The following is a 72,089-nucleotide window of genomic DNA, read 5'->3' as shown; positions in this document are numbered from 1 at the left end:
TCTTCAATTTCTTTTTCTTCTCTTATTGCTAAAGCTAACTTTTCTAGTATAATATTGAATAACAGTGGTGATAATGGACATCTTTTTTTCACCCCAAGTCTAACTGAAAATGCTTCTAGCCTGTCCCCATTACATATAATACTTGCTGATGGTTTTTGGTAGATGCTACTTATCATTTTAAGGAAGACTCTATTCCTGTGCTCTCTAATGTTTTTAATAGGAATGCGTATTGTGTTTTGTTCAAAGCTTTTTCTGCATCTATTGAGATAATCATATGATTTCTGTGAGTTTTGTCATTGATATGGTCAATTGTGCTGATAGTTTTCCTAATATTGAACCAACCTTGCATTTCTGGCTGGCAGCTGCTGTGGGGGTGAAAAAGCAACACAAGCCCAACAACAAGAACGCTGCAAGCTCAGGGTGTTTTGATCTGCTTTGCCAAGAAAAGCAATGTTAAGGGGTTAACAATCTTACATTAATCCAACATACAAATATCATTCACTCAGCTCAGGGGGAGAAGCCAGCACCCTGAGCTTCAGAGAAAATGCAAACAGAGCAAATAAACACCAATCAACAGATTTCTGTCTGACAAAATCACAATATACAGTTACCAAAGAAGCATCAACATCTGGGTTTTCTTCAAAGCCAGGGAGCTCATAACAACAGCTGGCCTAAAGTCACGCACCACTCCTGCTGCAGCTTAGAGCTCCAAGGGAGAAAGCCAACCTCTGGGTTTATATATCTTATTCAGGGTCAAAGGTGAATCACCCATGTGACTCACCGTGTGACCTAAAAGCATCACAAAAATGCGACTTAAACCCAAGTGGTCTAAAAGCCTCTGATGTCACAAACATGTCACTCAAATCCATGTAAACTAGGCTTTCCTTTGAGGCTAGGAGGTTATCAAGGACTCCTAATTTAATCAAGGAAACAAAGGCTAAAATCTTCGAAGGCACTTGATTGAATGAGTGCTAAAAACCCATCTCAATTGCCAATACAGGTGTTGGCAGTTAGATATTGTAGTAGTATGATAGTTTACCTGGTGCTGAGATGGAGGTGGTGTGTGCCTGGTGTTGGTGCTTGCTGGCTCCTCCACCCTGGGGCTCAGGGTCTCCCACTGGTCTGCTGAGGTGGGGCCTGCTGCTGGCTTGTTAAGAGACCTCCCATTCTGTACTGGTCCCTTTCAGCCACAGCAAGAGGAACCTTTCCCATTAATCCCCCTAGCCTCCAGAGCTAAAAGACTGCTGAACCAGTCTTTCTGCTGGCTCCACTATTCTAGGATTTTTCCTGGGACAATAGTCTCTGGGATTTTCAAGGTCAGCAAGGGAGGATGAGAGCAATTTACTGCCTACTCCACCATCTTGGCTCCCAGAAGTTTAAATAGATGACAGTCAAACCTTAAGTCTGTGGGCTGATAGCCCCAGGAGAAGCTGCCGCCCCTGCTACAGGCCCTGCGCAGGACTTCATCTCTCTCACCCAGTTCTGATAGACCCCCTCCCCTGCTCCTATTCTGAGAGGTCTGGGAATCGCCAATCATCATTGCTGCCAGAGATTCAGTGTGCTGCGGTCTGTTCCAGCCTTGCCACAGTTGAGACTGTGACGGAGCAGCCTGCATGCCAGACTGCACTCCTCTCCCAGCCTGGTGCAACTGATCCTTCCCATTGACCACCCTGCCCCAGGCTGTCTTGGGCTGGAAATCTGCCACTCTCTGTCTCTTTGTGGATTCTGCTGCTCTAGAAATCATTTAGATTCACTTTCTAGAGGTATCCAAAGGAGTTTGTGGGAGAGCTCAGGTGAGTCCCTGCTTTTATCTTGGCTCCACCCCCTGTGTAGCTTCTTAATGTATGGTTTGTTTCCATGTCGTCTTCCCCCATTAGACTGTGAGCTCCTGGAGAGCAAGAACTGTTGTAGGAGTTTTGTTGTCATTGTTTTGTTTGGCTTTGTTTCTCTAGCACTTAGCAGAACGCCTGGCACATAATAAATGCTAGTGAATTATGACTAAGTGATTAGAATAAACTGAGACAAGTGAAAAGCCTGAGAGACAGAGTTTCTGGGTAATTAATAATCAATTTATTAATTAAGGTAGCTGATAATCAGTAAATTGTTGGTCAGTGGTTTCTCTCTGTAACTAAAGACAAAACCATGGAGATCACCAAATGCTTAAATACCTTTGGAAAAACAGGTGCCCCTGGTGGAAATCAAATCTGATTGCTGAAAAATTAATGAGGGGGTAGACTTTCAAATGGGGATGTGGGCTGAAAGCCTTCAGCAATTCCCTCTGAGAACCTGGCTTGATCATGAGACTCAGCTGCCTCCAGCAACAGAACAAAGGAATCTCTACCTAGAACACCTTGGTTGATTTTCTCCTTCATAAGCTGGGTCACCCTAAACCTCAGTGGAGAGGTACAAATGATATGGGCTTATTTCCTAAGGGGAAGAATTCACCTAGATTAGATTCTATTTACACTCTAAACAGAAGTAAGCTTCTAATTGAGTGAGGTCCCGCCCAAGATCACAGAACATGTACCCAGAGGATTTGGGCAACCTCATCTATCAGCACTGTCTTGAAAGTGACTGACTGGCCTATAGGGACTGGTCCCTGAATTGAGGAAATAAGGGGAAAAAAATCTTAATCCTAATTTAATAATTGGTTATTAATATAATAGAAAAATAATTACTTCTCTCAAGACCAAACATAATTATATGACTCAATGAAAGAGCAAGTAATATTCCAACATAATCAAAAGACTGAAAAATTGAAAAAAAATGTAAGCTGATAGTTGGTTTTTATTTTTTTTAAACTCACCTGGAAAGTAGGTCAAGGAGAAATCATTTAACTTCCCTGAAAACCATGATTAAAAAATCCTTAACACTAAATTTAAAGAAATCATAAACTTCTCACATCTATTAGGGCAGCTAGGTGATACAGTGGATAGAGCGCTAGGTCTGGCGTCAGGACAATTCCTCTTCCTGAGTTCACATCCAGCCTCAGACATTTACTATCTGTGTGACCCTGGGCAAGTCACTTAACCCTATTTACCTCAGTTTCCTCATCTCTAAAATGAGAAGGAAATGGCAAACCGCTCCAATATCTTTGCCAAGAAAACCCCACAAGGGGTTAAGAAGAGTTGGACTTGACTGACAAATGACTGAAAAACAAACCAGAGGGCAATAAAAAGATAGAGAGAATCCCTTGATCCCCTCCAAAAAGAAGCCCTAAAAAGAAAATCCCAAGATTATCAGAGGCAACATCCAGAGCTTCCATGCCAAAGAGAAAATACTTCCACGGTCCAGAAGAAAGCAATTCGATTACGGCACAAAGGGACCACAGTCATGGTCACACAAGAGTTGGCAACTTCTACTTAATAAAAGGGAATTCTTGGACTACAATAACCCATAATAAAATAATACATAATACAGCCAGGAATAACCCTGCAAAGTTGAAAGCCATGTTTAAGTAAGGAGGATTTTGTTATCCTTTTTAGAGTTCTGTTTCTCAGGATCCATGGCCATGTCAATGTCTAGTTTCCAGGTGTTAGATAATAACTCCCAGAATAGCCCCAAGAGTCTTAGATAGTAAAGAATCATAGGGATAGGCAGCCCTACTGAGGCTACGCTGTGAGATATAGGGGTGACATAAGTAATATTTACTATGCTTGTGCCAAATGACAATATTGCTGAAGTTTACCTGTGAGGCTATTGTTGACAATATGCCTTCTTTGTCTGTTGCCCTATAAAGCAAGTGGGTACTATTCAGTGAGTGGGAAAACCACAGGGAATCCATAGGGGAATACATGAGGGAAACCATTTGGAATTTGGGTAATGCATAGAGGAATGCATGTATCTGCCTCAACTAGCCCTCATTGAGGCTTGAGGGAAGTGCACAAGCTGGAATGCTGTGCCCATCTCCACTGGCCCCATCGAGACGTAGGGTATAGTTGCCCCCGCTTCATGCTGGCCCCCATGAGAAAGGTTGATAGGGAATGTTGTAGGAGTTGGTGCTTCCATTATCAGCAACTCCCTTTGAGAAGACTAGACTAGAATAAAATAAGATTATTAACCCCTCCAAACTGTCTAACTGTCTGACCAGATCAAGAGTGAACCTGTTGAAGGCTTGGGTCCAGAAACTCCAGCACCTCCCACGTGTTATTTGTGAAACACCATATTACTATGTTATTGGGAATGGGGGGGGGAGTGGTTCAGGGGAAGGGGAGGGCAAAAGGAGTTTAGGGATATGAACTTTTATTGGAGAAGAATACTTTCAAGAATTTCTGATTAAAAGACCAGAGCTGAATAAGAACTTTGAAATGGAAACACAAGCCTGAAGAGAAACCTAGAAAGGGAAATGTATTTTAGTAATTGACAAGATATAAAATGACAATGACCTAACATTCTAATAAAGGAAAAGAAAACAAGTTTCCTTTAAAAACCTTAATATATTCAAAGGGTATTGAGAGAGTAAAATAAAAAAAAAACACCTGTGGATGGATTGTTTCTGTCCTGAGGTTTCAAGAAAGGAAGGTAAATTGAATGCAGTAATGCAGAAAGAAGGGAGAAGGGGGTCGAATTTGTTGTATCTCATGACTGGGGTGCATAAAAAGAAAAGCATCTAAATGTAGGAAGGGGTGGGAGGAGTGAGAATCCAATGAACCTCACTTTTATATGTAACAGTCACAGGATGATTGAATACACAGTTTATGTGGAAGTACATCAAACCCAACAAGAAAACAGGTGGGGATGGGGGATGGGGAGGATAATACCAAGGAGGGAATAATCACAAAGCAAAACAAATTTCACAGTCTTAAAGGGGAGAGTTGAAAAGAGAGGGAAAATTCCAAGTAAAGCAAAGAACTAGAATCTGAACAGATGTCCATCAACTGAGCAATCGCTGAACAAATATGTGAATATATGTGAATATAATGAAATATTATTGGATTGTAAAAAAAATGGCAAAATAGACAATTGTAGAAAATCTTGATTAGTATGAACAGGTACATCATTAAAAAAGCTTTGGAAGACTTAAGAAATATGATTTTTAAAATGACTAACCAGGTCTCCAGAGAACTTGTCATGAAAGATGTTATCTTTTGACAGAAGTTAATGGACATAAGCAGAAAGAAGCATGAATTTTTGGAACTGACTTCAGTGTGAATCCATTTTCTTGACTATACTTATTTGTTTCAACTGTTTATTAGTGTTATTAAGGGTTATAAATAGCTATACCAAAAAATAACAGGGCCATTCAAACATTTTTTAAATGATCAAAAAAACAGAAGTTCAGGAGCATGCACAAACAAATAGGACAGTTTTAAAAATAATGGTAGAATTTATGATATACTTTTTTATTAAAGAAAAAAGCAAGCTAAGTAGTATGAAAAGAAGATTTGTGGCATCATACACAATCCTATTTTTGTGTTCTGCTGTGTATATGAAAATACTCTTTTTATATTTAAGTTTAGAATAAAAAATGTTTTAAGCATAAAAACTCAGCTCAAATCTTACCTTCTTTAGCAGCCAGTCTCCTCCTTCCCCCTCTCCATTAGTCCCTTTCCTCCAAGATTACTTTCTATTTACTGTATCTCTTGTTATTACTCAGTTATTTGCACATTGTCTCCCCCACTAAATTGTGAGTATTTTGAGTATTGAGTAAATTGAGAGTAAGGGACCTTGTTTTTCCTTCCTTTGAATTCCTAGCACTTAGCTGGTACACTAAGTAATAAATGTTTGTTGAGTTACTGGCAGAATTTTGGTTTCTGGAAGTCTTAGACATGGTGTAGCTTTTTTGCTGGGTTGCTCAAAGTCATGAAATTGCTTGTCCCCATTGTTTCTGCTTTATCCTGGATTCATGCAGCCATTGCTTTTATTGCCTTCTGCTCTAAGGATGCTGTTATTATGCCAATGAAAAAAATCCAAATTTTCCAGCCTGCCAAAGTTCACAAAGTCTTCCTCTGGTCAAGGAAGCTGCAGGATGAGGTGGAAGAGACTAAGACAAAGGCAAATGCTGAGACTTTTCTCCTCCTCGATAGACATCTATTCAGATTCTAGTTCTTTGCTTTACTTGGAATTTTCCCTCTCTTTTGTAAAAACTCCACAGGATGTAACCTGTTCAAACAATCCAAATATATTCCATTTGCAATGTCATTCCATTTTATCCAGTATCTTCCAAGAACTTCTAAAATGATTCAAGGACTTTTTAAAGCCTTCCATTGATTGGTTGATTCACCTGCTTATTAATTTCAGTAGCATGGGGTGACTGGATGATTGATTTAATTGATTTCCACCCTTACATATAAAATGGAGATAATGACAGCACCTACCTCACAAAGTTGTTTTAAGGATGAAATGAAAACTTAAAAAAAATAACATCAGTTTCAATAGGTTCAATAGACTCTCCCAAAGAGAATATAAATATTGTTAGTGTATCTTCAAGAGGCAACTGCCTTGTTAACTGTCATTCTAGAAAACCTAATTAAGATGACTAAAAAGAGAGAATATTAGGAAAAGGTCTAAGAGAGCTTATTTCCTGAGGGTATTGGCTTTGACCTTTTAACTTGCTATAACTGGGTCTGAGGGGTGAGGATGGCCTCTCCCTCTCCACTAAAGTGCCCTTCTTAGATCTGGACCCAGACATGTAGACCCAGTTCAGTTCTGGGGGAGCCTGACCTCTAAAGAGGAGGACTTGACTGGTTTTTTTTTTTTGCACTCTTGATTCTTTACGCTCCAAACCAGGAGCTCTGGGGGAAATTACTTAAATCTTAGGTTTGGTTCACATCTAAAGTTGCTCCAACAATGGGGTAATAGAAAGCTACTTAATGTGTAATGTAAATCAAGTATAGGATAACTACTTATTTCCTCCACACATAAAAACACCAAAGATTAGCAAATGTACACTGTACATTTTGTACATTAATAAAAGTACGAATTTAAGCAGCAGTAACATAACCATTCTTCTTCTAAGCTATAACTATCATTGTATCACATCTATATCTATTATAGTCTTCCAGGACGATGATACTTTAAAAAGGTACTATTTAATATTTGAGCTATTTAGTTGTTGAAATTAACAGAAAATAAGTTCTTCTGTAAAAAAAAAATTATTAAATCAACTTGTGCAATGTAAAGTACTGCCTCTTTTATTTGATAACAACTTGGAGTCTGAAAGAAAAAGAACTGTGCACATGAAAAAATGTTAAAAATTCATGTGTAGATAAGCAGTTTTTACATTTAAATGTGAAAAGAGACATGGGAAGGATCAGAGGAAAGAGAAATGACAAGTTGCAGGGCATTGTGGGTTCCTAATCTTATTTGCACATGACTCTTTTTGGAACTTGAAAGGTTAAAACTTACAAAGTGGTCAATTAAACAATTGTTTGTTGTTTAATTAATTGTCCCAAACAACTGTTTGGGATAATTATTACTGAGGAAAAAATTGGATTTCATCAGATTTTCTTCCATAAGGAACCCAGATGGAGAAGTATTAAGAAGACAGAAGAAGCAGTCAGAGAGATTTCAGCTGTGGTACATACGAGGCTGCTGTTTGGAAGAGAAATAATGCTTTGTGGATTGGCTGAGGAAAGGCTGGAAGCCCACTAAGTGAAGAAGAGCTGAACTTTGTTACAGTCTCAGCTATTTACCTTCAGTGTCACCTACCATTTAAAAGAGATGAAACCTTCTAGAAGTGCCTGTTTCTCTCTCTGGTTTAAAGGGATGAGCAACTGAGGAAAGGCAAGTTTGTGTGAATACTATTTGCTGTAATAAGATGCAGAATCCTATTTATTAACGAGGTAAGCTTGTTTGTATTGTCCAGAACAGTGGTGTCAAACTAAAATGAAAACAAATTTCTCTGGAGGAGTTTGACACCTCTGGGCTCAGAAAGCTACCCTGAGTTTTTCTTTTCTGAGCTCTGTTTTTTGTTTTAGTTTTTCCTGGAACCGGATGTTATGACCTGATTGGATGTTGCAGAATCCAGCTGAGTAAAGAGTTGGCTGGAGTTGTGTTTATTGCCCAAAGTTATTGTTAACTTTGTAGTTCTCTGACTTAATAGAATTGCTTGTCATTCTAATAACTAACCTTTTTTCAGAGCACTTTTAAGTGTTTGTGACTTTAAAAGAGCTGACCATTTTTCATCAACTGGAGGACAGAGAAGCAGATTTGCCCCTGCAGGAGAGTAGTGAGGACTAGAAGCAGGAAAGTTAGCAGAGAAGCAACTTCTTGTGGGGAAGGTGGCTCCTAAATGGAAGAAGTACATCAAGCCCTGATGTCAAGGTTGTAAGTTGCTGTCAGTACATGGATTTTCTTCATTTCTGCCTCCCTACTAGGTTTCAATGTTTTTACTTTTTTCCACAGTTACTGCATGCATTGGTGAGAGAGTATGAACTAGTTTTATGAGTAGGTTGCTATATATTGATTATTCCTGTGTGTACTTTATATTGAATAACTATAATATAATGATTTATTATTGCTTTTTCTATATTGTTAAATGAATGTTGTATCTTTAAGAGTAAGAGGTGTTGTATGCTGAGAATATAATGGAAGAAGAAAGCATGGTTACAGGGGTCTTTTTGCTAGCACTGAGGCAGGACTCTGTTGCTTTGCTCATACTCTGATCCGGGCCCTGGATGGCAGTCCCACAGTGAGAAGGAGCACTAGCATAGCAGAGCTTGCAATCACAGCAGAGGGGGGACCCTCCTCACAGTTCCAGGGCAGAGAAGGGTGTTTATGGTCTCTCACAGACCAGAGCACAGGGCAAGAGAGTAGTGAACAGCTCTCCTTAGAATGTACCACCTTGGAAGAACTGAAAACTTAAGGGTCCCTAGAAGTATCTTTAAAACAGCTGCATAAACCCCCTGAAACCTGGGACAATGCATCCCTCCACCCAGGAAGCAGAATGCTACTTTAACAAAAGAGGAAATGATCAAACAACAGAAAACAAAACCTCTGGCTATTGAAATAATCAATGGTGACAAGGAGGATCAAAACCACACACTCAGAAGAAGACAATAAAGTCAAAGCTCCCACACTTGAAGCCTCCAAGAAAAGTATGAATTGGTCACAGGCCATGAAAGAGCTCAAAAAGGATTTTGGAAATCAAGTAAGAGAGGTAAAGGAAAATTTCTGAAGAGAAATGAGAGTGATGCAAGAAAATCATGAAAACAAGTCAACAGCTTGCTAAAGGAGAGTCCCTGCAAAATACTGAAGAAAATAACACCTTAAAAAAAAAGACTAGGCCACATGGCAAAAGGGGTCCAAAAAGCCAAAGAGGAGAAGATTGCCTTAAAAAGCAGAATTGGCCAAGTGGAAAAGGAAGTCCAAAAGCTCACTGAAGAAAATAATTCCTTGAAAATTGGAATGGAGCAAATGGAAGCTAATGACTTTATGAGAAACCAAGAAATGATAGAACAAAATCAAAAGAATGAAAAAATAGAAGACAATGTGAGATATCTCATTGGAAAAACAACTGACCTGGAAAATAGATCCAGCAGAAATCATTTAAAAATTATTGCACTACCTGAAAGCTATGATCAAAAAATGAGGCTATGCATCATCTTTCAAGAAATTATCAAAGAAAACTGCCCTGATATTCTAGAACCAGAAGGTAAAATAAAAATGGAAAGAATCCACTGATCACCTGCTGAAAGAGATCCCAAAATGAAAACTTTCAAGAATATTATAGCCAAATTCCAGAGTTCCCAGACCAAGGAGAAAATATTACAAGCAGCCAGAAAGAAACAATTCAAGTATTGTGGAGTCACAGTCAGGATAACACAAGATTTAGCAGTTTTTACACTCAAGGATCAGAGGGCTTGGAATATGATATTCCAGAGGCCAGAGGAGCTAGAATTACAACCAAGAATCACCTCCCCAGCAAAACTGAGTATAATCCTTCATGTGGGAAAAGGGACATTCAATGATGAATGTCTTGATGAAAAGACCAGAGCTGAATAGAAAATTTGACTTTCAGATACAAGAATCAAGAGAAGCATGAAAAGGTAAACAGGAAAGAGAAATCATAAGGGACTTATTAAAGTTGCACTGTTTACATTCCTACATGGAAAGATGATATTTGTAACTCATGAGACCTTTCTCAGTATTAGGGTAGTTGGAGAGTATACACACACACACACACACAGACACACACAGACACACACACACATATATGTATATGTGTATGTGTATATACATATATGTGTATATGTGTATGTAGGTAGGTATATGTGTATGTATATAGACATATATGTGTATGTATATAGATAGAGGACAGGGTGAGTTGAATATAAAGGGATGATATCTAAAAAAATAAAATTAAGGTATGAGGGAGGAATATATTGGGAGAAGGAGAAAGGGAGATACAATGGGGTAAATTATCTCACATAAAAGTGGTAAAAAAAGCTGTTACAATGGATAGGAAGAGGGGGGAGGTGAAAGGGAATGAGTGAATCTTACTCTCATTAGCTTTGGCTTAAGGAGGGAATAACATACACATTCAATTGGATATCTTACTCTATAGGAAAGTAGAGGTATAGGCAGTGGGGTATAGAAATCTGTCTTGCCATTCAAGAAAGTAAGGGGATGGGGGAGTGATAGGAGGGAGGGCAGACTGGGGGAAGGGGTAATCAGAATGCATGCCATCTTGGGGTTGGGGGAAGGGGAGAGATGGGGAGAAAATTTGGAACTCAAAATCTTGTGGAAGTGTATGTTGAAAACTAAAAATAAATAAATATTTTTAAGAGAACCCAGAATAAGTAAAGAAAATGGGCTAGTAGCAGTTGGATGGGGGAAATAACACACACAAGGAGCATTGAGTCCCAAAACTCCGGTACATGAGTAAAGATCCTTGGAAAACTTAAAGTACTACATACATGTTAGCTATTATCATTGCTTTGGGTGGTGGCTGGTAGGGCTGTGTGTCAGGAGTACCACATACTAAGGTTATTGCCATGTCGACTGGGCTAGTTTTTCCCTAAAAAATTTGATTACTCCAGGAGATGGGCTTGGACCATTGCAATGGCTTTCTTGTCATCTGGGACAAAGGTGTCAAACATATTGCCCCAACACTCCTAGTGCTTGAACCAGATTAAATGAAATTTAGAAATATTTAATGAAAGTACAATAGAACATAGACATTATTAATAGGTGGTTTTCTAAATCAATATGTGTTAGGTTAGGGAGGGATATCTTTATGTAAGGTTTGGTTGCTCTGATTCTATTTAAGTTTGACACAATTGATCTAGGGCATAAAAAGGTAAGCCCAAGGGGAACCAGTGCCCTGAACTCTTGACAGATGTTCAACTGTTGTGAAAGACAATATACCCTTCTTACCAGACATGCCAAAAGACATGGAAACAAGGGGACTTAGACTATCTGAAACCAATGCTGTATCCTTTGAGCATCCTTTCTATGGTATTACTAAGTAAACTTCTTTTTAAATTAAGTGTTTAGTAATTTAAGATCATTGAATCATTTCATTCCCATCCTGAGACTGAACCACCAGATTGTAAGTCTTTATTAAAGTAGGGCTCTACTTCCTGGGTGGAGGGGCACATTGTCCCAAGCTTCAGGGAGTTTGTGCAGCTTTTTGAGAGATACTTCTAGGGACCTGTAAGTTTTTGAGTTCTTCCAAGGTGGTATGATCTAAGGAGAGGTGTTTACTACTCTCTTGGCCTGTGCTCTGGTCTGTGAGTGACCACAAGCACTCTTTTCTGCCCTGGCACTGTGAGGAGTGTCCACCTTCCATAGCTGTCCTAAGCTCTCCTATGTTAGTACTCCTTGCCCTGAGAGTGCCATCCAGAACTGTGACTTGGATCTGAGTATGGGCAAAGTAACAGAATCCTGCCTCAGTGCTAGCAAAATGACCCAGCAATCTCCTTCTGATCAGTTGTTCGACTCCCTTACCATCTGTGGGCTAGGAGCTTCAGAAGCAGCCCGTGCTGTTGCTACTGCTGATTCAGTCACTCCCAGGGCCTACTCCTGGTTTGCTTATGCTGGGGCTATGCTGGCATAGCCTGTGCTGGACTGGCCTTCATTCTCACCCAGTTGTGACATGCTAACCTTCCAAGTTGTCTGTGGTGTCTGTGGGCTGAGAGGACTGGAAACTGCTAATGCTGCCAGTGATTCAGTTGTCCTGAGGCCTGTTCTGGGTTTACTGGGGCCTGGTCTGCACTGGCACAGTCTGTGTTGCACTGCCCTCCTCCCTAACCCTGATACAACAGACCTTTCCTGCAGTCCTTCCAAGTTGTCTTGGGCTGGGATCCACCACTTTTGATGACGAGCTATTCCCTACTGACAATGTGAACATACTGATTGTGGTGGCTCCAATAGATTGACCTTATGTCAGACAGCAAGATTGAAAAAGTTTTTGTCAAGTACATCAACCATCAGAATACTTACATCCTTTCCATCCAAAACATATTTAGCCAGGGTAATAATAGCTATACTATCAATCTGAACATTAAATACAATTCTTTGTAGAAACTTCAGGGATATATTTTAGATACCTATACTACCAATAAACATACCCTAACAATCATGTTTCTTTCTGGAGGACTTCCATGATTCCCCAAAGGGACCCTGTTGGTGAATATAAGTGCACCCAAAGAGTACCAGTTGAGAATCAGCCTTTTTGAACCAGGCTGTGTGTGTGTGTTGAGAAAATGTTCAGAGAAATTTTAAAGAGTTTAGGACCCATAGTCCTAATGGGATGGCAGAGGATGAAATGGATAAATAGTGTCATGGATGCAATAAACGTGAGCTAGGACAGACTTCAAGAGATAGTGGAAGATAGAAGAACCTAGCGTTCTATGGTCCATTTGGTCACAAAGAGACATATACGATCGAACAACTGAACATGCTCTTCTCAACCTCATCATTTACAACTATACCATGAAATGTTTCAAATGTACTGCTGAAACAGCATATGCCAGGCCTGCACAACATACAGCCCACAAACCACAAGTAGCCTGCCAAAGGATTTCAGGCAGCCTGTGAGAAATGTATGGGATGTAAAAGAAAGTAAAGATGTAATGAGTGCTTCGTCCATGCCCCACTTAACCTGCCCATCATGTAACTTGGCAGGTGGGTTACCCCTGTGTACTCTCTCCTGTTTGTCACTTTGTTGAGGGAGAAATTCAGGGATGGGAATCCTGAGATTAAAGTTCCCAGATTAAGGGTCCAGACTGCCTGTAATGAATTCATGGTCTTAAGTATTCTTTAAGTCAAGGTGGCAAAGATTTATTGTTACATTTTTCAGCAGGCAAGAGTTCTTAGAGAACCTGCAACCCTAGAGGGGCACAGATTAAGTTTATATAGGTTATTCTATAGTAAAACATGTGCTAAATATGCTAATTAGGTGATTCAGGGTGGGATTAGGGAGTGGTTAAGGAGTGATTAAAGGAATATGCACTTTTTGTATCTCCTGCATAGGTATTTTACCCAGAGTTCATTAGGAAATAGCCCAAAGAGGGGCTACATGGAGGTATGGTTTTAGACCTGAAATGTCACTAAGTCAACTAAGAGGCAGGGCTGACTGATAAATACCCAGGCTGCTCCTATCAATGTCTAGTTAGACAAGATAAATGTAAGAGAGTACACATATGTCTAAGTCTAGGATACACATGATAGGTCAGTGAGTAGTAAGTATCTCTATGACCCAGTACACAGGCAGTTCGGCCAGTACACAGCTGGTTCAAACCAATAAATTCTATAGGTGTAGCTGGCTACTATGTGAGGAAGAGAGATAAACATTTTTCTAGGACATGCTGTCCTGTTTTGCTAGAGAAAAACTGCTAGGGACAGTGTTTTGAGGCTAGGGAGAGATGTGATTTGAGAACTGGATGTGATTTTGGACCTGGGTCCGAGCACAGGCACCCAAGCACCCCATCAACGTGACCCATGGCAACCAACCATCATCAGTTTATCTCTAGCCTGAGAGGAGTGAGAATCATATCTTTTTGCTGTGTTTTCAATCATTACAGGAGCTGAACAAGGACAAAGTGCATCCACGCATCAATGTGGCTGACATCTGCTTTGTGATGAGTGGCAACAACGCAAGGGCTTGTTCCCCTTCCTTACTGTGCAGCCCCCCTCCAAGTTACATGAGTATCTGGTACACCCTCCAAGGTCAGACCCTCAGTTCAGTATTTCTTTGTATGTGAGAAATTGCTGTAGAGATTTTTTGATTCTAACATTAAAGTTTTTGGGGTGACTGTAAAATGGCTGATAAAAAGAAATGGAAGATCAAATCAGAACACAGAATATTTAAAGCAGAGTGACGAATAGATACTTGTTTACTTACATGAGAGACAAAATATTGTGCCTTGTTTGCCAAGAAATAACAGCCATTCCAAAAGAATGCAATCTTTGTCACCATTTCAAATCAAAGCATCCTGACTTAAGCAAATAGGACACGAAAGGAGAACAAATTAAAGCATCTGAATTGTTGGAAAATCTCAGTGGGGAACAATGGTTTTTCAAGAAAGTATACTCAGAAAATGATGTGGATGCTAAGATTAGTTTTTAAATTTCTAAAGAAATTAATTTCAAACATGATTCCAGAGTACAATAAACTGATTACTGACAAGTATATTATGTCCCATTAACTAAATGTAAACAGTAAGAAAACCTGAAAAATGTATTAAAACTTGTGCCACTTAGCAAAGTAATTTTTAAAACATTAATGCAATTTCATGATAAGCAAAAATCTTAAGTAATAAGTATAAGAATTGATATTCATTGAAATTTTCCTTTTTAAAAATATGGTTTATTTGCAAAATAGTTTAATCATTGATTATACATTTACTGGGAAAGTGAGCTGTTAAAAACCTATCTATGGCTCAAAAAAGTTTAAGCCTATTTTAATTTTGGCCCCTACCTACTGCCAAGTTGTGCAGTTCTGGTATATGCCTTAACAAAAAAAAGTCAGATAAACTAGTTTTAGCCATCAATGAACTCATTCTCAGCACAATGAAGGGCAATAACTTCACGTTGTTGCCATAACAGATACACATTTTTAAAAGGTAGTAAAAGCTTATGAAATCCTGGATGACGATCGTGTCACCCTTAAAAACAAGAAATAGTTGGTGAAACAACTGAAATTTCCTGAAAGTGCTGTTGAGTTTCGACCTTCCTCTACAATGGAATACTCACAGAAGCTATATCTGGTTTTCCATTATCAGATGGAAAAACTAAGGCATAGGCTCCTACTCCCTAAGAAAAGCGTGATCACAAATATGATCCAGTAGTTGAATTCTGCTATAAAAGACATCTTGCACTGGTCAAACTTAAAAGATTTTGAAAAGGTGAAGTATTCTATTTCATTGATTCAGAAGTATCTCACTTGTATCCCCAAGGGTGAACAAGAAAAGGAGACCATAAACCTTTTTCTACCAATTGGGGATAACTCTACTGGGCTAATCCAACGGATGCTGGATGGAACAGAAAAAATACAGAGTTGCTTATGTACAAATTATAACACAAAGATGTTACATTATGGACTGAACAGAGATCATTCATGTATAAAGGGAGTTCCATCTAGGGTCACTAATCTGGTACATTTTGTCAAACAGACTTGCATAGCCAATGTCCTCTCTCAAGTGTGGACTGTTTTAATAAGGGTCCTAGCGGAACTAAATATGTTAGCTTTTGTCATTGGGAACCCTACTTACAGAAAACAGTTGTTTTATCTGAAACTGAAGTCACCTCTACATGGCATCACTTGTGGAGCTCCATAAACCAATGTCCCTCATATTCTCTCTGAAGAAGAGGTGAGTGCTGATGAGGTCCAAGACAACTGTCACGCAGGATGGCGTTGGGGGAGGGGAACCTCAAGGAAAGTTTGGCTTAAGCTCAAAATAAAGATTTGTTTATTTTTACATATGGTCTGTACTGTATTCATTTATTTTCTTGGGTGGAAGAGAAATCTGTATTGATGAACTTCAGTGAGTTGTTTTGGTCAGAGATGAAAGGCAAAGGGTTGGGGAGTGGGAGAGAAGAATTCCATGAGGCACAATATAACTTGTGACTGATGAGAATGCTTTATTATCATTGGAGGTAAAATTCTTAAGAAGAGAATACTAGAGACCCCCATCCTGGGGGATATTACAGTGTTAACAGTGTTTCTCTTATAAATTAAACTGCCATTTGGCCATTTTGACCAATATTACCCAGTGATGATAAAGGTAAACCACATGATGGTAGCCACAATGGTAGCTAAGCTCTCTTGGAGCTGTCTATTCTGAAATGGAATGTCTTCAACATTTTTTATTAAGAAAAGTTATGAGGGATTTTGGAAAATGCAAGAATCTTTGATAGAGTGTCTATAGGAGTCAAAAATCCCCTCACACCATTTCCAGCTAGCCAATGCTGTTCAAGTTTGATTTGTAAATGGATATTGATTACCAACCCCAGTGCTTTCCATAGTAACCTTTCTTTTAGCAGGTATAAACATTCAGAATTCCTCTTCACATTTGGAGATGGTTTAATCAAATGGTTGAAGGTTGTAACATGCCTGTGATCTAATACTTGCTAGTTTCCCTGACAGCTTCTTTCCCCTTATCCATAATAGGGGTAGGACCAGGCCTCTCCTTATTCCCTCCTTCAACAAGGATTAGCTTTTCCTAACAGGAGACAAAGGTGTCCTCAGGACCTGATTGACTGGTTTCCTAATGCAGCTGCCTAATCACCTAAATATATAAAAAGTCCTAGCCATAGGCATTTGGGGCCCCTCTGACTTGGAAGATTTCTGAAGTCCATGCAGATCATCATGCACTTCACTATATCCTACCATAATGACCAGACACATTTCCATATGGAGATGAAGGAGACCTTATCTAGACAAGCTAGCGACACTGTATTTTTGTTGTATGAGGCAAATTAAACCTCTTTTAATTGTGCAATGACTTATAAGTGCCTCATTTCACCCCAACATCCAATTTGAACTAAAGTGAGATACCTTCCGCATTTTGTTTTCTAATGACAGTTGGGGACCAGATGAGATGAACTTGTGGTTACATTGCAGTTGAGATAAGGGAAGGGACCTACAAATACAGAAGATGGGGTGATCAGATAGCAGAACACCACATAGTCCCTGGTTACAAGAACTCTGCTGAATATGTATGCATGGGGAGTGAGCTGGCTCCCACAGTGACAAAGGAATTGGCTCAGTGGGTGCTGGAGGATGATTCCTGGGAGGGTAAAGAAAGAGTCAAATCCAGCATTTCCTGGTTATTGACTACCATCATAAAAATGAAAGTAAACTGGACAAGTTTAGCTCTGTGAATTAAAAGCTGAGAGGCAGCTGAGAGGTGGCCACAGAAGTGAAAGGATCTTTCCTGATGGGGGTGGAGACTGAGAGATCCTATCCAGGAATCAGCCCTATGGTCTCTGAGCCAGAGGTTGGGGCTGCTGCTGAGATCACAGGCATGAGACAGGGGAATAAGAGTAAACCAGAGGTAGAGACCTGAGAACTCCCAACAGTAGTAAGAAAACTTTGGTTGAGAGGATTCTGGGAAGATGGCAGAGTAGGTCAGAAAATTCCACGCTCTCCAGATTTTCCCCACAAACAAGACAAAATAGCACCTCAGGATGAACATACAGCAGTAAAAATAAACAAGATTTGGGGCAGAACAGTGGTCCTTCTGAGACAACTGGAGGAGGTCCAAGAAAAATTCCAGGACTGAGATTTGGTCTCTGAAACACCTCCAGGCTAGTTCCACTGAAACAGCAAGCAGTGAGCCCAGGGGCTAGCTGAGTTGGGAGACAGCCTCAGCATCAGATACAGAAACTTTCACCTCCTGGACAGTGTGGGGAGTCTGATGTCTGAGCAGGGGAAGATTAAGGGAACTTCTGCTGGTAAAGGGATGCCAGGCCCACTTGTGTTGCCAAGATGCCACCCTGGGCAAGAAGGAAACAGTATACACTCCGTGAGTGCAGAAGCAGTGGGACAGGGACACTACTGGTTGTGGGAATTTACAGAAGGGTGGACTTCTTGGTTTTGGTTCCAGGACAAAGGGGAGAACTGAAGGAGGATCTAAGTCCATTCCACATACCCCAGGACTAGAATAGCAATAATAAACTGCCACAAATAAAAAAAAAATGAGTAGGTAAGTGACAGAGAACCCAACTATAGAGAAGACCATGGTCCATCTTCAGAGGGGGATATTTAAGCAAAGAAAGCTTCTTCTACCCCAAACAGTAACATCAAATGGTCAACTGCCCCAAAAAATTCATAGAGGAACTTTAAAAAGACTTTAAGAATCAAATGAGAGAGATTGAGGAAATTCTTTTTTTAACAAACAAAGATCAATCCAAGAAAAACAAGAAGATTATGACAGTCAACCAACTGGAAAAAGAGATTCAGAATCTTAAGGAATAAAACAACTCCTTGAAAATTAGAATTGGGCAAGGAGAGGCCAGCAAAGTTATGAGACCAAGAAATAATAAAACAAAATATAAAAAAAATGAAAAAATAGAAGAGAATGTGAAACATCTCATAAGAAAAACAAATTATCTAAAGAACAGATCAAGAAGAGAAAATATAAGAATAATCAGACTACCTGAAAGCTATGATCAAAAACAGAATCATGACACAATACTACAAGAAATAATTTTTTAAAATTGTCCTGCAGCATTAGAACAAGAGGAGAAAGTAGAACTAGAAAAAAAACCTCACTGATCACCACCTGAAAAAGATCCTATGAAGAAAACCTACAGGAACATCATAGTCAAATTTCAAAACCCCTGACTACAGGAGAAAATATTATGAACAACAACAACAACAACAAAAAAAATTCAAATATGGTGGAGCCACAATTAGAATCACACAAGACCTGTTAGTGGTGACACTAAAAGACTGCAGGTCTTGGAACACTATATATTGAAAGGCAAAAGAACTGATGTTGTGGCTAAAAGTATCATACCCAGCAAAGTTAAGCATAATCCTGAAAAAAAAAATGGATATTCAATGCATTGCCAGACTTTCAGGATCTTGTTGCAAAAAACCCTGAACTAAAAAAAAATTTGACGTACAAGATCCAAGAGAAATATAAAGTACACATCAAAGACTAATTACAAGGGCCTCCATAATGACAGACTGTTTACTTTTTGTATGGTGAAATGTAAAGAATATATCTAAGGTTGTTATTAATAACTGTACATACATACATTATGTATATTACATATGTGTACATATATATACACACACACACACACACAGAGTCTAGAAGGGTATAAAAGTGTTCTAAATTCAGGAAGAAATAAAAGGCTAAGGGGACAGGGTGCAGGGAGAGGAAAAGAGAGGGATTTTTAGACAGAACCCTATTCACATTAGATCTGGGTTAAAGAGAGAACAATATATACGTTTAGAAGGGAATATAAATCTTCTAAATTTATAAAGAAATAAGAGCATGAAGGAATAGGATGGGGGATAGAAGGGTACCTGGATCAAAGAGAATGGGATAAAGAGGGAATAACATATGTTTGGAAGGCTATAAAAATCTTCTAGATTCAGATAGAAACAAGAGGGGAAGGGGAAAGGATGGAGTGGGAAGAGCATAAGGGAGGGATTTTTGGAGGGAGGCAAAGTAACAGAAGGGCAAGGTAGTGGGTGGATGTAAAGTAGAGGAGTCAGGAGGGATAGGAAATAAGAGATACACACAAACATAAAATAAAGATCAAGAGTAGAATTTATTGGGAAAAAAGGCAGGGGTAGTAATCATGATCTCAGACAAAGTTAAAGCTAATATAGATTTAATCAAAAGAGAAAAATAGAGAAACTGCAGTATATGCCAGCCATATTGATCAATATTATTTTAGACTATTTAAAATAAATAGACAGTATAAGATTTGAATATTGCTGTGGTGTAGGAAATGATGAATTGGTGGACTTAGAAAAGTATGGAAAGATCTAGACTTAGAAGAAAGATGTTATCCACTCTCAGAGAAACAAAGGACAAACAAGTATGGTATGGTGTTACATAGATGCATATGGATGTACATGTCTATATATGAGTATGATTATACATATCTAAGTATTGTATGTGTATATAAGTATATTTATGCATGTATATATATATGTGTGTTTATATATACATATATACATACACATATACATATACATATATGTATATATCCATGCTTAATTATAGCCTTCTTGAGTGAGGGTTGGGCAGAGGAAAGAGGAAAAAAGAACAAAGTAAAATTGCATAGTAGAGAACAAAAGAAAACTTACAAGGAAACAAAGAAAAGATGGACAGCTCTGAACACAATATGTAGTATTTACTATATAGGCTTTCTAGAAATGGAAATTTATTGCTGTATATTTTGAATCTGCTCTTATGTTCTGCTGTGCACATGGCAATGCTTTTCTTTTTTTTCTTATTTTGTATTTAAGTTTATAATGTTTCTTTTTATTGTGTATTTAAGTTTCAGTGTTTATGTTCAAAATAAATAATTTTTTTAAACTCTGGGATTGTCCCATTATTGCTACTGGGAGGAGGGTGACTCCCTACCCTGAAGGAGCAGGGCATGAGTGTACTTTCTCTACCAAGGAGCTGATACTGTTGCAGGAAAAGTTCTAACAGAAACCCGATGAGTCACTGGAGCAATGGCTCCTGAGGGTATAGTCTAATGGAGCCACTGCTAGCCCTTCTCATCTGATTTCTATGGGCTGAGGGAACTGTCTGAAGATATACTTTGCTGACTAAATTTATGAGAGCCTCAAAACAAGGGATGTTCTTTGTCCTTTTATAAGTGGGTGATATGAGTAGTTATTTGCACATAGCACAATAAAGATGGTTTTCCACTGCAGCAGCTATCCATGGGAATCTGGAAGGTAGTGAAGTTCCAAAAAGAAATAGGTTTGATATATTATATTTATACAGAACTCCTCCCACCCAACTCCGCAGCACACACATAACCTAATGTACCTGTGTGCCCAGACTGGCTCTGGGGCAATTAGATCCCACCTTCTGAGTGAAGCCCCACCCAAATGACTTCAGACTTTAGCTATAGGCCACCCCTACTGCACAACTGTAAAGGTTTGGGCTAATCAAAATCAACTGGTGACATTTGAACAGGAGGTTGGATCAGTTGCAGTTCAAACAAATATTATAGTCAATATGATTAGGCAGTCTGAGAAAAGGAGAGGCATCACAGGGCCTGATATACTGCTAGGTGAATAGAGAGCAATGATACTTTCTCTCAGAAGGAACCTGGTGAGGATCCTGAAACATGGAGTTGATATGAAGTAACTGATGGCCAGTCAATGGGTGTGCTAGTAAAATTGTACAGGAAAATTCAACACCAGAACACTAGGGACCCTTCAGCCCTACCTAAGCCTGAAGGATCCTCTAAAGCATTTACCCAGTTTGGATCATTCGGGGGAGTTTACAGAAGGTAGACAATGGAAAAGTATTATGGGTTCAGTATCTGTGCAGGCCCTTTCAATGATTTCTAAACATGTTACCATAGGAAAGGACAAATTGGAACCCTTAAAGATACTCATCCTATGTAATTAGAAGCATATGGCATTGGTTATTCATGGAAAATACATTTTTTCTTCCAGAAATAGAGACGAAGGAACTGGAGTAGTTATGTATGCCAACTTTCCTTTCAATAATCCTGTGTGACATGAGCAAGGCAGATGGGCATCTGACATCTTACAGTGGACTACAGGGAGATGAATGAAATCATCATGGCCATCATTACAGCTGTTCCTGACCTTTTCAGTGTTGTACATCAGGTAGCCCAGGCTCAGAGTAAGTGGTATGGGGTTATCAGCTTTGACAATTTTCCTTCTTTCTGTTCCTATGGCTAAGACAAGTCAGAAGCAGTTTGCTGTGACCTGGGAAGGAATCCAATATACTTTCATTGTCCTTCACCAGGACTACTTGAACTCTCCTTCATACTGCCACATTATAACAGGCAAAGACCTGAAAGACGCCTTGCTTTCTGAAGGCACTGATATATACTACTACTCTAATGCCATAATATTGACCAGGCCAGATTAGACCTTAGTGGCAGAGGCCCCAGATCAGATGGTGGCTCATATGAGGGACGAGTTGCAAGACATCAGTCTTAAGAAAATCCAGGGGGTGAGGGGCAGAGCCAAGATGGCAGCTGGAAGGCAGGGACTTGCCTAGGGCTCTCTCCCAGGACCCTCCAAACACCAATAAAAAATGGCTCTGAACAAATTCTAGAGCTGCAGAACCCACGGAATAGCAGAGCGAAGCAGGGCTCCAGCCCAGGAGAGCCTGAATGGTCACTGGGTAAGGTCTATCGTGCAAGGAGCTGGGAGTGGCTAGGTACAGGAATTTTCATCTCCGGGACAGTGTGCGGAGTCTGGTGTCTGAGCAGAGGAAGATGAAGGAACTTCTGCTGATAAAGGGATGATGCCAAGACCTGGTCCTGAATAAGAAGGAACCAGCATACACAAGGTGAGTGCAGAAGCACTGAGGTGGATGACTTGCTAAAGGAGACCCAAAAACATACTGAAGAAAAAATACCTTAAAAAATAGACTAACTCAAATGGCAAAAGAGCTCCAAAAAGCCAATGAGGAGAAGAATGCCTTGAAAGGCAGAATTAGCTAAACAGAAAAGGAGGTCCAAAAGACCACTGAAGAAAATACTACCTTAAAAATCAGATTGGAGCAAGTGGAAGCTAGTGACTTGATGAGAAATCAAGATATTATAAAACAGAACCAAAGGAATGAAAAAATGGAAGACAAGGTGAAATATCTCATTGGAAAAATCACTGACCTGGAGAATAGATCCAGGAGAGTTAATTTAAAAATTATCGGACTACCTGAAAGCCACGATCAAAAAAAAAAAAAAAAAGCCTAGACATCATCTTTCAAGAAATTATCAAGGAGAACTGCCCTGATATTCTAGAGCCACAGGGGAAAATAGTAATTGAAAGAATCCACTGATCACCTCCTGAAAAAGATCCCAAAAAGAAAACTCCTAGGAATATTGTTACCAAACTCCACAGCTCCCAGATCAAGGAGAAAATACTGCAAGCAGCCAGAAAGAAACAATTCAAGTATTGTAGAAACATACTCAGGATAACACATGATCTAGCAGCTTCTACATTAAGGGATCAAAGGGCTTGGAATATGATATTCCAGAGGTCAATGGAGCTAGGATTAAAACCAAGAATCACCTACCCAGCAAAACTGAGTATCATGCTCCAAGGCAAAATATGGACTTCAACAAAATAGAGGACTTTCAAGCTTTCTCAGTGAAAAGACCAGAGCTGAATAGAAAATTTGACTTTCAAACACAAGAGTCAAGAGAAGCATGAAAAGGTAATCAAGAAATGGAAATTGCAAGGGACTTACTAAAGTTGAACTGTTTTGTTTATATTCCTACATGGTAAGATGATGTGTATAATTCATGAGACCTCAGTATTAGGGTAGCTGAAGGGAATATACATATGTGTGTGTGTGTGCGTGTGTGTGTGCGTGTGCGTGTGCATGTGTGTGTGTGTGCGTGTGTGTGTGTGTGTGCGTGTGTGTGTTATCTTGCATAAAAGTGGCAAGAATAATCAGTTCTGTTGGGAGGGAAGAGGGGGCAGGTGAGGAGGAATGAGTGAATCTTGCTCTCATCGGATCTGACCTGAGGAGGGAATAACATACACACTCAATTGGGTATCTTACCCCACAGGAAAGAAGGAGGAAGGAGATAAAAAAGGGAGGATGATAGAAGGGAGGGCAGATAGGGGGAGGAGGTAATCAAAAGCAAACACTTTTGAAAAGGGATAAGGTAAAGGGAGAAAATTGGATAAAGGCGGATAGGATAGGAAGGAGCAAAATATAGTTAGTCTTTCACAACGAGTTTTGTGGAAGGGTTTTGCATAATGATACACATATGGCCTATGTTGAATTGCTTGCCTTCTTAGGGAGTGTGGGTGGGGAGGGAAGAGGGGAGAGAATTTGGAACTCAAAAGTTTTGAAAGAAGATGTTCAAAAATAAAGTTTTTGCATGCAACTAGGAAATAAGATATACAAGCAATGGGGCATAAACATCTATCTTGCCTACAAGAAAGTAAGGGAAAAGGGGATGGGGGGAGTGGAGTGACAGAAGGGAGGGCTGACTGTGGAACAGGGCGATCAGAATATATGCCATCTTGGAGGGCAGGGGAGGGTAGAAATGGGGAGAAAATTTGTAATTCAAACTCTTGTGAAAATTAATATTATTCCCTCTTTAAACCATTTCCAATGGGAGTAGGGTTCTAGAACTACCAGCCCTCCTCCCTCATCTAATTCCTCTGTGTCAGTTCCTGTTATTGCACCTCATTTATGTAAGATAATTATTCTTTTTACCTTTTCCTAAATGGTTTTACTTTTTAGAATCACATCATACTCAGGTCTACCTCAATCTTTCTTTCAAACTACCCAGGTGCTAATAACAACCTTAGATATACATTTTGCATTTCATTATATAAAAAGTAAACAGTCTGTCCTTATGGAGTCCCTTGTGCACTTTATATTTCTCTTGGATCTTGTATGTCAAATTTTCTTTTAAGTTGAGGATTTTTTGCAACAAGATCCTGAAAGTCTGGCAATACATTGAATGTCCATTTTTTTTTCAGGATTGTGCTCAACTTTGCTGGGTATGATATTTTCAGCCACAACTTCGGTTCTTTTACCCTTCAATATACAGTGTTCCAGGATCTGCGGTCTTTTAATGTCACCACTGATAAGTCTTATGTGATTCTAATTGTGGCTCCACCATATTTGAATTTTTTTTCTTGTTGTTGCTCATAATATTTTCTCCTTGAGCCAGGGGTTTTGGAATTTGACTGTGATGTTCCTGTAGGTTTTCCTCATAGGATCTTTTTCAGGTGGGGATCAGTGGGTTTTTTTCTATTTCTACTTTCTCCTCTTGTTCTAATGCTGCAGGACAATTTCCTTTAATTATTTCTTGTAGTATTGTATCAAAATTCTGTTTTTGATCATAGCTTTCAGGTAGTCTGATTATTGTATTTTCTCTTTTTTATCTGTTCTTTAGATAATTTGTTTTTCATATGAGATGTTTCACATTCTCTTCTATTTTTTCATTCTTTGTATTTCATTTTATTATTTCTTGGTCTCTTATAATTTTGCTGGCCTCTCCCTGCCCAGTTCTGATTTTCAAGGAGTTCTTTTCTTCCTTAGGATTCTGAATCTCCTTTTCCAATTGGTTGATTTTCTTTTCATAATCTTCTTATTTTTCTTGGATTGGTGTTTTAAAAAAAACTCCTCAGTCTCTCTCATTTGATTTTTAAAGTCTTTTTAAAGTTCTTCTATGAATTCTTTTTGGACAGGTGACCATTTGACATTACTCTTTTGGGTAGGAGAGTGTTTCTTTGCTTCAGTTTCATCCTTTGAAGATGAACCTCCTGTAAGTGCCCACAGTCAGTGGTGTCTCCACCCCAGTGCTTCTGCACTCACCTTGTGTATGCTGGTTCCTTCTCACCCAGGACCAGGTCTTGGCATCATCCCTTTATCGGCAGAAGTTCCTTAATCTTCCTCTGCTCAGACACCAGACTCCCCACATTGTCCTGGAGATGAAAATTCCTGTACCTAGGGCTGAGGCTACTTCCCAACCCAGCTAGCCCCAGGGCTTACTACTTGCTGTTTCAATGGAACTAGCCTGGAGATGTTTACATTTCACAGCGACCAGACCTCACTCCTGGGATTTTTCTTTGGATCTTGTCTAGTTGTCCCAGGAGGACCACCATTCTGCCCCAACTCTTATTTATATTTACTGCTTTGCATTTGCCCTAAGGTGATATTTTGTCTTGTTTGTGGGGGAAATCTGGAAAGCGTGGAATTTTCTGACTTACTCCACCATATTCCCAGAATCCTCTCCACCACTCTATTTCTTAGTCAGTACCACGCTGTTTCAATAATTACTGCTTTGGGGGGTGGGGGGGGGAGCAAGATGGCTACCTGAAAACAGCATCTTAAAGGAGCTCTCTCACAAGTTCTATCACATACCTATAAAAAAGTGAATCTGAGCAGATTTGAGAGAGTTAGAAGCTGCTAGCAGTCTGAGTGGGGCAGATTTCGAAGTCAGGAGAGTCCAAAAGGTCAACAGGACAGATCTCTAGGCTGGGAGAGTGCTTGGCATGCGGAGCTGCACCAGACAGTACCAAAGTGGAAGCAGCTGCAGAAACCAGCCAACGACCCAGGCTGGGAGAAAGCTGGGCACCTGAAACCAGCGGAGATCCCCAGGCCTTCCAACACAGTATGGGAGTCTGTAGAAGCAACGAGAGACTGCAGTGTAATGCCACTGGCTGTAAGACATCAACTCCTCAGGCTTGCAGCCCAAAGGTTTGAAATGTGTCTTCTTGAACTTCCAGGAGACATAATGGCCAGGTAAACAGCTCTAATCCCTCCCTCCCTGACCCAGAGAATTCCTCAGGAAAAAACACTGGAATAGAGGAGACAGAAGTGGGGCTTCAGTGGCCAAGCTGTGGGAGTTCCTGAGTCCCAGAGGGGCAGAGCCAGCAGGGGTCAACAGCAGGAGCTCAGATGTACCTTCGCACAGCCAGGGGAAGTGGCAGACACCAGCACAGACAACAAACAGCTGAATCCATTGCTGAACAGCAACAGTGCTGGAGAGCAGCCCCAGGGGAAGAGGAGACTTCAGGCAGCCAGACCCCTCCCCGACACCTCAGGAAACTGAAGGCTATAATACACAAAGCCAGTAACTAGATTCACAATCCCCAAAGCAAGAAACTTGGGACAGAGAGCCCTGAGCCCCAAAAGGCGAAATTCACTGTAAAGCCAGGAAAAAGCTAACCAACATGAAGAAGAACATGAAAAAAACCAAGGACCATTGATTCTTTTTATGGAGACAGGCATGATCAAAATACCAATTTGGAAGAGGATAGCATTGACACTATACCCACATCTGATACCTCAAAAGGGACTGTGAACTTGTCTTAAGCCCGAAAAGCATTACTGGAAGAGCTAAAGGAGGATTTTAAAAACCAAATTAGGAGGTAAAAGAAAAAAATGGAAAAAATGGGGAAAAAAAACACTGACAAAATCAAGTCCTTAAAAAATAAGATTGGCGAAATGGCTACGGAGATTCAGAATCTAAATAGAGAAAATGACACCCTGAGAGGTAAAATCAACCAATGGGAAAAGGACATTCAAAAGCAAAATGAAGACAGCAACTCATTAAAAATTAGAATTGAGCAAGTGGAAGCTAATGACTCTGAGGCATCAAGAAGTAGTAAAACAAAATGTAAAGAATGAAAAAATAGAAGATAATGTGAAATATCTGATTAGAAAAACAACTGACCTGGAAAATAGATCCAGGAGAGACAATTTAAGATAAAGTCAGATCTAAATAAATGGAAAAATATCAGCTGCTCGTGGTTAGGCTGAGCTAATATAATAAAAATGACAATTTTACCTAAATTAATCTATCTATTCAGTGCCATACCAATTGAACTACCAAAAAATTATTTTACAGAGCTGGATAAAATAGTAACAAAATTCATCTGGAAGAACAAGTGGTCTAGAATATCTAGGGTATTAATGAAAAGAAATGCTAAGGAACGTTGCCTTACCAGATATTAAACTGTACTATAAAGCAGCAGTCATCAAAGCTACCTGGTACTGGCTAAGAAACAGAGTTGTGAATCAGTGGAATAGCATAGGTACACAAGATGCAGAAGTCAACGACTATAGCAATCTACTCTTTGATAAACCCAAAGAATCCAGCTTCTGGGCTAAGAATTCACTATTTCACAAAAACTGCTGGGAACATTGGAAAATGGTAGGGCAGAAACTGGGCATAGACCAATATCTTATACCATATACCAAAATAAAGTCAAAATGGGTTCATTATTTAGGGACAAAGAGTGATACTATAAGCAATTTGGGAGAGCAAGGAATAGTTTACTTATCAGATCTATGGAAAAGAAAAGAATTCATGACACAACAAGAGACAGAGAACATTACAAAATGCAAAATGCTTAATTTTGATTGTGTTAAATTGAAATGTTTTTGTATAAAAAAGCCAATGCAACAAAGATTAGGAGGGAAGCAGAAAATTGGGAGAAAATCTTTACAACCAGTGTCTCTGATAAAGGCCTCATCTCTAAAATATACAGGGAATTGAGCCAATTTTATAGGAATACAAGTCATTCCCCAATTGAGAAATGGTCAAAGGATATAAACAGGCAGTTTTCAGAGGAAGAAATTAAAGATATCTATAGTGATATGAAAAAATGCTCTAAATCCACCACATCCTTATGGTGAATGATATCAGAAGGAGCATGGCCTATCAGTCAGGTGGCACCAAGAATTTTATTGACAGCATGAGAGATAAGCATTAGGGATTTTGAAATGGAGAGAACTGGACAAGAAAGAGCTCACTATGAATGCCTCAATTTTCTCAGTAGAATAAAAGACAGAGAAGGGGAAGTGCAAGAGACAGAAGAATAGCTTCTGTTTGGTGAGATAGGGAATCATCAAGGAATAAAAGGACTGTCTTGCTGAAGTGAGGGTCCAGTTTTTAGTTTGGATAACATTAATTTATAATTTACCAAATCAGCACAACTGTGATACTTTCACCAATTATTTTTCATCAATCCCTGAGTAGGAGAGGAAGAGGTAAATGGTAGAAGTACCAGGGCTGAGGTTTGCAAAAGCAGTAAGATCAAGAAGGTAAGGGGATTCATGAACAGAAAACAGTGAAGAGTTGAAATAGTATTGGTTCAAGATTAGATATGGAGGGAAGAGAGATCAAAGCAGGGATAATGGAATGAGAAAATACCATGGAATGGAGAGATTGGCTGTCTGGATGTGGGTGAGGAATAGGATTACAAGATATGAAAGTATAGAGGGAGAGGTGGAATGATAGGAGACTGTAGACAGAAGAATAACAGAATTTCTAATAAGTAAAACACTTATGAGTAATGGTGAGATCCAGGGTGTGACTGGATATGTGTGACTGAGGTATATTAAAGGAATAGGTCATGAGATTTAAGGAAGCTGAGAGGAACTGGAAGATTAAAGAGTGTGAGGGAGTAGCAGCAATGTAAATAGTAACATCTGGTACAAGAGCAAAAGTTTTGGAGGAGAGGAAGACAGCAAATCAGCTAACGACCTTGAGAAAGGAGGGCAAATGACCTGGGAAGTCAACATATGCTGTAACCACACTTTAGATGGAGTGAAAATTTCTTCCTGAGATTGCTGCATGATGGAGGTAAAGGGAAAGTCTGGAAGTGCCAATGAGGAATGAAATGTTCCAGCTCCTTCTTTAGGACTGGTGTGTGTGGGGATTGGCGGTGGGGGGGGGGGGTGGTGAAAGGAGGGGAGGGGTTGGGAGTTTGGCATGGAAGGAATGAGAGTATAGCGATTGCTGTAAAGTAGAGCCTGCCCAGGGACACACTGTCATTTGGGGTAAGTCATGTCCCAGCGAGGGTTCGTAGATAGCAGGAGTTTGAAAGAGAGAGTTCCAGAACCAATGGGGAGTTCCTTAATGTTAACTTTAGTAAACAGATTGCGATTCCACCAAATGCTGAGGCCTCCAGTACCAGCTTGCATACTCTACTATTTCAACTAGGCTATTGCAACCCTGCCTATAAGGACTTGGCTCCTGATTTCAGATAGCTCCACTCTCTATGAGAGGTGTGCGCTTGGACTTGAGCAGCTATTAATTTAGTAATGGGCTACCCTGAATGATGGAGGTTCTAAGTCCTTGCAGTGGGCTGAGTTCTGGGTCCCATGGATCCTTAAGGGATTGTCATTCAGTCATTGAATCATGTGCAACTCTTTGTGACCCTATCTGAGATTTTCTTGGCAAAGATAATAGAGTGGTTTGCTATTTCCTTCTCCAGCTCATTTTACTCATGAAGAAACTGAATTGAACAGCTTGCCCAGGGTCACACATCTAATAGGTATCTGAGGCCAGATTTGAACTCAGGAAGATGAGTCTTCTGGACTTCAGGGACCAGCACCCTATCCACTGTATCAGCTAGTTACCCTATATTCTCTATAAGGAATAGATATGTAGATAATATTTTCATCTACAATGGGGGCAGAGTCAACACTGATTCCTGAGAAGTGGTTACCTACTTGCCTATGTGGTTTGTACCTTGGAGAGAACAGGATTAGATAATTAAATGCTCTCCTCTTTGGTGTTAGTACCAATGGAGGAATTTTGTTGATGCCTCCATCTGCACAGAGCTCTTTGTGAGGTGTGTCAGTGTCCACCATATATATCGTAATCAATCCTCTGTTGAGCTGATCAAATCAAGTTGTTCATGTTTATGAGAATGGCAGAATTTGGGTAGTCAGCTAGACACGGGGGATATAATGCTATCTTATGGCGAAATTGGGGTCCTGAAAGATCATGTCACAATCCCATGTGGTACCCAACATGCCTTCAACTGGCTGATTACATTGGCCCATTTTCCCCATCTCAGGGCAAGAGATTTGCCTTTCCTGGAGTTGATACTAACTCTGGATGTGGCTTTGGTGGGCCATTCAAGACTATCACTACTGAATCCACCATACAAACTCTCCTATAATATATCTATATCTATATCTATATCTATATCTGTATCTGTATCTATATCTATATCTATATCTATATCTATATCTATATCTATATCTATATCTATATCTATATCTATATCTATATCTATATCTATATCTATATATCTTCTTTCTTTGGGGCTGCCCTCCACCATTACCTTTAAAAGGGCATCCACTTCACTGTGAAGGAGGATATACTGACATCATTTGAGTTTTCCCCCTCCTGTACTGTCCTCAGGCAGCTGGTAATATGGATCTTGAAATAACAGCTTTGTTTTTATGTTTAATTATTGGGGTTGAGCATCCCACTTGCTGGAAGCTGTGTCTTCAACACATCAACACCATTCTAGGAAGTGGGAGGATGCTCCAGTTCCGAAGTGTTTTGGATCCAGCCTCCAAGAAATTATCCAGTATGGATGGACTGCTTTACTTTTTCTCTTAGTGTAGTCACCTGGATCTCAAGGTAAATCCTTCCCCCACCTTGTGCCACTCCCCCCACCCCAACTCCATACATCCTGGAGAAACAGCTCAGATCCTCTCAACTGGCAGCTCTTTCCTAGGGAATGGCCAATTACTTCACAGAAAGGGCCTGTGAGATCTTGGGGTGGAATTTTTTGGAAATACTTTGCCTACCATGGCTCCCCCTTCTTAGCTGAGAACTTTTCCTAATATTTCATTGAAAAAAAAATGAGGCCATTCTAGCTGTTCATCTTACATCTCAGATGCTTTCCCCTATTACCTCCCCCTTCACCCCTGTCTTATGTGAAGAGATTGCTTTTCACCCTGCTAGGCCAACCCCTCTACATGTGTAAGTAATCCCATTCCTTCCTATCTTCACCAATAGATTACCCCCTCAATCATTTCTACTCTAACACTTATTTTTACTATCTCCTTGTCAACTTCCCTATTCTCTGCAAACAAGTCCAATACTCGCTTGTTTCCCTCATCCTGAAAAAACCCTTCTCTCTCCAAAGTTACCAATGATCCCTTAATTTCTCAGTTCTCATTCTCCCCAGCCTTTCTGTAGCCTTGGACACTGTTACCAGTCTCTTCATACTCTCTTCTCTCTAAATTTTGGGATACCACTCTCTTCTGGTTCTCCTCCTACCTACCTGACTGTTCCTTTGCTGGATCCTCATCCAGATCATGCCCTCTAACATGAGGTGTGTCCCTTCAGGTTTTGTCCTAGGCCTTCTCTCCCTCTATACTACTTCATTTGGTTATCTCATCAGCTCCCATGTTACTATCTTTGTGCTGATGGTTCTCAAATGGACCTGTATCCTGCCTCAACCTCTCTGCTGACCTCCAGTTTTGCCTTTCAGACATCTTAGATTGGATGTCCAGCAGACATCTTAAACTCAACATGTCCAAAACTGAACTCGTTATCTTCCCCTTAAAGCCTCCTTCCTTTCTTTCCTATTACTGTAGTGTAACATCACTCCTCCTTTCCTGTTACTTTAGAGGGGAACACCATCCTCTCAGTCCCTCAGCCTCACAACCTAAGCGTCATCCTGGATTCCTCACTATCTCTCACCCCCATAATCCAATCTGTTGCCAAGGCCTGTTCATTTCACTTCTGTAGCATCTCTCAAATATACTCCCTTCTCTCCTCTGGTACTCATTACCTCATTCCTGGACTATGGAAATAGGTTGGTGTTTCAACAATTCAGCTAGCAGCTGCTGTGGGGGTGAAAAACCAACACGAGCCCAACGAGCCCAACAACAAGAACGCTGCAAGCCCAGGCTCTTTTGATCTGCTTTACTAAGGAAAGCAACGTTAAAGGGTTAACAATCTTACTTTAATCCAACATACAAATATCATTCACTCAGCTCAGGGGGAAAAGCTAGCACCCTAAACTTCAGAGCAAACACAAACAAATTATAAACATCAACAGACAGACCTGTTCTGATTCAAATCTTAATGCATAGTTACCAGAGTTTAACAAAGTCTGAACATTCAGGTTTAGAAGCTGGAGGGCTGGTTAACTACAGCTGCCCAGAGTCTCCACGTCAGCACTCCGCCAAGAGTGAGAGCCCTAAGCAAATAACTCTATCTCTCTTTTTATACACTCTTTAGCTGTCAGCAAACATCATCTGAGCGACCAGAACTTAGGTGCCTACTATTGGCTCTGGTCTTAGCAACTCCCTTTAGTAACCTGAGGGTTTCACGCCCACATAGGCTTAGCACCTAGTAGATAGGGATTTGGGCCTGGGGTTTAGCACCTAGTAAGACTCAGTAAAGACAATTAATCATTTTAAAACAGTAAGAAAATCTGTTTCAGTCTCATTCTACCATTCCAATCCATTCTCCATTCAGCACCAAAGTGATTTTCCTAAAGCAAAGATGGCACCCCCACTCTTTACACCCCCCCACCCAGGCACTTCCAGCATCAAATATAAAATGCATTGTCATTTGATTTGGCATTAAAACCGTTCATAATCTAGCCCCTCCTAGTGACTTTTCCAGCCTTCTTACCCCTTACTCCCTGCCACATACTCTGATCAAATGACACTGGTCTCTTTGCTGTTTCACAAACAAGACATGCCATCTCAGCTCTGGGCATTTCCTCTGGCTGTCCCTCATGTCTGGGATGCTCTCTCTCTTCAACTCCACCTATTGATGTCCCTGGCTTTCTTTCAGGTGCCAACTAAAATCCCATCTTTTAAAGGTCTGTCCCAACCCCTGCTAGTTAGTGCCTTCCCTCTGTTAATTTCCTATTTATCCTACATATAGCTTATTTGTACATGTATGCTTGTTGTCGCCCTGATCAGATCTAAGTTTTTTCAATGGTCGGGATTGTCTTTTGCTTTTTTTGTATCCCCAGTGCTTAGGACAATCCCTGGCACATACTAGGTAGTTAATGAGCGCTTATTAATTGACTACTCTCTCACTAATCCTCAGTCTTTCACTGTTTTCTGGCAAAACATGGCTGTCTCCCACAATCTCAAAAAAACTTTCACTTGATCTCTACATTCCTGTTAGCAATCTTTTTACATCTCTTTGCTACTGCACTCCTTCAGGGGACCATCACATTATTTCCTTTTACCAGCAAAAAGCTCTTCCCTCAGTGCTGCCTCTTTTTGCACCCCCCAAATCAGTTTTTTCTTTCCCCCAGTAATGACTCAATGAGGTATTAACCTTGCTATAAAGGCTGAACTAGTTTTTTTCTCCTCAAAGAAAAGCAAGCTGCTCTGGGACCCAAGCGATCCAGAAGATGAAGGCTTAAGCCACTGGCAATTTCCTGTTCATGTAGAGCATTAAAAGGGCAGCCAAAGAAGTTATTGCTCCTCTGACTTGACCCACTGACAAATCAATCAGTAACTCTTCTGACAAGATGCATTTCCATTTGGCATTGTATCCTTTCTTTCTTTTTTATGCTATTGTTAAGAAACCTTCATTTTGTTAAGTGTTGGATAGTTTCATTTCATTTCAAGGTGGCTGGGCAGGTATCCTGGTGAGAAATAAGAATCCTTCACCTAGCATGTGCTTAGCTGCCAGACATTTGTGTCTATGTGTGTAGTGGGGGGAGCATTGTAGGGACATTCAGTTGTTTCAATTGTGTCCACTGTTCATGACCCCATTTGGAGGTTTCTTGGCAGTCACTGGAGTGGTTCGCCATTTCCTTTTCCAACTCATTTTACAGATAAGGATCTGAGGCAGCGTTAGGTGACCAGGGTCACACAGCTAGCGTGAGGCCAGATCTGAACTCAGGATGAGATTTCCTCACTCCAGACCCTGCACTCTATCTACTGCACTACCTAGCTGCCCCTAGTTTGCAAAGGGAGATTAATCCACTAACTTTGAAGTCACTGGAATCTGACATATTGCCATTTTAATACTTACTACTTGGTTTGTCCCCGGGGTGAGGCAAAAACTACCTATGGAGAGGTCTGCAGCTGGAAGAAGAGTATTAAGACCTTTCTTCCCCCAACCCCTGTGGCCATGACCACAACACTTGTTTCTTGTCTTTTTAGTTTTTCCTGCACATAGGTGACCAAATATTCAGATGGAATTGACATTACAACTTTGTGAGATTAAAGAATAGACAAAGCACCTGCTTGATCTGGACGAGCTAAGGAAGAGACCAACTTATTCAGAAGTAAACCTAGTGGGAACTCCACAAAAGGACTCCCAGCATTAGGAAAGTTTTGTAGTAACTACTTTGAGTTCACTCTCCAGGGAACAATTCTCAATCTCTCTCTCTCTCTCTCTATATATATATATATATTTTGGTGTTCTTTTTTGCCTTTTGCTACAAGTAATGGAAAGATAGCTAGGTGGTACAGTGGATAGAGTGATGAGCCTGGAATCCTCCTCTTGAGTTCAAATCTAGCCTCACTGACTAGCTGCGTGACCCTGTGCAAGCCACTTAACCCTGTTTGCATCAGTTTCCTCATCTGTAAAATGAGCTGGAGAAAGAATTGGCAAACCACTCCATTATCTTTGCCAAGAAAACTCCTGAAGGGGTCAAAGTCAGAAATGACTGAAACAACAGAACAAATGATGCGGGGTAGGGGGGAAGGAAGGAAGACCATATTTGGAAATTATGATAAAAAAGGCATCAATAAATAACTGGATAAAAAAATCTGCAACTAAATTACATATGTTAACAAACTGACAAACCCATTTCTACTAAACAAAACACATTTACAGATTACGCACATATTTATTTTAGTTTATTTAAAACATACAATGTTTCATTGAAACGGTGAAGCACTCTTTGCCAACAAACCATACCTGAATTGTTGGACCTTACAGTACAGTGAGTATATACAATATATACAGATTTTTAACACCTGTGTAGGAAGGCCTTTTTCAACAGATCACATTTGTAACTACTACATTTTAAAAAATAAAACCTCCATGAAACAAAAATGAATCTGTTCTATTTTGATTTCTTAAAGGTTTTTGATTTAGAAGAAACTTGTTTATTGCAAATACAATTTAAATTTTAGTATGTGTTCTTACACAACTTGGTAGCTCATGTCATTGTAATTGTCCATACGGCAATTTTTAGGGGGACGATACTTACAGAGGCATACCATCATAAAGAAGTAATAAACTAAGAAGAGTATGTACATTTAAACCCAATACCCAAACCTTCATTATATACAACCTATTTACAAATATATACTGACACATGATATATATACAGAGTATCATAAATATTGAAAAATATGTTAGCTTTAATGGATTAATGTTGTTCTATAAATTATATTACAGTTATGACTGAAATACCTGTGGAAGACAGTAATGTAAAAACAAGGTGACAAGACAGTGGTTTAATACTGAACATTGCTCATTAATGAGGATATGTTTTAGGAACCTCAAGGCAGACAGGTTAACTTGTAGGAAAAATCATGCATTGGAGTAGCCAAGTGGTAACAGCCAAAAATGATGGGGAGACTTCTGACATCCTTCTGTTGTAAAAGGAATTGTTCTTTTGTTTCTGATTTTGCTGGGGGAAAAAAAAACCTAAAATAATCTCATCCATTTAAGAATGAGATGTTAAAAAAAAAATCTTCAAATGGCATTCCCTTACAGTTTTCAGGTGCTAATTTAGCAATTATTTCCAAGAACTCAAAGAGGAATGCTGATTCTTGGTTTGAACTAGAGTTGGGCTCTGGGGTACTGATGGCCCACTCAAAAATGTATAAAAGAAAACAACAGTGCATATTCTCTAGATTGTACCTAATAATTTTAAATACAAAATTAACCCTTGGTCTCATTCAATATATCATTACTGGTTATCTTCCAGTTGCATGAGATCTATAGATTATAGATGTTTGTGGTCCGTAACCTTACCAGTCACATAGAGTACATAAGAATGCTGAATGACATAAACCATGTCTGCCAAATTCTGACTCCTGGAACTGAACATAGTTCAGTTCAAGAGAAAATTGAGTCAGATAATTTCAACATTTGCTTCTCCCAACCACTAATGGAATTATGTAAATTCAGGTTTCTAGACATTATGCCAAATGAGTATAGTACCACAATTGTTTGATAACATATTCACCATACACCTTAACACACCATAAATGCGTTCTTAGAAGCCAGGTTTAAATTCACATTTTTCTCTAACTGGGATCAAAATGAAACAAGTGAACATGCAGAACCAAAAGAGCTTCTTATACTCACACTGCACTAGTTTCTTCAGCCACTGATCAGACAAACAATTCTAAAGTGAACAAGTGTGAGATGACAATACAGTGCATATGAGTTTAAAGAAGCATCACTGCATGAGTATTCTAATTGCCTGTACAAAGAGAACTTGTATCATAGACCAAATACTGGTATAACCCATGTATTAGGCCTCTAGTGTAGATAAGACAATAACAGAACTAAACAGTCATTAATCAAGTAATTCACACTTCCAATAGTGGATAAATAATGAGAAATCCTGTTAGTTCAGAAGTTTCTGAATACAATGGTTAACACCTACAGCAAGCAGATCCTAGTCATCCACTGCTGTAAGTCATTTGCAAAGAGCAAATGAATTTTCAGCTGACTGAAAAACCTAACCATAGCTGTCAATGTAACTCTAGAAATAGGTGGTGCAACTGAATAAACCCTGTTTTACCCAATTGCACTATTTGGTACCTTGAGTTCTATATATTAGTTCTTTATTTACCATAGAAATATTTGTTTCATCATCTTCCATTTTAATGGGGAGAAGTCTTTAAAAATTTCGTAATTTGAATCTTTCAGGTTTTAGGGGGATATAGGAAGAAGGAACACAAAAAATAGACTTAACATCTGATTTGGGATAGAGTATCAATTAACAAATGTTTACTAATTTTACCTTTTAATTAATGGAGATTTGAATGAAATCTAGGTTTCTAGTCAATGATATACTTTTGCTCACATTGGTTTGAATGTATAATTTTCTTTAAAAATTACTTGTTTTGGATAAAAAAAGTATTTGGCTTATTATGCCTATAAAAAGGCAAGTTAATTCATAATACTAATAGTTTTAAACACTAATGAAATATTTTTATTTGGTCTATTGACCTTATCTGGATAAAGTTCAAAAAAGCAATTTCTTAAAAGTAAAATAGTGCTTTTGAAGTCTTTGTCTTTTTTGGTACAAAAAATAATAGTGTTCTCTCTAATGGTTATTTCAACACTTCACTGCAAATTAATAATTATTTCTTACATCAAATGGTTCCATTAGGCACATTCAAGTAAAATCATAAAATATCCAAGTTAAACAATGAAAAAAAGCCAAACATGTGGCTTGATAAAAGTTAAAGTTGTCCATTCTCTGGAATGGAATAAAATTGTCACTTCCTCTAGCAGGAGACTCATGCGGTGTGTTGTTAATTTCCATTTCTTTCATGCAGAACAGCTTCTTAAAGAGTTCATTAATTCTGCACAGGAAAGAACCAGCAAAAAATCTGCATTGCAAAAGGAAGTGAAACTGCAAACATAAGTGAAGTTCCGTTTTAGTAGAGAGTTGACTGGTATTCAAGTTTGTCGTTATGATAGCTAATGGCCATCTGAAGAGGCATTGTGGATCCAATCAAGAATAATCAAAGTCATGCTTCCAATCATTACAAGAAAGCCACTTAGCAAGAAGAATACAGCCTAGAAAAAAAGGAACATAATTTAAAAACTGGTCAGCAAATCTAGAGACTATCCTTATCAAGTGAAATCTGCTAAAAAGGATCTTGTTATCACTGCTAGAAACATTCCTATAATTTTCTACAATACCCTAAAAAAAGCTTTAACTAATAAAATTTTAACATTTTCAGGAGGCCTTAAGAACTAGATGTCTGATCACCATATAAACTTTGAATTGCCAATACATAAGACTTTTGAGAACTACAATAATTTACAGAACAGATGAGGGAATTTTGAAAAAAAAAATTAAACCATGTTTTCAGTGGCAAGGAAATCAGGTAAAAGTTTGGTCTATCCACCCATGTTACATACTAGTCCTTTAAATTACTTTATCCTAACAATTCTTTATGATTGCTAATACTCCATTCACTCTTAGGTTACAGCTGTTTACAGGATGCAAGCCAATCAACCAATTATTACCTAGAAGTAATAATAGCAAGACAAAATATAAGAGCATATATGTGAGCTTTCCCACTAAACTGGCTGCAATCAACAAATTAAGTTAGTATTACAGAAAACAGCTTCATTTTATTCTGGATCAATCAGTCTGGCTATAAGCAGCCAGTATAGGGTAAATTATTAATTTCTGCTATAAAGTCATCATGGATTTTTTTCCTCACTTACCCCAATCTTCTGCACAGATTTCATTGATTCTTTCTTTACTAGTTTGATATAAAAAGCAGAAGGCAGAATAAAAATCAACATGGCAGCAGCAGAGGCACCTATTTGCAAAAACAAAGTTTTCATAAATTAAGTATTAGGCATGTCAAATGGTTATCAAAATCACACTTTCTGGTACCTAAAAAATGTAGAACTGATTTAATTCAAAACTTACCAATGAAACCAAAGATATCTCTAATGGTTGGGACAAAGATGACAAGCAAATTGGTAAATCCCAAGATAGACACAGTAATAAAACTATGACGCCACCAGCTGAAATCCTTTGCTGCGAATAACAATTGAATGAGTGAACTCCGGATCTACAGAGGAAAGGAAAAAGAGAATTAGTAGAAATATTAATAAGCTAGTAGAAAAAAACAAAATGAAGTCAATGATTATGAGGCAAAGGACAAATTTACTTTTCCAATTAACTACTTTTCCAAAGTGAAAGTCCTCCCTTTTGCTCCCTTGGAAACTTGAGCAGGTTAGATTTGTCATGTTTTTGATTATATAAAAATGCCTCAGGCTGAGAAGTCTACAGTTTTTTTTTTAAGTCTTTGAAAAGGAAAATAGCAAAAACTTGGGAATACTTAGCCATACCCAAAATCTCAAGTTCACATAAAATCACATGAAGAGAGATTCATTACTGATCTGACAATACTTACTGGGAAAATCACCACAGGTACTGTGAGTGTAACAGCCATCAATACTGCCAAACGGACGATGAGAAGAATAATATCAGCACCCAGGACTGCAGAGTAGGTATGAAGCAGTTCTGGTTCAACATGTCCTATAAGGAAGATGAAACAAACTGAGGTGATAATCTGTTTTCAAAGGGATAAATTTTGCCCATTAGATGTTCGAAATGACTTCAACAGGATCTGTGGACAAGTAACTGAGCAATATTTGGCCCAAAAGTTGGTAGCTACTCACAAAACAAGGCTGTAAGAGGCCAATAAGATTAATTTGGAATTATGTAGTTAATACAATTAAAAAAACATTAAGTGGCACATTTTTAAAGAATCAAGTGTAGATTTAGCCACATGAATTCCATTAAAAACAACAGGAGCCAAGTGGCTAAATCTTAATGCTTGGCTTAGAGTACTTTTTTTTTTACTGTGGGGGGAGGGAGAATGAAGGGTGGAAGGGTAGCTAAGCATGGGAAAAAGTCTCTTTAAAAGGGATTCTACTTAATTTGAGTGATAGTAAATGGATAATACGCTAAATTTGTAGAGTCTAAATCGTAGGATAAATTATATTATCCTGAAGAAGAGAAAAAAATCCTATTTTAGGTATGTACTATATAAGCTACCTCCAATTATTAGAAAAATGGCATGTTAAAGGATTAGATTTGTTCTAGGGGTTACAAATAGGTCCCCCCTCCCTAATTTTAGTGTAATATAAGGAAGAGCTTCTTAATAATAAGCTATCCAAAAATGGAACGAGCTGATTTGCTGGGTAATTAGTGGAGCAGGAGGGATGTTCCATCACTAATGGAGCAGGAGGGAGTTTACTGGAGACCTTCATTATATTCATGCATTATGCAGAGAAATTAGGGGTTAGATTAGACATCTCTAAGGTCTCTTCTGAGTGGGATTGTATTATTCTGTGGTAGATCCAATAATGTAAGTTCTTAGGTTTAAAATTTATTTCTCTTTGGGGTGAGGGACTTTTGAATGCTGTATTCTTTGATGTCGGGGTATAAAAAAAAGGATCAATTTCATGGTTAACTAATCAATGATTTTTTAATTGTAAACTGGACATTATTTACCGTAAAATGTCAAGTATCCAAAGATGGCGGCAAGCAGGTACATGAGAAACATGGCAAAAAAGGAAATCTTGGACACATTCATCATTCTTCTACGACTTCGGCTATTTAATTGGAAGGAAACATGCAGATAGATCTTTAGCAATAAAAATGCACAGTATGTTACCTTTTCCCATTTTTCCACTTTTGCGTGTACAAATCAGTATCAAACATACAAAATGCTTACCCCTTCAGCTCTTCATAAATAGGAAGAATGGCAGGATGGCAGACAAATGAAAATGTCAGAATTGGCACAGCATAGACAGTCTGAAAAGCAAATAAGAGGACTGAACATAATGATGTATTAGCTTATCAATAGCTACTGAGGAAGCCAAAGTTTAATTTTTTTTTATTCATTTACAAAACTCTAGAATTTCTTATCCTTCCAATTAGTTTACTGTGTAGGTGACAGCATAATTTTTCTATTCTAATTTCAGTTACCTGTATTGTTCTGTATTTTTTTAAAAATCTGTTTAAAAAACCAATGCTTTCCATAGAATTCTCAATGACTAATTAGTTCATCTAATCACTATTTAAGCTATACAACCTTGTTTATTCTTCTGATTAACATATTTTCAGTTAAGTGATTTCATTTCTCTCTTAACTCTATACTCGACTTCTAAAAAAGAAAGAATTATAGTTACCTGTGAGTTGAAGATAAAGTACCGTGGCTCACAGGAATCATCATGAGTCATGTTAAATGAGGTTTCTGGTGAAGATGTAAAAGTTGCTGTCAATTGTGTTACTGTGCTATTTAGTGTCTCATTCATCAGTGTAGCTTCAAAAGGACAAGAGATTTGAAATTTCTTGCACATCACCTAAAAATAAAATTATGGAGGCTTTATATTTTGTTGCTCTATATGACAAAACATCATAAAATAGCCCCATTTGAAAAGTGGTATCATACATGATGCAGTCCAAGAATGAAATTATACCTACCACAATCAGAAAGAACACCATACACAGCAAGGAAAAGCCACTTGTATATCCTAGATATCCTGTAAGGGCATGGAGAGGGAAATCAGGCATTAGAGGAAATGTGTTTCAGACAAAGGTATTTTTCTCTGAGATAAAAAAAAATCTTTACTTTTGCTATTTGTGAAAAGACTAAGTACCAGAGTTCACTAAAATATGGATATATTCAGGTACTTTAGAAACTGGGTCTGAAACCAAGAATGTTAACAGTGTAACTTATTTATGTGACAGGTTTTTTTCAAAATTAAGAGGCTATAGTTCAGTAATTCTAAACTGCAAACAATCCAATTTAAAGATTAAAAACTGATACCTGGTTAGGACGAGGGAGTAACATTTCTTATGAAATATGCCAAGCAAATACCAGTAAAATTCAACATTGAGGAGCATTCCTAAAATTGACAGAAGCCTTCTCTTATACTAACTGCAAACACCTACCACTAGCACTAATCTTTCAAAGCCCCAGAATTGGTCTAATCTTGATCTTTAACAAACTATGATCCCTGGACAGATGCTAGGCCCTCCTGGGAATCCTTCACCACCTTGTCCAAGTGACAGGCCTGTTTCAAAGTGCCAGAAATAATTTATAACTAATTTTTCTCCTAACTGTTTGAAGTTAGGCTTACTTACCTAAATTTCTCAGCAATGACAAAGGAAGAATAAGCACCAACGATACCAGCAAAACTAAATAGTCACCATTCAGGTACCACTCTCTGAATAAAAAGAAAACAGTAATGTTCAAAACTGGTCAGAAATGAAAATTTGGTTTCTCCTCAGGAAAAATGTTCATCTGGCTTCTTTAAAACTAAATGCCTACCTCAGAATAAACCTTTTAGAGATAGCTACCATAAACCCTAGATAAGAATCATTTTTGGACTTTAAAAAAAAGCTGAAGGACAAGTTTAGAAAAGCCTGTTCTTTTAAGGAGTTATGGGAAAGTTACTCTGGGGAAGAAAAAAAATAATTACTATACTTTGCTGTACTAGATGGCTATATTCACTTAGTTTAGAAACTGGTCTGAAACTAAGAGGGTTAACAGTATAACTTTTGTCCCACTGTTTATTCTGGGAGCACTGCCAACTAATTCATAACATAAAGTGTTCCTTAAAGGCTTGATACTAATGCCACAAACAAAGCGGCACTGTTAAGCAAGTAATCTTATCTTCAAGCATTTTTACAAAGATTATACACTAACTCTGTCATTGCTTTGGCTTGCCATTTTTGAAATTGAAAACAAGGAATTATGTAAGTCTTTCACGTGTTAATAAACCAAAACATTTCAACAAGAAAATATTTCCACACTAAGGGAAAATATATACATAATGATGAAGCAAGAGCTCAAAATACTGGGAGACTTTCTCTTAACTCAAACCGTAAATAAATTTTAAAATTTTCCCTAAGCTCATAGGAAAAATTTATAATATTAGATCTGTTTACTGTACATCATGGGTTATCACATTTCCATAGGAGCATCAGAAATTTCTTTCTATAACTTAATTTTTCTACTAAAAAAATACTCAAGACTCTATTTCTATTATCCTATATCATCCCAAGATTTCCATTTCTCACTCTTGAGATATTAGCATATTATCACAGAAAACTGTTATTTCAAGGTTTAAGTTAACAACCCAAGTTTCTGAAAATTTACCACTTGCCTATCTTTTAAAATATTTAAATCTAATGGAATATTAATATGTGGTATCTTAGAGAATAAAAAAATTCTTCACATGTGCACTTTAGATAATACAAGCTAGACTACTTGGCAAAACAACTTTACTACAAGGGGCAGGCCTCCATAGCATAATCAGCACCAAAGACTGCCATTCCTGATAGTCCTCATTTTCCACAACTTCAAATCTAGAGAACTGATTATGCAGACTATTACTTTGGACAATCAAAAGCTTCAAACTTAAACACTGTGTTGAATTGTGTTTGTGTGTATATGTAATATGAAGTACTTATTAGAATAGAGTGCTAAGTCTAGCTTATATGACAACTATCATAATAAAAGAAAAAAGTTAGATTCTAAGAACTAGGGTAAATTTATTATCCATACAATTAAGTGGCTGATTAAAAGTTCTCAAGTCATTTCAGTTCAATCTAGTAGAGGGTTTTTCTGGACCATATCCAATTTCTTCATGGAATTTAGATGGTAAATCATAAATGTTCACGTTATAGCCATCTTTGCTGAAATTCATCTATTCCATAGAGTAACGAAGCCTAAATAGTAATGGCATTTACCATAGAAACTAATACTAGTAATTATGTGATAACTTGTAGAGAAGCATTAAAGTATATTTGGGCCCTAAAAATATACTTAGTTTGAATTTTCCATTATTGTTTTTAACCTGTAAATGTTATAAAAATCAAATTCTGCACATGCATAGTCACTTTAATACCAGCCAAAAAAACTGGAGACTTGCTATAGGTAATAAGAGTAAACTGAGTCAAAACAGTAAAATTCAAAACTTCATTTGAGCTTTAGTAGGAAATATAACTAATATAACATCATATATTACTATGGAAAACCAGGCCCAATTCCTCTAACTTTACATACTACACTTTTAATATTAAAAAATTCAAATCTCTATGTTGGTTTTCTTTTTGAGTCTATAACAGTTCTCTTATGAAGAATCTTAACACCTACCCTTTATTTTCTTCAATGCTCATTAATGCTTGGATCACCAATGGTAACTCATATTTCACTATGAAGAGGTAGCTTGACATTGCTAGAGAAAAACAAAATTATACCATTACATATCTAGGATCTAGTACATGGTACAAGTCATCAAATGGTGTCAATATTCAAATATTGAGGTGAGGTGTGCTATGGCCATAAATTGAGGAGGAGAAGGAGGGAAGACCAACTTCAGTGGCAGTACAGCAAGATTCAAATGACTTTTTAGAGCCCTTACCTCCAATGTTTTGCATTGTAATTGACCCAGAAGCTGCAAGTTTTCCAGCCATACCAAATGCTTTATGTCCTAACTGCTCATATAATAGAGACCCTGTAAATTTAAACACAGAGTTATAAGTATGTATTTTAACAAAAAATAGCTATACTTCTCTAGAAAAAAAAATAATTCTACTATACCTCCTTCATTAGCTGTCTTCAAAAGGAGATGAACAGAATACAGGGAAAATATTGACACAATTGTCAAAAGAATTCTGGTGAAAGAAAGAAAGAACACTCAGCTAATCAAAAAGTATAACCATGTTTATGTACTGTACAGAATTTGGCAGAACAAGTACAATTCTCATCCCTGTGTGTGACACATGCTTGCACACACACGACCATCACATACAAGAAACAAATTACCCATTAATGGGAAATTTTTTTGGTCCTTAAGATAGGACTGGTGGTATTTTCTGTGCTAAACATAACCCTGTCCTTCAGAATTATATATTCACTTTTTCCAGCAGTAAGAATGAGTCTTATTTGTACCTGGAACTCAAACTAAAATTTATCAAGGTAACAGACTGTCCATGATATTGCCACTTGCCCAAATCCTTCCTCTTCTCTTTCACTTGATTGGGCAGAAGCAAAAAATGCTAAAGGAAGGAGCTTTAGGACTGAATTTGACAAAGAACTTCCCTGATGTCCCCTATTCTTCTTTGAGGGCAAAAAATCAGGGAAAAACAGTTTAGTCAAGACAGACTTTCTAAATAGACTACTAAAGTAGGTATGATGGAAATCTGTTTCCTTTGGATTATACAATCCCAAAAAGCTGTTTATGAATCCATATCCTTGAAAATTGGGCGGAACCCACTCAGTCTTATTCATTCAATGTATCTTCAGATGTTTTTGAAATTCTATCATCCCTGAACTACCAAATAAGTAAGAGATAAATTTTATAAGAGTACCTCTTAAAATATAAAGTGATTTCCAAAAGGCAATATCAGCATACCTAAGAATTTGTTTTCAAATTTTATCTGGTCCTCATTTTGAAATATAACCAATTTCACTGCCAATAGAAATCATATTTTCATAGTCACCAAGACTAAACAAGCACTAACTTAACAGAGTGCAGATTACTGAATTAGACTTTTTAGCTCTGTATTATGTATATACAAACATGTATGTACACCCACCACTATATCCACCCATACAGAGACAGACAGACAGACAGACAAACAGACAGACAGACAGACACACACACACACACACCCTTCTAAGTACCTCAAGAGATTACTATACAATAATGATGCCATCTAAAATAAATCAAAGCACCAGTAATTGTATAGTTACAAATACAATGTCCTGAAAAGGGCAAAAAATCATTTAGCAAGTTACCAACTTTATGATTTGAGGTTTGGGGCTTTTTTTTCCCTTCTTGCTCCTCTCTATTTAGAATACCTACCAGACGTCTTAAAATTTGGTATGCCCCTAATGAAATCACAAGACTCTAGAGTTTAGGGTTTTAAGTCTCAGGCCAGTGAAATTTTAACACGAAGCACAGCTTTGCAAAAGTTAATTTGCTCAAAATACATATTTTCCAATCAAATGGAAAACACAGGAAGGCAGTGTGTCAGAATGTTTACGGTCAAACTACAATGACACTTGTTTGAAACAACAAAATGTTAAATAGGCTATAGGTCAATCTCTAGGGCCCCTCCAGCTCTAATATTCTCCAGATCTAAGTCTCTATGCTAGAACATTCAGAAAGAGCTGATTCCAACTGGGACAGCCTAAAGATAAAACCCATTCACCACCCATTTTGACAAAATGTGGCAGTCTCCCAACAATCAGAACAAATTCTATCATTTTGAAGAAAATGAGAATATTTCATTTAAACCAAACAAGTCTAGATGTGTAAATATGATCATTAAATCCTGCTCATTAAAAGTGGTCCATTTCTTAAAGAACTTAAGGGGGGGAGAGGTCACAACCTTCAAATCTATTTATGGTTAATAAATCTGGCTTCTGACTAGAAAAAATTAAAGGAATAAACAAACACAGCAATCCCAGTGTTCGTAACAGCATAAAAGAGTCCCAAGATGTATTAGATATTCTGGACTTATGCTTTCAATAACTAGAACATACGCTAAAGAAAAAAAAAAAACAAAAAAAACTTAATACACATACTGGGACATTATTATTATAAAAATGTTTTTATTTTTTCAAAGGATCTGAACTGTTAAATGACACTATAAAATTTTATTATGTTAATTATGCAGCATAACCAGGTATGCTAATTTTTTATAGATACTTACACAAAAAGGGCAATTCCAGTGTTAGCCATGGCATAAGAAAGCCCAAGGATTCCACTGCCCACAATAGCATTGCTTAGATTAAATACTGACATACCAAAAGAAGTTGTACCTGGATGCTGTCAATTCAAAGGAAAAATAGAAACCAAATTAAAAGATAAAAATGATATTAAAATTTTGAAATCTAGGTATAAAGCTATTGCTGTTTTTTCCACAAAATGACACATATATTTTTCTACTGCTTTTAACTTACAAAGTCTGTTTCATACTTCTTCTTTCCCAAATTCGATTCAAGCAAAAAGTTTTGATTTTCAGGATCCATGTCTACATAATGGCTGCAAGAAAAATTATTTGAAATGAGACTGTTTCATAACAAACAATCATCCCAAATATGTTAGAACATTTTTTATTTAGCACAAAAATATCATGTAGATCATTCATGCAAAAAAAGGAAATGTTTCTCCATACTAAATTTCACAATGGTAAAGTGTATTCCCGTGTCCCCTCCTTAAGAAACTTCTAAAACGAGAATTCCTGGAAAGGCATTTTGAAAAGAAAGAAAAGTGTTGAAGTTCTCCTGACCTCTTCTTCATAGCAGCTTGTTTGGTGGGATATGAATAGGTGAAATCATTGCTGTTGGAACTGTAGCTACTGCTGTCTTCATCTGGAGAAATGTTAAACCTGCCCATTTCTGCTTTAGTCATGATAGGACGCAGGGGGAGGAGAGTGCAGAGGAACCTGTCTTAGTTTGGAACGAAGTCAGTGGTCCCTTAAGTGCTGCTCCCTTCTGTTTATGGAATCAACCCAAAGGTTCAGCTCAGCTCCTTTTGTCCTTTGCGGCTGGGTGCAGCGCACACTCGCCCAGTCTGGGGAAGGTAAAAGGGAAACGTCAATACTGCAGTGGTCGCCTAGGCTGGGTCACGTGGCAAGCTGCTGCTGCTGCTGCCGCCGCCGCTGCCGGGGAAGCTCATCAGGGCTGATTCATCCTCAGCCAGAGGAGTGGAAAAGTACCAGAAGAGAGAGGGGCGGGGGAGCTCGAGGAGGGAGAGGAAAAGTACAAGACAGTCTATGGAGGAGAACAAAGATAATCTCCCACCACTACACACTAAAGTGATTCATCCTCAAAAAGGCAATAAATACCCTCATGCTCATGCGGAATTTCATAATTACATCAACCCAAACTGGATCAGCCCAAGAAGTACTCTTGGAGTTTCTTTTTTTTTTTTTTCTATTTTCTCCCTCGGACATCGATATAGAAGGGGTGCGTGAGCCACACATTTCATACTGTCTTAGATGTTTGCAATTTTAGTGGCCTCGAATCATCTCCCACTTTTTTATGATGTTCTAACCCTTTCTATTCCTCCCCGCCACCCCCTGTACTTTGCTGGGAACCGCAAAAATTGGAGTATAATCGGTGGCAATATAATTTACTTTAAAAAAAAAATCAACTAACCAAAAGTTCCCATTCGTTTCTTAACAATGAAGAAATGCTCAACTAAACAACCAAATGACCTCCCAGGCCATACGGGCCGTAAAGGCCCGGTCTGTTTACACATTTACAGGAACAGGGTTCAAACACACCAGCTTTCCGCCCAGGCCTTTTCTACGCCAGGAAACTGATGCAATATTGATCGTCGATTGTCACACATCCTCCGACCTGCATTTCCTAATTACTCGCCCAAACCTCTATTCCCCACTCCCCACAGAACCTGGGCCCCCAGGATTTAAAATGATAAATGCAAATTAGTCACAAGACCGCACCAGAGGGATCGCCAGCTTCGGGGCTCCCCTCCCCCTCCCTTAAAAAGATGCAGCAGCAGCGGCGGCGGCGCCCCCCCCTCCCCCCGCTCCCCCGCCCCGTGCCCAGAGGCTCGCGATCCTCTGGCTGCCGGCCTTCAGCGGCGACCAACGCCCGCCAGCCGGCCAGGAAGAGGCCCAACAATGACCGCCGACAGGCAGACGCCGAGGGCTAGATCCCCGGCTTCCCTCGACTCTCCCACTCGCGCCCTTTCCCCCGCTACTCTGCCCCCTTCAAAGACGGTTCAGTTCGGGGGTTATTACCTTAGATGATTTCGGGGGTTCTTGGCTCTGGCTCCAAATCTCACCAAAAGGGTTTTGCCAATCAATTTTCAATGAAACTCCAAACCGTAAAACAAAGAACTACAAACGGCCCAAAACAAGAATCGAGCGGAAAAAAAAAATCCTGAGTCCCCACCCAAATCCCGAGCGGTCCAGAAGGAAAAGGGAGCGTAGGTAGGTGTCGGCGGGGCAGGGCGGACGCGTGGTGGACGGCGGGGCCGAGGCGGACTCCCCGGTGATAAAGACAGGCTCGGAAACAACGTCGCGCGGCTCTGAAGAATTTCTCTGAGCTCCGGGTTATAGGCTCCAAAGTAGGAGACTACGTCAGCGGGAGGGAGGAGACAGCCCGCCGAGAGCTCTCTCCTTTGTGTATCAACACCACCTGAGCTCCGCCCCCCGCTCCACCCACTCCTCGACCTCCCCTCCTCCCCAGCCCAGCCCAGCCCAGCCCAGCCCAGGGGCCTGGCCACCCCTTACAACAACCCTCTACCTCTTTGGGCCTCTGCTCCTCTCTTCTCTCTGGGGCGGCCAGCCCTTCTGTTCCCTTACCTTTTCTATGTATGTCACGGTTCATTCTTCTGACAGGAGCTCTGTGACCCGGGGCTCCACTAGCTTCCTTCGCAGAATCGAAATAAATTACCCCCAAACACTTCCCATTGATAGTTAATTTCGACCCAAATTCAGTTCCTTTCTACTGTTCTCCAAATCCCCTTTCTTCCAGGTCTCTAGGAGCAGCTTTCCACCACCTCCTAGGACGTTATAAGACATAGACACATACTGGTTCCTCTGGATTGGGGCTGGGGGAGGAGGAGAGAGCAGAGGAGCAAGAGTAAGAACTGGACTAACAAATTAGAAACCTGGACAAGGTGTCTTCTGGGTACCTGAGGACTTCTCCTCAGTCCATTCTCTGAAGTATGTCATCATACTTTTGTTTGTTAACTTATTACCTCTTTTCCCCTCTCCCCAACCTTTTCCTTCCATTTAAAGTTTTCTTTTTTGTTTTTTACTGGGTTTGTTGGAATGTTAGACTGGGATGTTTTTCTTCCTTAATAATCAGCTCTACCTGACCCCCTTTTCTTTATAATGGTCTTACTAAGGCACAAACCCCCACAGGCACCTGCATTTTGGAACCAGAAGGTCAAGATTCTCAATGTTGAAAGATAAGACCACTTAGGATGATCTGACCAGTTGCTCTTTCTCTCTGAACCTTGGGAAGCTAGGTAGAGCACAGAAAGGTGGGTATGAAAAGATTTTTTTTTTTCTTTTAAGGAGATATGTGTAACTTTCTATTTTGGTAGCTCAGGGGACTATCAATCCTTTGTAGTCTTTCAAAGCTTTATCTCTTGCAATAGATGTGGAAGTAAGGGAAAGACATCAGAAGATAGTATGATTTTCCCTTCTGTTAGTATATTTCCCTGACTCCAAAAGTCTCCTTATGGTCCCCCACAAACCCCATGCTCCCCTCCTGCTTCAGGACTTTTGTTTATGCCAGAGGGTAAGTTCTTTCTCCACTATAACATCTACCCTACTTTGATGTCTCCCTTCAATAAACTTCAATAAACTACAGATATTGTCCATACAGAGAGGCAGTTGAAGTAGTGGAAGGAACTTTGGACACAAATTCAGATTTTTGTTTCAAATTCTGCTTAAGACTAGGGGTCTCAACTTTCTAATCTGTAAAACTGGAATAACGAAATTGTTCTAGCAAAGGACTTTGTAAATGTAGTTGATACGTGTTTTCAGGATCCTTATTTCAATTCCCATCTTCACAGATGAGTCTTAGGTCCTAAAGTAAGTCTACCTCTCCCCTTCAGGGTTCAATGGCTACTCCTGACTCCATTATTCTCTAATGTCCTCAACTTTATTCCCCACCAGTGCACTCCCCGAAAGATTATCATTTAAGAATCATTTTAGTCAGCTGGCTTCATTTAAGCAGCTTTCAGAAAAGGGTATTTACTTTTAGAAAGGGGTGGTTCAGTAAGAATAATTGCAATAAAATATTCCCACCTCAGAAGTCTGTGACACACTTTCCTACAAACACATATACAGCCTGGGAAAAAGTGGGCTCAGTCAGAGGGTATATTTGGCAAAGGGGTAACTCATAGCTACTGGATGCTGGAAGTCCTCTTTCATTCCTGGGTGCTCAAGAAATTTCCTTCGAGTATGGTGCAGCTTCTTCATTGGGCTCCTTGTAGAAACAAAGCAGACACTGCCATCAGATGTTTCAGGGTTGCCACTAGGACACTGTGGGGCAATGGGAAAAGCCCAGCATACTTGGGATCCTTCAAAGCTCAAAAGGTCCTTGGACTGGGGGAAGGGGTTTGGGAAGCCGACCTAGGCAGAACCTTCTCCTCCCCCAGGCAGTTCCTTCTCAGAAGTCTGCCAAAAAGCTATCTCTCCAGGCTGTTTCAGCAAATCCTTCCACAAATTAGAACAGATTTTTCAGTCATTTTGCTTCATCCAATAGCTTCCAAAGACTTTTCACACTGGCTTCTGATTGAGATCAAGCATCTTTTATCACTTTACTTTAAATGGGGTGGGGTGACTTGTTTGATTTACTCAATCGCCTTACCTTTATACAAATCTTAAAGTACTATTTAAATGTGAATTATTATTACAACTTAATTCAGTATTTTATTATACATGGTTTTGATTTCTCATTGTTTCATATGAGTCTTCTGCTAAAATCCTGTTCCTAGTACCTCACTATGGTGTGGAGGTGACATTAGGAAAAGCGTTCTAGGCTGAAATCTGATGCGAAAAAAGTGATGGAGATCTGGTTTCAAATCCTAGCTCTTAACTGCTTACATCACTATGTGACCAAAAAGTCACTATATGACTTTGGGCAAGTCATTTAGCTTCCTTTGGCCTTAGTTTTCTCATTTGTAAAATGCTGGGATTTTCAAAGGTCATTCCCACTAAAATCTTATGCTGTATGTCTTAAGTGTGATGAAGCTTCACAGATGTTAGCTATTCTGTTTTGACTTCCTGTTGATTCCATTGCAACACATCTTAGAGTCCGGAATCATTTGCATACATACAGAAGCTGTATAGCTTTGCCCTTTTAGTCTTTTTCGAGATCATGAACACATGTAAGTTGGGCTGCGAGTTGGGGAACTTTTTTCCTTGACATTATGATTCATGATTTTAACAGGGTCATTTTGAGGCACACGTACTTATTCAGGTATTCTAACATTGAGGTCTAGAGTATCTGACTCTAGCTGACATTATGCTAGAGTGCATGGTGCAGTGTATAATAACTTGATTTCTAGCAAACTTAACCAATGAGTACCAAAGTGTATCTGGTCAGAAGCACTACAATTTTATCTAATTTCCGAGCAAACTCAAGATAAAGCTTATCACCTCTAATGTCCTAGCCAAAAAAAAAAAATGTTTTCCCCTAAATAAGGGCCAGGCTCAGTAAATGAATTTACTGAATTTAAACGGATAAGTTATCAAGCAAAATTCTCAAGCATTTTTTTAGAAATAACCTATGTACTATCTTTCTTGGATAGTGTTAATTCAGTTCTCTCTGATGAAGAAGTGTAAGGCTCAAGATATTTCCTAATGCTGGGACTAACTGTTCTCTACTTTATGTGAACAGTTATTCTTTTTTTTCTTTTTTTTCCTCTCTCTTTTTTTTAAAATTTAAATTTATTTATTTAACATTGAAATTCTTTAAAAGTCATTCTTTAGGATGACTTTTAAAATTATGTCTAATTCCCATTTGGTTCAATACATTTGGCCTGATACATTGAGGATTTTCTCAGTGTACACTCAACTGATAGGGACCCAGTACCCAGAAGTCAGAAGGCTTGTGATTTACCACTATTTCTGGTACAGCCCAGGCACACTTCACTTTATTTCCCTGTGTCCAGCCTTATTCCGATTACTGCCTTGCCTTTATTGCATATACTCTTCCACCTCCTCCCTATTACATCTAGTTTTTCTTCAGTCATGTTTGACTCTTTGTGACTCCATTTGAGGTTACCTTGGCAAAGATTCTAGAGTAGTTTGCCATTTCCTTCTCCAGCTCATTTTATGGATAAGGAAACTGAGGCAAACGTGGTTAAGTGACTTGCCCAGGGTCACACAGTTAGTGTCTGAGGCCAGATTTGAACTTAGGAAGATGAGTTTTCCTGACTAAAGGGGCATATCACTCTATGCACTGGGCCACCTAGCTGCCCCTGTCAGATCTAGAACCAAGATCAAATCTATTCTGCCATTGCTCCTAAAAGGAATATGTCAATCTACTTCTCCATGGCCCCACTTAGCCATCCCTGGAACCAAAATTCCTCTCTCTAGTCACAACTCTCATATGTGTATTGGCTCCCTCATTAGACTATAAATTTCTTATGGTCAGGAACTGTCTATGCTTCTGTTGTATCCATAGCAGTTAGCACCACACTTGGCACATAGAAAAGGCTTCATAAAATTATTTTCATTCATCCATTCTTTCATTTCATTCATATGGAAACAAACACCAGGCTAGGTGTCAGGTGCCATAGTTTCTAGAGATGTTCTATTCCAGATAGCTATGCGCCCTGAGATTCTTAAACCCTTTGTGTCCCAATTTTCTAATATATAAAAATGGGGCTAATAATTTCTATCATCTCCATCTAAGGGTACTTGTTTTTAGTTGAAAAAAATTGGTAATACCAAAGGGACAACAGGTTTCCAGAGACAGAAAAAAAGGGCCTCAGCACTAGGAGTGAGGACTTTAGAATCTCTATAGGGAGACCCACTCCAATGCCAGAATAGTCACTTCACAGAACGCACTTTATTTAGTTCTTCAGGATTTCAAACAGCTAGAAACAAACATAAGGCAAAAGTAATATGCCAATATATTGTCATATAAATTGGCAAAAGTATGTATCACAATAATTCTAAGATGTAAATTCAAATTCATTATGTTTATTTTAAAACTTAAACAGAATTAATCCATAGATTTTCATCCTGCTGTTTCTCCAGGATTTCCAGCAACCCAGCTGGTCACTATAGAAGTATGAAGGTCAAATATTCTGTATCTTTATCTGCCAAAGTCACTTTAGGACTGAATCTTAGGCTAGCCCTCCAAGCCATAAGATCCTCTACTTCCCTTTGTAAAGTAATAAAAAACATCTTATTTGACTAGGAGTAAGTAAAGGATACAGGGGTGGACAAAAACTGAGTCACAGGAGACAAGTAATTAAAGTGAGGTAGAGTTACAAAAACCATTTTTAAGGTTTAAAAGGGGTGATATAAATTCAATTAATATTCAACTAACGTTTATTAAAAACCTGCTTTGCGCAAATTGATGGCCTCTAGCCCTAGATAACAGGTTTTCTCAGGTCTTTGTGATGTTGTACATTTGGGGTACCTTGTATTAATTGATCTGATCTAACTGCTTTCCCCAAATTTATTTTCTTTAGTGCCATTTTAAATTCCTGTGTAAGCACCTCAGGGACTGTAATGTTCAAGTCTTAAGTGTGGTGGTTCCACTGCCTTTGATAGAGAAAATAGTTTGTTGTAATAACTTTTGCAAATCTTTTCCATTTCTCTATTTTCATTCTTGAATGCCCTTGGGATGACTTTGCTTAATTGTATATCCTGCCAAGCCTTCTTTAGACTGAGTTGACTCTCTACTGCTTCCCTCTGCTTTACAAGATTCTACTGTTCATAATTATCATCCTTTTTCAGATTTTACAGATGAGTTTATATTCTAATCCAGTGCTACCTTTGGCAGCCATCTCTCCCTATTTGGCAAGGAGGTAAAATGTTTGCTAAGTTGTTTTCTGGAGTCTTCTGGCCTCCTTTTTGTAGCAATTAATTTATATGGCTTTAACATCTGGGAGGAATAGTTATAGTAGGTGCCAATGTTGTTGTAAATTTCCCTTTTTTTCCACTATGGGTAAGGATAAGGACTGTATCTGTAATTTCACTGGCACAGGGAACTCCTAGATAATGAAATTGCTTCTACCTATGCAGGCTAGCATTCTCTGCAATTTAAGGTCTTCGAGAGCTACCTAGAATGCCAACAGATTAAAGGCCTTGACCAGGATCACACAGTGTTCAGGATGGGACTTGAACCCAGGTCTTCATTCTTCAAGACCCAGCATTCTATCCACTATGCAACACTGCCTCTCAGTTGTTTAATTCAGATTTAAGTGTACTTAATTGGACACCATATCTTTTTCTCACTACTATTCTTTCTTCTTACAAGCTCTGAATTTAGCTCTGATGGTGACTCAGCAATAGCTCCTTTATCTATGACAGATCTTATCCCAGTTGTTACAATGTAGTCAATTTCATTTTTTGTGATATTAATTGGTTATCTACCTCTACTCTCATAATTTTGGATTTATCTGTATTTACAAATGTTAATTTTATTCTTTACAAGCTAGTCTTCTCTATTAAAGAATAAATTCCTCAAAGTCAACAAATCAGTCCACAATCATTTATTAAGTATTTACTAGGTTCCAGGCACTGTGATAGGCAAAAATTGAAGAGGGTGGTACTTGTAGGAAAGAATGCTGAACCTGGAATCAAGATTTGTGTTTAGATCCTGGCTCTGCTCACTGTGTGATAGTGACCAAGTAAGATAATTTATATAAGCCTTAGTTTCCTTATCTGTAGGATGGAGATAATACCTTCATCACCTACCTCACAGATTTGCCAGGAAAGTACTGTAGAAAGTGTCAGGTAATCTTTTTCCTGTAACTTACAGCCCAAGAACAAAACTAGCTATTCCATAAGCACCAAATAAGTATTTTTGGAATGTTGCCCTGTTGAACTACCCCTTTGTTTTGATGTTCACTTGTTGCTATGTAAGGTATAAAGTTCTCATTGTCACACTAAAGAAAAATAGGGATAATATCTCTTTGGTTTTCTTGTTTTGGATTGTCTGGCTTGTCATAAAGGAAGCCTTTGCAGTTCTATGCCTTGTCTTGCTTTTCCTTGACAATGAAATTCTTGAAGTCTGTTTTTTCCTCCATACAAAAAATAAATAGGGTAAAACAGCAATCAGTGATATTCTTAAGATCATAGTTCTTATTGGCAAAAGTTTTATTGTTATCAAAACATTTCTTTAGTTCCTAAAGATTGACAATGTTTCTTCACAATATACCTATGAGATTCAAAGTGAAAGTTGTTTTATCCTCGATTTACATATGATGGAATCAAGGTACAAAAAAAGCCAAGTGAATTTTCTGAGGCCACATAGCTGGCATGTCAGAGCTAGCATTCATACTCAGGTATTTTGACTTAAAGATCAGTCTTCATTTCACTGTAACATGCTGCCTCTGAGGATTATAGGATTTAGATTTGGAATAAACCTTAGAGATTATCTAGTCCACTGCCTTCTAAACAGTTTTATTCATTTTGTATCAAGCTGCTCACTGAACCTCTCCATTATGTCCCAGAAACCTCTTCATCCTGGAAGATCACTTTTGTCCTTAAATTTTCACCTCAGAACTTTCCTCCCAGAGGCCTCTCCTTCTGATTGGGTGACTCCTCTCAGAAAGTCTGTTTAAGGAGAGTGCTGGCCAGCCATCTCTTCATTTCTCTGGGGCTGCACTTGAGACTTCTCCATTGGCCTACCCCACTCAAGGTACCTTCCTCTTTCCCCATACCCCATCCTACTTTCATCCTCCTTTTATAATTAGTCTTCCCCCATTAGAATGTAAGTTCCTTAAGGGTTGGGACTGCCTTCCTTTTTGCTGCTGTTTGTACACTTAGCACAGTGCCTGACACATAGTAAGCACTTAACAAATGCATGTTGACTACTAATTTTAATTTTTTTAAAATGTGGCTATTATTAAACAATTTTCTGGGTGGTTTGTGAGCCCCAAACATTTAAATATAATGTTAATTTATATTTTGAAGTTGACACCCTAAGCAGCACAAATATATTAATGACACAGAAAAAATTAAATGACACAAAATGCTATACTCTTCCTCTCTGTTTTTTGGGCACCCGTACACCACTTGGGCTATCCATCTGTCATCACTTGCACTTGTTTTCATGATTGACCCACCTAATTTTTCCATCACACATTTCCTGGATTGATATTTTCTCTCCTAATCATAAGATCACAGATTTAGAGCTAGAAAGAATTTAGGTGCTATCTAGTCCAACCTCCTCATTTAATGGATGAGAAATCTATTAATAAATAGCAGAGCTAAGATTTGAATCCAGGCCCTCTGTTTCTAAATCTAGCTTTCTTTTCTATTGTACTACACTGCTTCACATTTTGTTCAAGCCACCTTTGGTAATATGTTGAAGCCTACATGTCTCTTTTTTGGTCACCCAGAGACGACTGGTGATGGCCTAGGATGCAGTGGAAAAGGGGCAGCTAGGCAGCTCAGCCTTTTTAAGCTAAGGTATTTCCCAGGTCTCAGTTTGTCTGAGGCGACGCCCAGTCAGTGATTAAGGTGTTAGTAAGAACTGATCCAAAATATGGCCTATTTTGTCATCACAAAAGAATCAGCCTAGAAGGGTGAGACCCTCAGAATTTCTGGCCAGAATGGAAAATAATTACTGTTTATACTCACTTAGAGCCATCAAAACTCAAACAGTAAGTAAGAGGTTTGGGCTGGACCTATTACTGGCCAATCAATGAAAGCCAGAGTGATTTGGGTTTAAAGGCAATTTTGCAAGGCCTGTTTTTTCAGAGCTATTTCAAGAAATCATAAATGAATACTATATAAAACAAAGTTACTTGTCCCAACTTTGAAAAAAATGATAAATAAATGGGAGGGAAAATCTAGCCCCCAAACCCCAAGATAACAGGTTCATGGAAAAGACACACAAAACATGTAAGAGGTAACTTTTCTGAGGAAAGCACTAACTGCTGGGGGAAACAGGAAGAACCTTATGCAGAAAGTGGTGCTTGAGCTAAGTCTTAAAGGGAGTTTGATGAGGGAGAGCATTCCTACCATAGGAGTACCTATGCAAAGGCACAGAGATGGGAGTATCATGTACGAGGGACAGCAAATAAGGCAATAGAACTCTGGAATGTATGGAGAAAAATAATGTGTAAAAAGACTAGAAAAGTAGAATGAGATAAGTTTGTAAAGGGTTTTAAATGCTAGATAAAAGAGTTTCTATTTGATCCTAATGGGGATAAGGAACCTCTGGAGTTTGCTGAGTTCGGGGGATGACATGGTCAGACCTATGCTTCAGGAAAAATAACTCTGGCAATGGGTGGTGAATAGATTGGAGTGGGGAGAAACTTGCAGCAGGAAGACCAATTAGAAGCTATTACAATAGTCCAAGTGAGTGGTAATGACAGGCTGAAAAGGAGAGAAGGGACTGTGAGAGATATTGTGGAGGAAGAAATGACAATATTGGCAACTGTCTGGAGTGACTGAGAATGAAGAGTTAGGGATAACAACTGAGGTTGTGACCCTGGGTGACTAGAGTAGAGGGCCCAGGACAGAGCCTCTAGTGATAGAGCCTGAGGAGCAGTCAAGCAGGCTGGAGAACTAAAAAAGATCAGTGTTACAAAAACACACAGAGAAATAAATATCTAAGAAGAGATGGTAGTCAGCAGTTTCAAATGGAATGTGTAAAAATAGAAGTTCTATCACAGAATAGCTTGGGATCATTGAAAGTGCCGCAAATTTACCAAATCCAATCATCTTACTACTTCTCTTACTCAGTACTGGGTCTGAAATTGGGAGAACCTGGATAAGAAATGAATAGGATATTTGAAGGGTTATACTGCATCCCTGGGGAAATTACCCATGTAGATGGATATGCTGAAATATTAAAGTATAGTAAATGCCAGTTTTATGCTGTTAATAAAAAGTGTTTATCTTTCTCTGTGTGTGTCAAATGTGTTTGTAATGCACAAAGGCAACACTTATTCCATGATCTTATTTTTGACTTAACAGATGTATTAAGTGAACACACACATATGAATACATTTGATGCTGATATATTCTCTTCACTTAGAAATCAGAATCATTTTGGACATTATATTTCAATCTTAAGCACTAACTTTGTTTTATTGGCTGTTTTTTACAAGGTTTAAGAATTTTGTATAAACACTTGATTCATTTGAGGGATATTTAATGAGTTCCTTTATTTCAATAAAATAATTTGCCAATTCATTATCCATGCCTATTGAGAGGTACATTCACTGACTTCTGTAGTTTCTTGCACTGGTTCTTCATCATACTATGACATTTGACTATTCTGTATTGAAATCTGAGCATTTTTAGTTTTTTCTCAGTGGAGAGACAGTCTGATGTAGTAGAAAGAATGATGGACCTGGATCCAAATCCTGCTTCTGACACTGTGACCATGGGCAAGTCACTCAACCTGTCTGAGCCTCAATTTTCTCATTTACAAAATGGGCATAACCCACCTCACTGGGTTGTTGTAAGACTGAAATGAAATAATGTACATAAAAAGTGTCTATTATTACTAAGGCATTTCTGGGATTATGATCGTAGGATTTAGAGCTGGAAGGGACCTTTTGTCTTGTTCAGTCATCACCAACTCTTCCTAACCTCTTGTGGGGTTTTCTTGGCAAGGATACTAGGGTCATTTGGCATTTCCTTCTCCAGTTCATTTTAGAGATGAGGAAACTGAGGCAAGCAGGGTTAAGTGACTTGCTCAGGGTCACAGAGCTAATAAGTACCCAAGGTTGGATTTGAACTCAGGAAGGACTTAGTCTTCCTGACTTCAGAGGCCAGCACTCTTATCCACTGTGATACCTAGCTGCCCTGAAAGGACCTTGTAGAGTCAAATAAACCGTTCCTCCTTTTCTTCTGAGACTGAGAAAGATTGCATTGCTGTGAGAATTCATTCACTCCATTCAAGAAACATTTATTGGATACCTATCATGTGTAAGGATGTACAGGATACAAAGCTACAGAGAAGCTTTTGCTGTGGCCTTGCTAGCTATCTTGACGCCTAGATCAGAGGACTTGTCCAGTAGGTCTTGACCCTTTCAGCTCCAGAACTCCTGCTTTGACCCCAGTCCCCTCCTACATCCTAGTTAATGCCTCATGTGGCTTGCTATATTTTGGCTAGCTCCAGCCATGTTTCATTTTTATCCCCAGATATCTTCTTGCCAGCTGCCTCATATACCTCCATCTTACCCTTTTCCAGTGCTGGAACTTTAATCAAATCAGTATTGTTATTCCTACTGGAAAGGGTGTCAACCTACTCCCTTATGGCTTTATTTACTGTCCTTGTGACTTTCCAAAACATCCCCCTGGCCACCACCCCTAAATATGTGTAAGCTCTCTCTGATGGAATATTAGCTCCTTAATGACAAAGATTGATAACACAATAGTAATCACTTAATTTTTTTCCATTTATTTGTTAATGCTGTTCCTGCCATCAAGGAACTTAAAAGTTTAGTGTAAGGGTTTGAGAACTTGGAATCTGTACTTCACTGGGACAGTTTCCCTCTTAGGACTGAGAAGGAACTTGGAACTATCAGATGTCTTGGAGCAGGAAGGCAGAAATGAGTTATGCCCCTGAGTTCTTAGAGTCAAAACTGGGTTCCTACCCAGACTAGAAACAGGATCTAGTAACCACTGATATACTCTCTTGGGAGAGTATAAGATATTAAGTATGTGACACAAAGTGGGATTGCTAAGTTTGCATTTTAGATTCTACCTTGATTTTGCACAGCCTAAACAAACTTTCCCCAGGTCCATGCCATCTTTCGGGTCAAATCAGGATTTGGTCTCATCCTCCTGATGCTGGTCGCTTTATTGGAGAAGCTGGGGCCTCCTCTTTAAGAGCCAGTCAGTGATGGCTAAGGGACCCAGCATCTCCAGCCCTATTGAACTCACAAGGATGCCTTCATGGCTGGCACTGAAGATCATAAGAAACAAAGCAGAAAGTGGCAGGGGTGGGGGGGGGCATCCAAGGCCCAGGCTCATCTGTTCTTGTTGAGGCCCCTTGCTCTAGATGCCACATGCTTGAAGTTGCCATTTCTGCTAAGGCAGGAGAAAGAGTACTAGTTGCTTTCTCCACCCCTCATGGGAAAGGGTGGGGTAAGAGAGAGAGAGAACCACTTGCCACATGTTGAGTTAGAAGGAAAAGAAAGGCAGAGGGTGGATCATTCCCTTTTTAAGGTGCACTGAGTCATTACCTCTTCCTGCTTCAAGGCCAGTATAGAGATGATTTCTTAAATTGCAAAGTCTTCCGGTGCTGAGCCACAGAAGTTCTCAGTTGCTAGGGGAGCTCTACAGGCCCACCTTTGAACACTCCCTGGGCTACAATCCCTGCTACCCTTGCTTTGTAAGTCTCTCAAGGCAAACAAGAAATTATTTCACCTCTTTTTTAAGCAGTTCTTGTAAGTGCAAGGGACATCTTATTTCATGATACAGTGTAAATTCCTTCCCTCTCTGCTCCAGGACTTTTTTCTTATTATCACTTTGCAGAGAGGCAGGGCATCAGACCAATTCTTATAATTGTTGGGAATTCAGATTACTAAGTAGCTTCTAATACAGGCTAAGAACTAATTTTTGGTTTCTCTTTGAAGGGAGAAAGAATAGAAGAGCTAAATATCTGCAGGAGAGATCCTCATTTTTATTGTCAATGTGTATCATGTGCTGAACACTCAAAAACAACTTATAGGAAAACAAAAGGGAGTATGTTTCATACTTTTCATGCCATTGAACAAATAGCAGTAAGATAGGAATTAGAAAAACTTACCTTATCCACATCACAAAAATGTTGCCCTTGCAACTTGTTTTTGGAATATCCTCTTGAGCAAAACTCCATTTTAGTCATTTTGTTGTTCTTACTAAAGTATTGAAAGTAACTTTATTTTGAGCTGTTCTGATAAAAAAAGGTGTACTTTTCTTCCTCACCTCATTAAAATTTTTTTCTCAAATTCTCCTACCACCTTCTTCTTTTTAAAAACAAGATTCACTTTCCTTAAAAAAGAAGCCATAGCATGATTCCATTGCTTTGTTCATTATTTTCAGTGGCTCCTTATTACTTACTTCATACTGGCATTCAAGGCCTAATACAATCTGCCTCTCACCTACCTTTTTTAGCTTTATCTCCAGCTAAACTCCTAAAGAACACTACAGCTAATCTGTAATTTCTCTTAACTTGCATTATGTCTCCCCACCCCCATAACTTTCCCAACTCTTTTCTCCTACCAAGGAAGATTGATCTGGCATGTCATGGTTTACCTTTTCATTTGTTAAAAGAGAAATGACAGCAGTACCATGACAGCCTTCTCCCTACCCTACTTTGCTTTTCCTGAAGCTGAGCCTATTCCACAAGAAAATCACATTTTTGGTTTTGCTAGTCACTTCTGGATCTTTCTTTGCCTAAGGCCAGAAACTAGGAGTAGAGTTTTATTATCATTAACATACCTGCAATTCTTGTTCCCTAAAAGGAAACCATGTATAAATATGGTTTGAATCTGACTTCCTTACTCAGGTAAAACTCCCACTGCTTTGGCTGAAGTCACTCGGACTTTTGCCCAAGTTAGACTGCTGCATCCCAGCCCAAGTGAACTCCAGGTGGTCTTCCAAGGCCTCTGTGGTCCACTCTTTGCTGTGACACCCTGGGAAGTTTGTTTAACCTCCCTGTTAAAATCTATTCGTTTTTGTTTTGTTTTGAATTGAGTTTTGCATAAAATCCAAATGTGTATTTCAGTATCTTATGATGTAATGATAGCGTGGGTCAAAAATGTTTCTGTCCTAGGGAATTCTTACAGACAGAAAATAAATTGGGATAACGATTATTATTAAAGGGTAGGAGAAGAAGCTCCATTATTTTCCTGTTTGAGACCTGAGCTCATTGGTATAGGAAACTTCCTGCGGGGAGAGGTTATTTAGTCCTAGGTACTGATCTGCTGCTGCTCTGAAATCTCGTTATCTGGGACACTGAAAGGTTAATTAATTTGCACTATAGTATCAAACCGCCAGAATGTCAGTGACTAAACTTTAAAGAACACATGTACTAAAAGCAGATCAGGTAAAAAAAAAACGCATTTTGGATCATCTTTTCAGTTTCTCCAACAGTGTCCCCCTCCCCAGGGATCAATTAAGAGACCCGGACACTCTGAAGTGCAACGCTCGGCTCCCCAGCCGTCACTCGCTACGGCCAGAGGCAGGCCTCACCGCACCGCCAAGAACCGAGAATAAAGGCTCGTTCAAAGAAAGCGGAGGCTTCCTGGCGCAGGAGTCCGCAAGCCCGGACCGTGAAGCAGGATGGGGCGGGGCGGGGCGAGAAAGAGGAGCGGGGCAGAGGCGGAAGGGCGGGGACGTTAGAGGAGTGGGTGGGGCCTGGCTGGCAAGGCAAGGCCTGCGGAAAATTTCCACTCCCGGTGGCAGCCCCAGCGGCAGCCCCTCCCGCTTCCTCTGCTTTCCGCGCGTTCATGTGATCGGTGACTCAGTCGGCACCGCCTTCTTGCGTCTGGCGGCGGGCGGAGGGAGGGGAAGCGAGTGTGCGCAGGGCCCATGCTTGAAATGGGTGGCATGTTGGGGCCTTTTGCCGCAGCTGCAGCACGTTGTGGACTGCTCGGTGGCGCCTGCCCTCGGAGAGGCCGCGGAGGCCCCTGCTACCATGCGCGCCAGCTCCCGGGGAGGAGAGCACATGACCGGGAAAGCCCCAGGGACCTACAAGGTCAGGAGGAGATTGTCCTCGCGGGCGGTTTATTAAGGTCTCGTAGCCTGAGGTCCCAATTCAGGACAGGCCAGAAGACCTCAGAAACGAGCTACCAGGGAAGTTGTGCTGCGGCAGTTTCAGCCCTGGAGACAAGCAGACTCCTGCAGTAGTCTGTACTGGGCCAGGCTTGCCGCCGGAGAAAGGTGGAGCTTTGGCAGGAATTCACCCAGACCGGAGGCGTCAGGACTTTCCCCTCGGAGTGATTCCTTGTAGCGTTCTGAGGAAATAAAACTCAATGATTTGCGGAAGACGAGTTAAACTTCCGAATCTCCAAAGACAGAACCTTGAAGGGGCTGCAAATTTGGAATTTGACCCGAAAAATGTATTCAAGTTATGTTAACAAGTCTTGTTTTCTCATTAAGAATTTAAAAAGCTAATTCATCAACTTAATCATTATAACCCTAATTCCTCCAACCCCTTACACTGAAAATGCCCACTCTAGGAAAACTACAAATTGTTGCTTTTATTCCTTCCCTTGTTATACTACCGAAGTCCTGAAATTTAGTTTTTTAGACATAACTTTCATTACAAAGTAAACAACATGCTCTATTCACTGCACCACCTATCTGTCCTTATATTACGAATTAGAATATTAATAACTGGAATCATTAGCTTACAATATTTATCTTTTCAAAAGAAATATTGTGAACTGAACTTTATACCGAACCGTACAGAGCCAAAATGACTCTAAATTTGGATTACTGTTAAAACCTACATGACCACCCCTTATAATTCCATGCCCCAGTCCAGGATCTCATCACCACTTGCCAGGATTAATAGTCATAAGACCCCTGGGTGGTTCAATGATAGAGTTTGTCAGACCTGGAGGAAGCAAGTCCTAGGTAAAATCCAGTCTCAGACACTTACTAGCTGTGTGACTCTGAGCATGCCATTTAACCCGTTTGCCTCAGTTTCCTCTTCTGTGAAATGGGAATAATAATAGCACCTACCTCCTGGGGTTGTTGTGAGGATCAAATGAGAGACTTAATTATAAAGTACTTAGCACAATGCCTGGCACATAGTATTTATTGTAAGCACTGCATAAATGTTACCTATTAATATTATTAGTCTGCTAGTTGGTGTCCCTTTATGCAGATACTCCTTTCTACAATCCATCCTCTACATAGCTGCTAAATTGATATCTCTAAGAAACAGGCCAGGCGGTATCATTGCTTTGCTCAGGGAGCTTTAGTTGTTGTTAGGATCAAATCTAAAGTCTTCTATTTGGCATTTAAAAGCCTTCACAGTTTGGTTCCAGCGTATGTTTCTGGGCTGATTTCATGTTTCTTTTCCCATGCTCCAGCCTTGTATTGCTATTCTCCACATGAGACATCCCATTTCTTTTTTCTATGTCTTTGCACAGGCTGTTGTCTCCCATGCCTGGAATTCTCTCCCTTTTGACCTTGGCCACTTGAACCCTTATTACTCTGTGTGATGTTTAAAAAGCTGGAGAGACTTGGTTTCTGGGTAATTAACCACTTTATTAATAATGCTAGCGTATTACCAATAAAATAGGTCAGTGACACTCTGGAATGCTAAAGGTAAATCATGGGACCTCACAGCTTATATACCCTTGGAAGAGTGGGTGTTCCTTAGAGTGGCAATCAACTGTGATTGGTCAACAATTAATGAGAGAGAATGAATATTACAATGAAAAGTAGACCTATTCTAATGAGGGGCTAGGGGTGGGGGTTGGGGTATAACTTTGAAATTGCCTGTCTTGGGCAATCTAATCAAAGAATTTATCCCCACCCAAACCTGTGTAGGCTTCCCCACCAGGGTGGGGTCTGAACAAAATTGAGGAGAAAGTCAATTCTGTCTCATCAGCAATGTCCTTCAGAGACTGAATAACCTACAGGCTTCTGAAAAAAACTCATCTTCCTTATTCAATAATTGCTTATTAATATGAGAGAAATAACCATTTCTCTCACCTGCAAGCCTCAGCTCATGTGCCACCTCCTTCAAGAGGCCTTTTTTGATTCCTCCGGTTCCGGTTTTCATCCTGTTCCAAACCACTTTACATATAACCTATATTTACTCATCTATGAACACGTTTAAAAATTTTATTATTTATTTATTTTTAACATTCTTTACCTTTTACATTTTAATTTTCAAATTCTCTCCCTCCCTGCCAGTCTCTCCTCCACTCACTGAGAAGGCAGGCTATATGATATCAATTATGCATGTAAATCATGCAAAACATTTCCATATTAGCTGTAATTTTTTAAAAAGAAAGAAAAACAAAGTGGGAAAATTATGCTTCAGTTTGCACTGAGTTTATCAGTTCTCTCTCTGGAGATGGACAGCATTTTTTCATCATGAAAAAAAATTTTTTGAGTTGTGATGGATCATTGTATTCATCAGAGTAGTCAAGTCTTTCACAGTTGATTACCCTTACATCATTGCTATTTCTATACACAATGATCTTCCAGTTCTCACTTCACTTTGCCTTAGTTCATATATGTCTTGCATGTTTTTTTGAAACCACTCCCTTCATCGCTTCCCAAAGCGCAATAGTACGCCATCACAATTACATGCCATAACTAGTTCAGCCATTCCCCAATTGATGGGCATCCCCTTGATTTCCAATTCTTTGCCACAACAAAGAGAGCTGCTATAAATATTTCTGTACATATAAGGTCTTTTTCCTTTTTATTTGATCTCTTTGGGCTATAGACTTAGTAGTGATAGTATTGGGTTAAAGAGTACGCACAGTTTTATAGTCCTTTGGGCCAAATTCCAAGTTGTTCTCCAGAATGGTTAGACCAGTTCATAACTCTATCAACAGTACATTAGTGAGTCTATTTTTCCCTCATCCCCTCCAACATTTGTCATTTCTGATTGGTGTGAGGTGGTACCTTAGAGTTGTTTTAATTCACCTTTCTCTAATCAACAGTGATTTAGAGCATTTTTCATATGACTACAGATAGCTTTCATTTCTTCTTCTGAAAACTGCCTTTTTCTATCTTTTGACCACTTATCAATTGGGGGGTGGCTCTTAGTTTTACAAATTTGACTCAGTTCTATACTCAATATGTATATTTGATAAATGAGAAAAATGAGAGAAACTTGCTGTAAAAATTTTTGATGTTACTTCTTTGTTTATGGTATCTTTTAACAAAATATAGTTTCCCTGATTGACCCTTTTAATTAGGCCTGTTGCTTTGTTTGAGATCATGATTGCTCCTCCTGCCTTTTGTTATTTCAGTTGAAGCACATTAGATTCTGCTCCAGTCGCTGTCTGTCTTTTCTATTTCACGTGTCTCTTGTAAAGAGGTTGTTGTTGTATTTGTCCTTTGTTCTCAAAGAGGAGAGATGACATGAAGATGATGACATGACCTGTAGTTGACTTTGATTTGAGTGAGGGAGGGCTGTGCAAGGGCACCAGCCTCACTTTCTCCTCCAGAGCCATCCGGGTCCAGTAGCCAGATATTCATCAGGATGACTGGAGCTGGACCAGGATGCAATGGGAGAGACCCTGGCCTTTTTAAGCTAAGGTCTTTTCAGGTTCTCACTTTGAGTTAGGTATCATTTAGTGAATAGGCCTCTTTAAGCAGTGAGTCAAGGGATGGATGGCCCCTTTAATTAAAAGAAAAAAAGACTGAAACTGGGAGGGGAAAGGGCTGTTGGCCAAAAAGACAGTTACTATTTCATTCGCTTTGAGCCAAGAGGGCCCAAAAATTAGCCATTAACTTAACCATATTGTTGGATTCTGGTTTCTAATCCATTCTGCTATCTGCTTCAGTTTTGTGGGTGAGCTCATCCCATTCACATTCTTGATTACTTTCTATTTCCTTCCACCTCATTTCTTCTTCTTCTTCTTCTTCTTCTTCTTCTTCTTCTTCTTCTTCTTCTTCTTCTTCTTCTTCTTCTTCTTCTTCTTCTTCTTCTTCTTCCTCCTCCTCCTCCTCCTCCTCCTCTTCCTCCTCCTCCTCCTCTTCTTCCTCCTTTTCCTTTTCCGCCTCCTCCTCTCTTTCTTCCTCCTTACTCTATCTCTTTCTGTCTCCTTGTCTCTGTCTCTCTCCTGTCCCTCCTCAAAATTCTATTTTGCTTCTAACCACTACCTCCCTTAATCTGTGCTCCCTTTTATCACCCCCCTCATCCCTACCCCATTCTCTTATCCCCTTCTACTTCTATTTCCCTATTGGGTAAGTTACATTGCTATACATAACTGAGCGTGTATGGGTGTTCTTCCCTCTTTGAACCAATTCTGATGAGAGTGAAGTTCAAGCATTGCCCACCAACCCCCATTTTCCTCTCCATTATAAAAGCTCTTCCTTGGGCACCTCTTTTATGTGAGAAAAATTTCCCCATTCTCCCTCTCCCTTCCCCTTTCTCCCAGTGTATTCCTCTTTCTGAACCTTTTATTTTTTTGGAGATCATTCCAACACAACTGACTCACTCCACATTGTCTCTTTGTGTAAACTCCTTTTAACTGCCCTAATAAAGTTTTTAGGAGTTGTATGCATCTCATATAGCAGTGTTTACCTTTTTATGCTTTTCTTGAGTCCTGTGTTTGAATGTCAAATTTTCTATTCACTCTGGTCTTTTCAACAGGAATGTTTGAAAGTCACCTATTTCAATAAATACCTATTTTTACCCCCGAAAGGTTTATACTGTTTTGCTGGTTAGGTGATTTTTGGTTGTAATCTTAGCTCCTTTGCCTTCCATAATATCCTATTCCAAGCTCTCTGCTGCTGTAATATGGAAGGTGCTAAATTTTGTGTCCCCCTGACTGTGGCTCCATGATATTTGAATTATTATTTCTTTCTGGCTGCTTGCAATATTTTCTCCTTGACCTTGGGGTACTGGAATATCATTATAATATTCCTGGAAGTGTTCATTTTTGGATTTCTTTCAGGACATGATCAGTGGATTCTTTCAATTTCTATTTGGCCCTTTGGATCTATGATATAGGAACAGTTTTCCTTGATAATTGTTTTTAAAAAGTTAATATTTAATTTATGGAATAAAACAACGATTTCCACAACATAGTACAGTAAAAAAGATGATTGTACATTAAACTGCAAATCTGCTATGCACAACTTGCTGTTCTTTTCAATATACAACAAAATTATCATGTAAATTTATTTTTCTTTTTTTTCTTCCCTCACCCTCACCCTAGAGATGGCTTCCATTAGACACAAATAGATATATATGTAAAATTATTCTATACATACTTCTATTTATCAGTTCTTTCTTTGGATGCAGATAGTATCTTTCTTTATATGCCCTTTATAGTTAATTTGAGCATTTATAATAGACAAAATAACTTTGTTTGCTCAAAGTCATTCTTAAAAAAATATTGCTGTTACCGTATACGATGTTCTCTTGGTTCTGCTCATTTCATTCTTCATTATATTGTGCAAGTTGTTCCATGTTTCTCCAAAATCACTGAGCTCATCATTTCTTATAGTACAGTAATATTCCATCACAATCATATACCACAACTTGTTCAGCCATTCTCCAATTGATGAGCATCCCTTCAATTTCCAGTTCTTTGCTGTTTCTTGAAATATAATGTCTAGACTCTTTTTGCATATGGCTTTCAGGTAGTTTCCAATAATTCTTAAATTCTCTATCGATCTATTTTCCAGGTTAGTTGTTTTTATCATGAGATATTTAATATTTTTTCTATTTTTTTCATTATTTTGACTTTGTTTTATTGTTTCTTGATGTCCCATGGATTCATTCTTCTAACTTCTACTTGCTCAATTCTAATTTTTAAGGAATTATTTTCTTTTGTGAGCTTTTGTACTTTTTCCATTTGACCAATTCTGTGTTGACCAACTCCTTAAAAGGAGTTCTTCAGTAAATTTTTATACCTCCTTTTTCATCTCATTTTAAAGTATTATTTTCTTCAGTTTATTTTGTTCCTTTAAACATTTATGAAGCTGCTAATTCTCTTATAATTTTATTGCATCACTGCCATTTGTTTTCCTAATTTTCTATCTACCACTCTTCTCTCTTTCTTTACCTCTGTATCAGTAAGGCAATAATAACAATGCAGATGATAATTGTCAAAATGCCTGTGTGGTTCTGTTTCGCAAAGTATATGAGACTCTCCACCTAGAAGGTAGAAGAAGTAAACCATTTATTCAGACACCAGAGAACCATATCCCATAAGCCATCTACCCAATCCATCAGAGCAGTAAAGCATTCAATACATAATATCACAACATGGAGCCTTGCCATCCCCAAATCACTCTGCCCCCTGCTGGGGTCTTCCCCAAAACAAACTTACAGTACAGCTAAGTCAGTCTGTTCAGCTCTAACTATCATGACAGCCCTTAGCAGCCATAACAGCTTGCTCTCTCTCTCAGCATTTCCTGTGACATAACTTCCTTTTCCTGTCAGGAAGCTCCTCCTATTGCATATGACTTAGGCTTCCTGTGACTAAGCAGGTCACATGGCCTATTAATGGGTGGGAAAGATCTTCAAATCTAAATTGCTATTACAACCTCTTCCAGGAATTCTTGTTGTCCAGAGCTGTGTATAGGCAATAGAGTTGCGAATCAGTGCCAGCTGTATCCAGTGCCAGTGAAGGATTCCCTGTTATCTTTTTCTGACTGGTTGTCTGACCTCCTTACTGTCTCTAGACTGAGAGCTCCTGAAGCTGCTCCTGCTTCTAATAGGGGAGACAACATGCAAACAAATACAGATAAAAGTAAGCTATGTACAGGATAAGTAGGATAAAATTAATAAAGCCACCAGAATTAAGAGAGTTTGTGAAAGATTTCCAGTAAAAGATGGAATTTTAGTTGGAACTTAAAAGAAGCCAGCGAAATCAGTAGGTGGAGTAAAAGAGAGCATTCTAGACATGGGAGTCAGCAAGAGAAAATGCCCAACGCCAAGAGATGGAGTTTCTTGTTTGAGGAATAGCCAGTAGGCTGGTTTCGCTGGATTGAGAAGTACGTGGTAGGGAGCAAGGTTAAGAAGACTGGAAAGTTAAGAGGGAACTAAGTTATGAAGGGCTTTCAGTGACAAACAGAACATTTTGTATTTGATCCTGAAGGCAGCAGGGAGCCACTAGAGTTCATTGAGTAGGAAGGTGACATGATGTGACCTTTGCTTAAGGAAATTAATTAGTGGCTGAATGAAGGATGGATTGGTGGGAAGAGACTTGAAGGCAGATACATTAGCAAGCTATTACAGTAGTCCAGGTGTGAGGTGATGAAGGGCCTGAACTAGAGTGGTAACGGTGTTAGATGGGAGAAGGGGAGAAATTTAAGAGATGGGAAGGTGAATTTGGCAGGTGTTGGCAACATTGATTCTGGGGAGTGAGAGACAGTGAGCAGTTGAGGATATCTCCTAGGTCATGAGCCTAAGGGACTGGGGGGCTGGTGCTGCCCTCTATAGTAATAGGGAAAAAAAGATGGGGGCAAGGAAGGATTTAGGGGAAAAGATAATGGGTTCTGTTTTGGACATGATGAGTTTGAGATGTCTACTTGACATGCAGTTTGAGTTGTCTGAAAAGCAGTTGCAGGTGCAAAGTCAGCAGAGAGTTTGGGGCAGGATAGGTAGATTAAGAATCATCAGCATAGAGAAGGTAATTAAATCCGCTGGAGCTGATGGGATCACCAAGTGAAGGAGAGAGGAGAAATGGGCCTACAACAGAACTCAGAGGGATACCTACAGTTAAAGGGCATGATCTATATGAGGATCTAGAAAAGGAGAGAAGGACTGGTCAGAGAGGTAGAGGGAGAGCTAGGAGAGAGTCATGTCTTGAAAACCTAGAGAGAAAAGAGTATCAGGAGGAGAAAATGATTTTCACTCTAGTCCAGGTGTGGGGAACCTGCAGCCTTGAGGCCACATGTGGCCCTCTAGGTCCTCAAGTGTGGCCCTTTGACTGAATTCAAACTTCACAGAACAAATCCCCTTAATAAAAGGATTTGTTCTGTAAAACTTGGCCTCAGTCAGAAGGCCATACCTAAGAACCTAGAAGGCCACATGTGGCCTCAAGGAGGCAGGTTCTCCACCCCTCTTCTAGTCCATCCTCCACACAGCTGCTAACCATATCATTCCTCTTCAATCAACACAATTGGCTTCCTATTACCCCTAAGCAAAGATATGTTTATTCATTTAGCTTTTAAAGTCTTAAAAGATTAAAGAATCAGTTTAAGCATTATTTTCTACATAGTCTTTCCTAATTCCCTCAACTGTTGGTCCTCCCAAACTACCTTATATTCTCTCTGTGTCTCTGTCTCTGTCTCTCTCTCACCCAGACTTTAATTCATTGGAGGTATGAATTAGATGTGAACAAGGCCAAATTAACTCCATTGAATCAATCCATTAATTGCTCAACCCCATTTAAATTAATTATCTTAACCAGGTAAGAGCATTTCTAATGAATATCAATCAACCAGTAGCATTAGACTGAGGTGAAGAAGTCCTTGAAAAACCATTGAATGAAGAGATGAAATTTAATCATGTTTTACAGTAGGTGTATTTGGATTTTCTGAAGAAAGTTTTGCTCTATGGATCTTGTATAAAAAAACAAGCTAGTTTGGAAAGTAGTATTCACGCGCCTGCCAGAATAGAGAGCTGTTGCAATTAAGA

General features: G+C 39.1%; 1 protein-coding gene across 2 annotated transcripts; it reads right to left on the bottom strand.

The window, feature by feature from the left end:
• Positions 1–35,183: 35,183 nt before the first annotated feature.
• Positions 35,184–49,322, bottom strand: SLC38A2 (solute carrier family 38 member 2). Of its 2 annotated transcripts, XM_036758630.1 has the most exons (16): positions 48,875–49,322; positions 47,396–47,679; positions 47,067–47,148; positions 46,817–46,932; positions 44,697–44,770; positions 44,518–44,610; positions 44,250–44,331; positions 42,233–42,315; positions 41,570–41,628; positions 41,275–41,448; positions 40,818–40,897; positions 40,595–40,695; positions 39,489–39,613; positions 38,999–39,143; positions 38,788–38,885; positions 35,184–38,127 (listed from the first exon to the last, which is right to left on the bottom strand). In XM_036758630.1, the coding sequence occupies exons 2-16, from the start codon at positions 47,515–47,517 to the stop codon at positions 38,029–38,031; spliced, it is 1,533 nt and encodes a 510-aa protein (XP_036614525.1). In that variant the 5' UTR covers positions 47,518–47,679; positions 48,875–49,322; the 3' UTR covers positions 35,184–38,028. The 2 variants fall into 2 exon arrangements, with proteins under 2 accessions (XP_036614525.1, XP_036614526.1); XM_036758631.1 differs by lacking the exon at positions 47,396–47,679 and having other exon boundaries at positions 48,875–49,164.
• Between the last annotated feature and the right edge of the window lie 22,767 nt (positions 49,323–72,089).

This window comes from Trichosurus vulpecula, chromosome 5, assembly GCF_011100635.1.
Source record: "Trichosurus vulpecula isolate mTriVul1 chromosome 5, mTriVul1.pri, whole genome shotgun sequence".
Taxonomy (NCBI): Eukaryota; Metazoa; Chordata; class Mammalia; order Diprotodontia; family Phalangeridae; genus Trichosurus; species Trichosurus vulpecula.
This window is presented reverse-complemented; position numbering and strand designations above follow the sequence as displayed.

Coding starts and splice junctions, on each gene's coding strand:
- SLC38A2 (XM_036758630.1), bottom strand. CDS start 47,517: ATGACTAAAGCAGAAATGGGCAGGTTTAACATTTCTCCAGATGAAGAC. Junction 40,898..41,274: donor ACTTTATCTTCAACTCACAG/GTAACTATAATT, acceptor TTTGCTTTTCAG/ACTGTCTATGCTGTGCCAAT. Junction 38,886..38,998: donor AGATATCTTTGGTTTCATTG/GTAAGTTTTGAA, acceptor TTTTGCAAATAG/GTGCCTCTGCTGCTGCCATG.